This window comes from Pezoporus occidentalis, unplaced genomic scaffold (assembly GCF_034315485.1).
Source record: "Pezoporus occidentalis ecotype Australia unplaced genomic scaffold, CSIRO_AGI_Poc_V1 ctg13, whole genome shotgun sequence".
Classification (NCBI taxonomy): domain Eukaryota; kingdom Metazoa; phylum Chordata; class Aves; order Psittaciformes; family Psittacidae; genus Pezoporus; species Pezoporus occidentalis.
The window spans coordinates 10,231,462-10,296,055 of record NW_026913103.1 but is presented as its reverse complement, the minus strand read 5'-3'; the positions used below and the strand labels follow the sequence as shown (position 1 = coordinate 10,296,055).

The 64,594-nt window shown below is 41.1% G+C and overlaps 2 protein-coding genes across 4 annotated transcripts; both read left to right on the top strand.

Moving 5' to 3' along the window:
• Positions 1-4,441: 4,441 nt before the first annotated feature.
• On the top strand, positions 4,442-30,616 carry UBE2J1 (ubiquitin conjugating enzyme E2 J1). Of its 3 annotated transcripts, none has more exons than XM_062608386.1 (8): positions 4,442-4,611; positions 13,410-13,483; positions 15,701-15,832; positions 16,457-16,541; positions 18,016-18,121; positions 20,533-20,662; positions 24,602-24,730; positions 30,130-30,616. In XM_062608386.1, the coding sequence occupies exons 1-8, from the start codon at positions 4,581-4,583 to the stop codon at positions 30,397-30,399; spliced, it is 957 nt and encodes a 318-aa protein (XP_062464370.1). In that variant the 5' UTR covers positions 4,442-4,580; the 3' UTR covers positions 30,400-30,616. The 3 variants fall into 3 exon arrangements, with proteins under 3 accessions (XP_062464370.1, XP_062464369.1, XP_062464371.1); XM_062608385.1 differs by lacking the exon at positions 4,442-4,611 and adding an exon at positions 10,973-11,033; XM_062608387.1 differs by lacking the exons at positions 4,442-4,611; positions 24,602-24,730 and adding an exon at positions 10,973-11,033.
• A 2,140-nt stretch (positions 30,617-32,756) lies between these two features.
• Positions 32,757-61,264, top strand: LOC134158448 (gamma-aminobutyric acid receptor subunit rho-2-like). The gene is made up of 9 exons (XM_062608381.1): positions 32,757-33,367; positions 36,534-36,640; positions 43,723-43,790; positions 46,095-46,318; positions 48,973-49,055; positions 50,644-50,784; positions 51,026-51,178; positions 52,662-52,858; positions 56,460-61,264. The coding sequence occupies exons 1-9, from the start codon at positions 33,009-33,011 to the stop codon at positions 56,766-56,768; spliced, it is 1,641 nt and encodes a 546-aa protein (XP_062464365.1). The 5' UTR covers positions 32,757-33,008; the 3' UTR covers positions 56,769-61,264.
• Positions 61,265-64,594: the final 3,330 nt, after the last annotated feature.

The following is a 64,594-nucleotide window of genomic DNA, read 5'->3' as shown; positions in this document are numbered from 1 at the left end:
GCCCGAAGAGGGAGGAGTATGAAAAAGTGGCTGCATGAGTCGAAGGCCAGGCCTGGTGTTTTCTCCCTAAATACTGGCACAGGAGCAAAACAAGTTTTAATCAGAATAGTTCACAGCCATTCTCCAACTATCCACCGCTCTTTGCAATTTGCGTGGTAAAGAATATGCACCAGAGAAAAAGCATGCCATTATGTGTAGTTGCTAAAGATAGAGTAACTAGATCAGGGAAGTACAGAGTCACAAACAGCTGTCACTAGGACAGCTGCGTCAGCTCTGACTTGCGCCTTTGCATGTTTCTTCTGAACCAGGAACCATCTGAACCACTACAAGAATGATGCCAGAGGGATGTGAGTCAAGTGACTGGCATGACTGTTCGCATTCTTCAGGGGTATAAAAAAGGTGAAAAATAAGTAGCTTCATTTTGACTTCACATAATGTGGAGTGCTGCAGGATGTCCCACGCTCTGCACTGATGGTCCAGATCAGGCACCCTCTTGGGCAGCTACAGCAGTCAGAAAACTTCATCCCTCATTCTCTTTCTTCCATTTCTGAAATAGCACTAATTATAAGTCAGCTGGCAAAGCCACCCATTTTGTGAGACGGCTGCTTTAGAACTAAGCTTGAAGAAAAGACAGTAATTGCTTTCCTGAGAAGCACCACGCATCTGTGCAGTTGCTGTAGGGCATTGGTTACACAATGCCACGCTTGTTTTTATCGGTGAGGAGGAGGTGTGCTTGTTGAATCCAGATTTACAAGGTCTGAATTCACATAAAGGATTTTAAAAGCTGAGACTGTATTAGTCACCGATGAGCACAATAATGATTTCTCTTCCAAGTGAGTCATATCTGTTCCCACTGACAATATAGGCATATTATTATTAGATTCTTTAATTCCCTTAGTTTAATTCTGCAGTCAAACTGTCTGTATTGAAAGGGTAGCACTGTAAATGAAGCAAACTGCTCTACATTTTGTGAATTGGTGAAAGCAGGGTGGGAATGCTTTGTACAAAGAACTGCTGTATTTTCATGAGCTTTTGTGATCTTAAGCCTTCTCTAGAAGAAATTATTTGTAGCTGAGTTTATGAGACAGCTTATAAAGCACACAAACCACACTCTGAAATGACTCTAGGAAATCACTCACACAATTATATGCCCTGCACAGAGAAATACACAATAGTTCAATGTCACATTACCAATTTAATTCCTTGAGATCTGCAAGAATATACACACTGATATGTTAGACCCAAGTACAAAAACTGAACCCACGTGCCACAGTTGTCCTGCCTCTAAGAGAAACTGGAGGTTTCTGCAGTAACCCCCTCTTTGGTGGCTTCTGCTGGAAGCTTCTTGGTGTCCATGCCCCCAACTCTGCTTGAACTCCCATTCCAATTCCTACCTGCTGAGCTCCCCTCTTGGACCTTTAAAGTTAGTTCATCCAGAGACTTTCTGTAAAAATACGAAGCTCTATCAACTGAAACTTTTGCTTTAAACTGACGGGAAATGCATGATGCATTTATATCAGATAGAGCTATATATATCAAATTCAGCCATACATGCATATGAAAATATCTAACTAGGACAGTGTAGAACACAGATGACTGAGCCTAATTCCCCTTTGCAACTAACAGAGAATTTCAGGAACTTTTAAAGCATGATTTGTTGGATCTACAGCTAACATCTATTCCACGTAAGATGAACTCTGCTGTAAAAGCTCCTGGTCCTCTCCATTAGTTATAAAATGAGCTTCTCGTAATCAGCTCAGAAATGTATATCCATAATCTACAACTGTCTATGGAATTCTGCCCATATGTTTACTCTCATTTGGCTTTTCTTTCACAGTAGAAATGGCCACAATTGAAGAATAATGCATTTTATCAAACCTTACGATTGAAATTAATCTTGTAACATTATTTGCAGCAGAGGGGCCTATATGTTCCCTTGCTCTGAAGCTAAGTGGCTGTATCAGAGTCTCTGTTTTCATTCAAAAGAAAAAAAAAGATCAGTATACCACATCTGCAAAAAAAGTATGTAGAAACACGAGCAAAAACATCCTCTAGGAAAATAGACATTAAAAAAAAGTAGTTAGAAATTATTAGTGATTTTTTGGGGGGTCAAACTTCAATGTAAAACATTTAAAAAATTAAATGTTTTGTGGCTTTAAAAAGCCACACAAGTTTTAATATTTTGAGTCGTCAAAACTAGTGATTCTTTGCTGTCCTTCAGCCAAGTTGATGAAGTTATACAAGCTCTTTCTGCAAAGATTCAGTATGGTGTTAAATGAGTAAATCTTTGTTGCAGCAGTGTTCAGGCAGACTTTCAGTTTCTGTATGCTTCAGCTGAGCATGTTTATTTTTTCACCAAGTTAGATCATATGACAGGATACACAAGCCACATGAAGTGCTGCCAGCATGCATGATTTGACTGCAATTTTGCTACTTTATTTGGCATTTGGTTTTAAAAAAACCCACGGTCTAGCACAGAATGGCTTCTTCATGCAAACTCCTAAACAAAAGGCATATGAAAACACAAATCCATAGGGCATTTCTGATCACAAGAAGGAAGGCGGGGCAGGCTGCTGCTCCGGACTAGCAACACTGACTGCGCAAGAGCCCTGCAGTGCCTGCTCCTTGTCTGCTAACATGCGGGGCTGGGAATTCATCCTGATTTCTGCCTGTATACTGGCTACCTCACAGGAATTGATGGTTCACCTGGAAGCATTCACCTCCTGCATCCTAGCTTTGAACTAACAATACAGCTGGTAATGAAAGCGGTCTTGTACTGCTAGCTCTGCACAATTCCACCAGGTGATGGCCCCAGCACACAGCCAGGCCACAAGGTAGCTTACTTAAATGGGGAAAATGTGTACCTCTGTCCTACCAGTGAATTTACGTTACTTACAACTTAAGTCTATTCAGCTTATTTTCAATAATGCTTAGCTGTCCTGTGGGTGCAGTGACTGAGTTCTTTCTTTTTTTTTTAACAAAAAGCCCAAGTTTCATGTTAACTGCAGGTGCTTCCTCCTTGCAATACACAAAATGACACTCTAAGTGCAGCCAGGGTCAAAGACCAGAGCCCAGAAAGCAAAGCTTAAATCCACATTATTCTTAACTAGTTCACAATAACTATCACTTCTCAATTCATGCCATTATTCACATTATAATAACACTTTAAAATTTACCTTCTGTCAAAATAGATCCCAGAACTTTTTACATGGAATCCCAGATTTCCAAATGCACAATACTGCTTTCCCACTTTGGGCCAGGGCAAGGTCTAGTCACAGGTGGTCCCAGAGCCCTTCTCCTGCTGTATAGCACAATGGCTCTGGCAAACAAGGGAAGATGGGACATAGTTCCTAAGAATGACCAACATACTTGCAAATGTGGCACCTATTGCCTGCACCTTACCATCTCCAGCAGTCGGATCAGCAGTTAGCCAGACATACTGGAACACCATCAAGAATTGTTGGCCATTAAATGTACCCTTGGGTGCTTTTGGTGTAAGAAGGAACCCTAATGTCTGATGCAATCCCTTCCCTTCTATTATACGCATTACTTAGGCTTTACATTATTTGTATTGCTGTGGCCTGTGAAGAGGAAGATCTCTTTGCCCCTTTGAAAATTCAGCTCCTCATTAAGGTGAAGTTGCTTTATTTATTGCCGTTACCACAACATCACTATGCAACAGAACACGAAGAGTAATGCCTTGTTTTGCAATTCTGGTAACACAAAGGGGGGAAAAAATGACTGGTTTTGTTTACAACCGTTCTCCACTGCTGTTCAGTCAAAGAAAGAAAAGAGAACTAAGATAGCAAAGCATGAAAAAAAATGTTTCTTAAAGATGAACAGGAACAATGTAAAAGTAACTTAGATGAAATTAAGAATCTAGAGACAAGAATTAGTGAGGTAAAGACAGGAGTTTCAAGTTTATGTTGTTGAAGACAACATAAAAGCTCACTGATTCTTATTTACAGCTTGTACCGAATCAAAAGGAATCAGAGACTGTGGAGATTACGACCACTATAATTTGCATATTTCCTTAGGTACGAATTCTTAAAAGCGCTATCCCAAGTGTAGTGTGGCTGTAACCAGGGGGCAAGGAAACCAAAGTTGTACCTACAAATACTCCCCTGCCACTGTGGCACGGCAAAGGTTGCCCCCGGAGCCGCTGTTCTGCTGTGGGGACCGAGTGTTGCCCACTGCTGGTGGAAACTGGCTGCTTCTCCCACGCTACCACAGAGAAGGACGAGCGCCCTACGCATCTAACCTCTGCGACACAACCACAGGAACCTCCACCGCCCACCGCCGCGACCTGCCTTTCCTCCGCGGGCGCACCGCCCCCGCCCGGCTGCACTGCCGGCTCCCACCCCCGGCTGCGGGGCGGGACAACGAGGCCCAGGGGCGGTGCCGGCGCGGCAGGTGCCACCCTCCGCGGTCACGGCGGGGCCGGCGGCGGCGCTGCCACGTCAGGGGAGTTTCCCGAGGCGAGGCGTTGGGTCCGGTCTTTCTCCTCCTCCATCCCCTGCCCTCGTCCCCGCTGCGGGAGACTCTGAGGAAGGAGCGAGCGAGCGGCGGTGCCCGCTGCCATGGAGGCCCGGTACAACCTCAAGAGTCCGGGTAGGAGACGCGGCAGGCCCCAGCGGGTGCTAGGGAGGCCGCAGCCGGACGGGGCTGCGCGGCTGCAGGCTGTCGAGGCCTCCGCCATTGGCGGCGGGCGGTGTGCCCGCCCCGGGGCCGCTGCTGCTCACCTGGGGCCGGCGGTCGCCTCCCGGGGCGCGGGGGGACAGGTGCTTCAACCCGGGCCGGGGCGGCGGTGCGGAGGAAGGATGAGGCCCTGGGCCCCGGCGATGGCCGCGGGGAGGTGGAGGCGCTTAGGCGGCAGGCGGCTGGGTCGCTTCTGCTTCGCGGTGTGATGGCATTGGAAAGTCCCTCTGAGCTGTAATTCGGTTTAGAACGCTCAGGCTCCCTGCTCTGTGTGTATGTGTACGTGTTGTCACTCTTTCCTACTGGTTCGTGGAAGCAGAACCTTTGAACTTGTACTCTGTTCTCCTGGGTATTGTTTCATTTCTAAGTAGGTGCTTGTGAGGGGACAGATTGCCAGCGATAGCTTAGTGTGTGCTGCGTAAATTTGCTTTACGTCAGTGTTACTGTACACACTGTATTTACATGTATGTGTGTATATGGGATTAAGTGTTGGAATTCATACCTTATAACTCCTAGACTTTCTGTTGAATCCTTGAAGTGAGTGCGTCAGAATGTGGCAGACGTCTTGAGAAACAGTGCTGGAAGGGAAGGGTTTGCTTGCTGGGAAGAGAAACTGAGTATGGGTTGGGTTTGTCCCATACAGCTGTGTTGGAGCCATGGCCCCTCACCAGCTGTGCAGGGCTTCACCTCTTGCGAGCTGCATGCTGTCACTGCTGAAGGAAAACCCTCTTCCATAGCTTGTAAGGGCCAGTTGGGTTTGCATGGTGGCTCCTGACCTGCCCCTGCTTTCCCCCAGTCGAGTTTTGGGAAGTAGGTATTAACTCCTTTATATTACTATTTTGAGTAGTGGCTTTATTCTTTAATCATGCTGTGCTATTACTAGTATGGGCGGTGGGGAGAAACTGAGTGTTAAGATGACTTGTACCTTACAAATGTAAATGACAGGCTTATTTACAAAATATGCCTCGTGGATGATGTATCTATTGCTAAATTATGGCCTTTGCCCTCACACCCATGTTGCATAACTGAAAGAAGGATCACAAAGCAAATGATGTACTTGTTATAGTTTAATGTATTAGAAAGGAAGCTTTGTTTTTGTTTTGTTGGCATTTTTTTAGGGAGATATGCTGGGCGTGTTGCATGTGTGAATTCAGGAGGCCACGGGAGCATGCTCACTAAGTGTGGTTTGCCATGTTATTGTAAGTAGTGGTGGTGTGCTGTATGACATGCTTTCCGATTGGAGAGGGTAAATAGTTGTGGTTTAATTTAGAAATGTTCTGCCCTTCTGTTATTCCTAGTCCCCCCTTGTTTTAAAGAGAAAATTACCTTTACTGGAAGTGGTTGTCAGCACCTCTGCTGTTCTACAGCAAAGTGAACCATATTTGGCGGAGATGAATGATTCATGCAGTGGGTCAGTATCGTTTCCCCAAATTAAACATGCTCTATAGCATATTAATATATTGGATTATTTCTTTCCATATAGATGCTGAAAATCTATAGAGACTTTAAAAGCGATTTAAATAATTTATAATGTGATTTAAAGCACTCATTTCAGTTCTCAATATGCATGACATTTTTCATAAAAGAAAGATGGGCAGGGAGGTGTTGAATAAATATCAAAAAAGATTTAAAGTAAATAGTTTCTTCAGCAGTTGTTGTCCACTGAAATGAGTTGTCTGTAATTATGTATAGCCATTGCTTTTAGTGCAGCACTTTTCTTGCTACCCGGGTAGATAAGCATATGCAATTACTTAATATTTTTGTGTCTGTTTTACAAATGTGCAATTTAATGATGGTATCTATCTTACACTTGCTACTCAACTGAAGGCATGAGATGGACATGTAGATCGTTCTGATATTAAGGTGGTCTTTACTGATGTAAATGCCCTGAAATGCATAAAGCCAAACCCATACCATGTTTCCTATTTCAAATGGTTGTGTCGTCTGCAGATGGAAGGGATTATTTTGGTGACTGAGCTCTCTAAAGGCTTTAGAACTGGTAGCTGCCCCTTGTGCCTGTTTTTGTTGCTCTGACTTGACTAGAGGAAGAATCAAGCTGCTAACCTTTAGATCCTGGTCAGCTTTAGGGATTTGGAATGTGCTATCTTGAGACAGAGTGAAAAAAGTAATTGTTTCGTACCTGCACAAGAAGCTTCTTCTGTTCAGACCTGCTTTTGGACTTGAGCAAACTGTTTGCAGATGGTGACTTTTTGCTTGCTCAGCAGAAAGAGCAAATACTACTTTCAGTTTTAGTATAAGGTATTTTAATGATTATACTAGTCTTTACCATAGAGGAAAACACATCTTAAATTGGAAAATCTTGTTAAAAGAAACCTGTGGTTTTATTGATCTTCCTTTCAAGCCAGACTCTGTTGTAGAGCAATGACAGGAGCTGAAGTTTTTCTGTGGTTACACATGGCTACATGGATCCCTCTTATGTGAGTAGGCCTGCTATGCCAGATTGATGAGGATCAGTTAAGCTCTCTAGTGCCTTTCTTTCTGTGTGCTTTCAAATAGACCACATAAAGAACAGTGTTGCTACACAGCTTTATTCTGCTCTAATAGCTCCTGGTCAATATATTCATCATCTTCCTTGTTCCATTTTCTTCGGCTAATGTTAGTTTAAACAAACGTATCTGAAAGATGGAAACTCTCCACAATGTGAAACAAGTTGTTCCCCTGCATGCTGTGTCTCTGTTGATGAGAAGCAACACAGCTGGTGTCCTTAGCAGGTCTCAGTTTACTGTAGGTAGGTACACGTCCTCCCCACTGCAGGTCTGGGCTTGGCGAGGGTGGTGTGCTAAGCTGCTGCTTGGCTCTATCAGTTACCCTCTGTGAGAGCAAGAAGGTATAGTGGCATTCACCTGAAGCTGTCTCCTCACACCATCTGTCAATATGTCTTTATTTCTTCTCCAAAAGACGATTAATTTTGGAAGGGAAGAAATTTTCAAACTCTATGCTTCATGCTTCTTTGTATTGCTTCAATAAGGCAAAGCCTTTTAAGCTGTTGCTTCATATTTTTATTTGTATTTTTGGCACTTGTAAAAGGGCAAGCTATTTTCTGTCTTAGGATTTCAAAATGAATTAGTCAGTGTATATCAGCCTGCTACCATATGGCTGATAAACCTCTTCCGTCAATATTAAAGTTTGGATGACTGAAGCACAGACTTCATCCTCTTCATGCTTCAGGAACAACCCTATTTTCTGAAATTTATGAGAGAGATATTTGGAATCATCTCTTTACTTTTTTTCCTAAGAGTTGTGACCCTTAGCCTGCTGCAAGATCAGCTGCCATATCTCGTAGTCAATGTTTTGTAGTAACAATCTCTCCCTTTCAGGTAGGACATTATGGTTACTGAAAAACTGAACAGCCACTTAAAGTGACTCATGTAGAGACTATGAACAACTGTGCTGTTTTATTTTAGTTTCAGCACGGTTTTTATTTTGTTTTCAGCTGACCTCCTCACCTAGAATTAGACTAGTGAGGGCACTGGAGGTCTGGGGAGAGCATGTAGAGGGAGGCATGGTGTGTATGCCCTCCATTTGCTGCCCAGGGCTTTTGGTTTCTGACTGATAATGTGCTGAGATTGTGATCCTCTTAGCTGTCATCTTCAGGTCACTTACTGCCTTTCCTACAAACTACACTTCCTTCTCCACTCCATACAAGTAAGAAGTGTTCCTTGTCAGCAAGCATGCATCGGTTCTTTGTTGTTAAAAAATGGTTAGTAGGAAATAGCCAGTAAGTACTGTGCTGCTTAGTACTTTCCAGGTATGAAATAAAGGTAGATTTTGTAAAAAATAAAAAGTTGAGTGGATGTTAAAAATTGATTAAGGATGAAGACATTGTTACATGTTGGTGCATTCAGCAAGCACCTTACATTTGTTTTATCTCCCTTTGTGTTGACTGAACAGTTGTTTTGAATTATAACTACAGAAGAGTACTGTATTTCCTGCTCCTCTGAGGGAAGCGAGGACTAAACACCTGTCAGTTCTGAAAGAGAGTGGACTAATAAAAATTTGTTTCATTGTTTACAGTCGTGAATACTTTATGTAAGTACAGGAGGCTTGTGGGTCTTGCAAAAGGATAGCATGAGGCTGATAAGATGTAAAGCAGCTATTCAGGAGGCTTGGGGGTCTTGGGAAAGGCCCTTGGCCATGTCAAAGTAACTATCAAACCAAATTTTAAAATAAAAGCAATTTTGGAACCCATGGTTGGCCCAGGTGGTTGTGCAGTTCTGTCATCATACACTTCAGTTTTGTAGGAGCAAGTGTTTTGTCTTGTTACATGTGATCAGCATAAAATGGGAACTTGACTAGTGGAAAACATCACGGAAGCAGCGAATAATGAGGAACTTAATTGTTTCCACTTGCATTTAGTTAGAAAAGTAATTATCTAGTATGGAGACATGGTGTTCTACAGATTGTGGTATTTGGAATAATTAAACTATGGTAGGTTTTGGTAGAGATGACTTTAAAATGGTGATGCTGATCACCCAGAACTGAAGTTTTAACTATTTTGCCCATTCCTCTAGTGCTGGAGGATGTAGGTTTGATAAGGTGGTCACTAGTGGTATGGGAAGGATCAATAGTGTTATGGGTTTCTTCCACTGCTGGCTTCCTTGTTCCAAAAGACTGAAAAATCTGGAAATCTTTGCATGGCCTGTTAAAAGGATGCCTGTTTCTACATACCCCTGTTGCTGAACTGTCAGAGCACTGTCCCATCATAAACTGAGCAGTAAGGAATGCTTTGTAAAAGAGCTTTAAAGAAACAGAATATGAAGTATGTTCTCCTCATCAGTGGTTTAAGGGCTTGCCCAACTGGCAGTTTCATCTCTCTTCAAGGATTTTGTTTTGGATGGATGTGACTAGGACTTGTTGTTCTGAAGGATCAGGTATCATTGCATAATGAAATTTTAAATGTGGTCATGATTAAAGATTAAGTGACTATAAACTGCTGTGCAAAATTTTATGAAAGTACAGGGTGTTGGAACTGGATAATCTTAAGGTCCTTTCCACTGTAACTATTCCATGATTCTGTATTTTTGTGAAATGGCATACAAAAATATATACAGGAACTTGAAAATCTATCTAAAGACAGATGTGAACTAAGGTTAAGAAAGTCAGGGCAAAATGAATAAACATGAAGAATGCAGAGGTAGAGGAAAAGAGCATTAGTAATGTGGACCTCACTTGAAAGTTTGGTAATGTGGTTTTATTTCGAGAGTAGGTACCATTTGATACTCTATTCTGCTAAAGGATTCTAATTTATATATATTTCAGGGTACTTCTGGCTGAAGCCTCTCCTATGACTCTGCTTTAAATGTTTTCTTGCATGCTTTAGTGACCACATCACTTAAAGGGATTTTTTTTTTTTTTTTACTTAAAATGTCAAAGCTCATCAGTGTTGTATTGCAAGAAATCATATGTACTTTACACGGAACTGAATCCTGACTTAAATTGCATGGTCCAGTCTTTGTGAAGTTGAACTGCTGACTGCCTGTGATTCACTGTTATGTGAAATTTAGGGATTTTATTTTGAATGCAAATACAGGCACTTTGATCGAATGAGTTCCCAGGTGCTTTGGGCTGCTGCAAGGGCTGGCTGTGGTGGTGGTTCAGCAGGTGACACTGTGAGCTCAGTGGGTTACACCCACCATGGGTCAGAGACTCTTGACTCAGTGGTCGGGTATTGAGCAGAGGGGGAAATCTCAAGGCCAGCTGGATTTAAAAAAGACTTTCCCAAAGTGTCATCCATGACGCATGTGTCATCTAATTGAAGGGCCTTGATGCTCAATTCAAATTGATTCTGTGGTTTCAAACTTTTTATTTTTCTAATATTATGTAATATTTTTCCAAGTTGTACTTAATAGCATTATTAATAGACAAGCACATAATGAATTTGACTTGTACTTTACTAATAGCTTAAGTGGGCAGAGTAGTTATAAACCCCTTTATCCCAGAGAAACTTTGCACGAGTTCCACTAATTCATTGGAAAACCTGGATTTAATAAGTAAATTGTATCCTTACCTATGCTGTTTTTGGTCAGTAACTTTGGACAAAATTACTCTTTTTTTCTGTATTTCTCCTGAGTAGACCTCTAAATCTTACTTAAAATGAAGAAAAAAAAAATGTCAGCCATTAAAAAAATAAAAAAGTAAAAAGCATTTGCTGAAGCAGTAAAAGTTGTCAGCTTGTTATATTCTTTTTTCTCAGAGATCAGATAAGCCGGATTGAAAGGTTAAGAGATCTCCAGCTTTATGCCAGCTGGTTTGGGCTCCTTTGTTTATTATGTCCTTTCTCAAACAGAAGAACTGCAAATTGGTAGAGTGGAATGGTTGGTATCCATTTGAGGAAAATGCTGTCATGCACAACCCATATCACTTAAATATGAATTTGTTTCACTGCAGTCATCTTCGTGTGCACAAAATGCTGTCCCTTCATGTGAAGTACTAGGGGCTGAGCCTTGCTGAACTGATACCTCCTAATTTGGGTTTGATTAGTGTCACCCACCTCACCTCTACCCATGTTATCCAAGAGAAGCAGTTGTGTTGAACAGAAATTTCAGGATAGCTTAAAGTAAACTTTAATAAGAACTAGGAGTTTACCAGGGAACTATTTTTGAAAGAAATAAATCTAAAAATCACACATGCATATATTACACAAATTTTGCTCATTAATTGTTATGCCACCACCGCTTAATCCTTAGGGAAGCTGGTGGCTTTAAAACTGATTCTCAGAATTTTAACATAGCATTTTGCTTTTCAGAAGAATTTGGTCAGTTTTGTGTAATATAAGAGCCAGATTGTCAGGCAGAGCCTCTGACCCATAGCACCCGTTCTTCCTTTTGTTCCCCAGAGCAGTGGAGAGATCCTTCACCTCCTCCCAGGACAGAAACTTTACTCTCAAGAGTCAGTCCAGAAGCTTAATGTCCTCAGCATGTAATTTCAATGATCATTATGATAAATTGTTGCCTATGAGTGTACCTGTGAAAGCATGGTTATTTATCATGCTGACTGTCATGCCACATAAAAAAGTACCTTGATTATTTTGTCTCAAAAACCTGGCTTTGAAAAATAGAATGTCTTGATTTGAAATTTGTTTTGTCTGAATTAGTGATACTTTCTGACTATTGACAATTCGTAATTCTTCATTTTGAATAGACCCAAACCATTCTTATTTTTCAGAATTGCCATTGCTAAATGTTTGCTCAGATGACTCAGTGTGATTTTAAGTGGGTTGAAATACCATATTTTGCATCAAAGTTCATTCTAATGAAGTTTAGAAAAGAATGTTATGTACTTGTTGCAGGCAGACTTTGTGAATTATGGTGGGTTTGGCTTTTTTTTTTAATCTGTTGCAGCTTTCACTAGCCAAAGAAGGAGCTGTGGTAATGAATGCTGCAGCTATGCTTAAAGAAGGAACAGTTTAATGACCTCTTCACTGGATCACACATTCTTAGAATGAACTTACTGGTTCAGACTGTTCTTTGCGTCCTGTCAGTTGACATTCTGGGGCATGGAAACAGAATCATAGAATGGTTTGGGTTGGAAGGGACCTTAAAGTTCATCCAGTTCCAACCCTTCTGCCATGAACAGGGACACCTTGCACTAGGTTGCTCAAAGCCCCGACCAGCCTGGCCTTGAACACTGCCAGGGGTGGGGCAGCCACAGCTTCTCTGGGCAACCTGTGCTAGTGTCTCACCACCCTCATAGTGACAAATTTCTTCCTAATGTCCAGTCTAAACCTACCCTCTTTCTGTTTAAAACCATTTCACCATGTCCTGTCGCTACAGGCTGTGGTAAAAAGTCTGTCTTACAAGTCCCTCTTAAGTATTGGAAGACCTAGTAAAGTCTCTCTGGAGCCTTCTATTTAGGCTGAACAGCCCTACCTCTCAGACTTTCTTCATAGACTTGTGCTTCTTAAGATACTCTAGGTTGCTTAATACTAAAAACTTCTTACAAGCAAGTTATTTCTATTCCACTAAAGCTACATTATATATTTTGCTGTATTTCTTGCTCTGAGAGTGGAATAATGTTTCATATTCTTTCAGCATTTTATGTTGGCTTAAGATGTTTATAGTCTGGCTTCTTGATAATAAGCTAATGCTGTGAAAAAATACATACAATATCACTGTCAATTAAATACAAAAATATGTGTCAAAAATACATACTTTAAACTTCTTCCATTTAAAATTCTACTTGACAGGACCCCACTTGCTGGTTGTCCCCACCTGGCTGCTGTTACTTCTCAGTGCAAACCCTTGATTCTGTTTCTGCCTGCCAGCCACTGGCACTTACACCCAGGGTACAGCCTTGGAGCTATGCGGTCAAAAGGCTGTTTCTTTTGAGACAAATCCGATGTGCACTGCCAAAGATCCCGTGTGCACTTTTATGCTGCTAGGCTGGGTACAAACCCATTCTCTGAGTGTCAGTAAATGAAAAACTACTTTAGGTCCAGTGTTCATTGTTGAGAAAATCTGTGACCATGCAACATATTTTTCATAACTTTGTGCTTGTGTAATTCACTTAAGATTTATTCAGTGTGAGTAGTTTGTATTGTGTCTTGGATCGTAACTCCAGTGCAGAAGCTGGGATGTGCTAGAAAAGATTAGTTAGCTGAAAGGAGCTCTTCAAGAACTGTTTATGTATTTTTGTATGCAAAACATGTAAATTTGTCTTTATTTTCATGCCTTAAACTTTTGCTTTTTCAGCTGTCAAGCGTTTGATGAAGGAGGCTGCAGAGCTGAAGGATCCTACAGATCATTATCATGCGCAGCCTTTGGAGGTTTGTTTCTCTATGTGTTTGCAAGAGCTTGTAATTAGGCTAAGTTCTCTGTGTGCATATGTATTTAAAATGTACATATTTAAGTACTAGCAGACCTTTTAACCATGGTTCAGCTATCTTTTACCTATGATGAAAATTTGAAGCAGAATTCCACTTTAATGGTATTGTAGTTCCAGGTTGTTGGTGAAAGTACATATTATCCATTTTACACTGCATCTGAGTAATTTTATTGCACAGTTATGTTTGTTCCACTTCCTCCTTCCTGAGACTGCATAAATGCATTATGTTTAAGTTAAGCTTTTTATACTGTCATGGTTTAAACCCAGCCAGCCAGCTCGTTCACTCACTTCCCCCCCTTCTTGCCCTCCCCCTACTCCCAGAGGGACGGAGAGCAGAATCGAAAAGAATGCAACTCCCACGGGCTGAGATAAGAACAGTTTAGTAACTAAGGTATAACATAAATCACTGCTGCTACCACCAGTAATAATAATGATAAAGGGAATAAAAAGGGAAGAGAATACAACACCTCGCCACCAGCCGACCAATAACTCGCACCCCCCCAGCACCGATCGATACCTCTTCCAACCCCGCAGTCCTAGCCCTTCCAGGTAACTCCCAGTTACATCCTGGGCATGATGTGCTGTGGTATGGAATACCTCTTTGGCTAGCTTGGGTCAGGTGTCCTGTCTCTGCTTCCTCCTGGCTTCCTCTCCTCCCTGGCAGAGCATGAGGCTCACAAAGTCCTTGGCCAAACCAAAATATCCTTGTTATCAGCTCTGTTCTCAAGCTGAAAGTCAAAACACTGCACTGCACCAGCTACCAAGAAGGAGAAAAATAACTGCTACTGCTGAACCCAGGACATATACCCAAACCTGACATCTGGCTCAGTTGATGAGTTGCTTAACAAAACACTTGGGCCTAGGTGATCTATGAGGATTTTGCATATGAAAACACCTGTGAAAAAGCATCTCTGGATGCATTATAAGAGAGACTGCTTATATTCCACTTAAACAGTAGTTTCTTGAAGTCTTCTGAACACCCAGTTAATTTTTTGGGCTGAGAGGATAGTGAAGTTCTGGTAGCTAAATGCTAAGCAGAAGCCCCTTCTAATTTCCCTGGAATAATAAAAAAAACACTGTTCTGTGGTATTCAGCTCAAGGTTTGATTTAACTTTATAGAAATGCATAGCACACTTAGTATACATATGGAAAATAGGTACTACAGAATGTGCTTTATTATTGACTAGTTTTTGACTGCACCTTGTGTTTCCCCTTCCTGTGGAGAAATGTGAGGTTTGATTCATGCTATTGCTTGTAACTTACATGAAGGTCTTATTTCTGAGTTAGAACAGTTAGTTGCTGGGAAGAGAACAGCAGCAGATGAAAGGAAATGCTGGAAATGTTGATGACTCCTATCCCTGAAAAAGTTGTAACTAGCTTGGCAGTCACACCCATGTGATAGCAGTGTTCAGCGTTAGTTGAGAGCTCTCATTTACTGACAAAGCCTCATTTGCACTCCTGTCCTAACAGTAGGAGTTGTTCTGCTTGTTAAGTATTCAGTGTGGGCAGCATGAGATCTGATACACAAAGCAAAACACAGAACTCCAGAGAAATAGTGCTCGAAGAGAAGTTAGTTACATGTCTTATGAAAATGATATTCAGAATTTCAAAGTGTACCTGCTGTGCAGTAAGGCACAATAGCTGTTTCAAAATTGTTTATGGACAAGCAAAAGAGGATGGGAATTCTCTGGGGCGTTAGTCAAGTCCCAGTGCTGAGTTGGCCATGGAAGGGGCTTTGGAGAGACTTGTTAATGTTCTTCCTTGAGTAGGTCCCCATCAGTTGACCAGAAATTATTACTCACTGGGTCAAAGACCTAGTTTTCCCTTAGTTGACTGTGTTTTCCATCTGTTGGTTAATAAAACTCTTGTCATAATTAACAGAACTAGAATGAAGAGCTTGAATAATGAATTTGGGGGTTTCAACAAAGCCATCGTGTAAGAAAATTACCAGAAATCGACAATATTTTATCCTCTTAACCAGAAACTTAGTACTGTGTTGGTTGTCTTACTCTTCATTTGATTTTGATTTCTTAAAACTTATGTGTGCACTGTTTATTTAACATGTCCTTATTCAAGAAAATGGTGTTTAGTTGTCTACTTCTTTGATAACACTCTCTTTCTGTTTTTTGGTCTTCTCCCTTTGTTGGGGGTGTTTTAGGATAATCTTTTTGAATGGCACTTTACTGTTAGAGGCCCTCCAGATTCAGATTTTGATGGAGGGATTTATCACGGGCGAATTGTACTACCACCTGAATATCCCATGAAGCCACCCAGCATTATTTTGCTGACGGTAAGCATGTTTACTAGTTTCTGCTTTTTACATCATCAGTTTAACTGTAGGTGTCTGAGAGGGGGATTCTTGGAATTTAAGGTAGTTTTTATAAGAAAGGTATAGTACAGTTAATGCTGCCAGTTTAAGACCAGAAGTCTTCCAAAGTGACTTCGGTATTCTGTAATTGCATGTAACTTTGAACCTAATAAATGTAAGTTTTCTTCAGGAGTAATGACATTGCTGATTGATTATCTAATCTTCCGTGCTCTCTATGGGCCTGCTTGGTCTCTGTTGGAGACGTTGGTCATGTGTAGTTTGGGACAAAGGCCTGCAGTTGTGCCTGGTTTCATAGAGCTGTAGCTTATCAGGCTGTCTGCGTGTTGTATGTGGGTTACAAGAGCAGCAGGCAAGCCACGATGTTACACTGGGACGTGAGGTATCAGGGTTTCTTCATGCATAAATAGAGGCAGATGGCAGACTTTGTTCAGAAGGCTGAATGACAGTTTTGTGAGGTTGACAGTAATGTCATTTTCAAGTGTTGTTTGCATATAGATTTGTTTGATCAGGATTTTTACAATATGTACCAAAACCCAAGAGCTAACTTCCAGCATGTTTTATTGTATCCTCCTTCTTCCTTTGAAGGCCAATGGCAGGTTTGAAGTGGGGAAGAAAATTTGTTTAAGCATTTCAGGGCATCATCCTGAAACGTGGCAACCATCATGGAGTAGTAAGTAATATTTATTTGGAGAATGTTAAGCCCAACAAACAACTAGATTTTTAAACTGAAAAAATCTCACAAAGAATATTTATAGTGGAAGAGTTGAAGAATTTTGAGAGTGTGAAAGTCTGGGAGTATTCAGGAAATGTAAAGTCATGAAGGAGTGACATAGGAGGATTTGGGAATGGTATTAAATAATTATGGGGTGAAAGGGCTAAGAAACTGAGGGGAAATGGTAAGCTTTTATTTATTTGGATGCCCAAGCATTAAGAATTCTCAGACTACTTAAAATATTCTTTGGTTTTGTTTTGTTGTGGGTTTTTTCAGTTGTTCTTATGAAAATACTTTACATCCTAATTACCCCATTTTTGAATAACTACTAAAACCAGCTGAAGAGAGGGGAGTGTGGTCAGCTTTTAATTCTGATGCTGTACTTCTGGACATTCAGGAAGGCAGACACGTGGTCTGAGTTCAGAGTAACTGAATGTTTCTACATTTGACTTTTTTTTTTTTTGTTTGTTTCATTATTACAGGAATGGAGAGTGGGTACAGTTCATCCAAGGCAGTATTTTTGTGTTTATAATTTTAGTTTTGCCAAGTACAGTACATCAGTTACTTCTTTGGATATCAGTTGCATGTTTAAAATATGTTGATAAAGTCTTAGAAATTTTCTATCAGACCGCTCTTCAACTTTTGTAAAGTCTCTTATGGTCTTTTTAAAGAGTAGAAAATACTGTCTTCTAAGTAAGGGGTGTAAACATCCTATCTCTATTTTGTGCTACTTATATTCATGTGACACTTGCTAAATCTGCTTGCAAGATGTCTTGAATTCTTAAATATCATAACTATATAAAACAAAATTGAAGGACAGATGTTGTCAGAGATGTTTTGGATGGCAGTTCAGTTTGGATGAGGTGTTATTAGTATTTAAGTAAGCTCCTTCCCTGGCATGATGACATAAAAGGAACAAATTCTGTGGTACATTGCATAGGAGAGAGCCACTGAGCTTGTGAGCACTAAGTTGCAGAATTCATGTCTAATAGAAGAAAATGCACGCGTGTGAACACACACCCACACACAAAACAAAACAAAAAAAACCCTAATCAATCCCCATCTTCTTTCTTCCCTCCTCCCCCACAATTTATATGTTAATTCTGTTTTACCATTTTTTCTTCAGAACCCATTTTTAAAGTCTGGAATTCTAATCTTTATATTGATGCAAGATTTTTGTGACAATTGTTCTTTTCTGTGTTGGTTGATGGAAGAGTAAGGCATTTCATTTATAATGAGAAGTCTGAAAAATGAACAAAGCCTTGCTATGTACCAAAAAACCCTAGTGGTGCTTGTATGAAATCCAGATTATGCCCTTGGACAAAATGAAGTTTTGCAGGCAGAACTGCAACTTTTCTGTATTGAGTGTAATGTGAGATGACATAATAGTTGTTTCTCCAATCCTGTTTGTATCTCTGTTTTCCCATTTTAGTAAGAACAGCTTTACTAGCCATTATTGGATTTATGCCAACCAAAGGTGAAGGAGCAATAGGATCTCTGGATTATACTCCAGAAGAAAGAAGAGCTCTTGCAAAGAAGTAAGTACTGAGCTCGTTAATGTAGGTACATACATATGTACTTTCTTTTAGGGTTAAGCATTGAGTAGAAAGTAAAGTCACTTCAGTCTGTTCTCTTGCATTTATTCCAAATATAAAAAAAAAGTTTTCTGCCTTGTGTGTTTGTATATTTTATATGTATATATATATGAATATATATATATAAGTTTGGGATTTTTCTTTCTGAGCATTGTGCAAACTCTGAACTTATTGTCAAAAAAAATACTTTCAGAGGGCTGTGTTCCTTTCAGCATTGTGTAGTCAAAGTTAGAGCTTCATCTGAAATTCAGGTATAGAGATGTAATTAACATTGCGATACAGTGGTAATTGCAGCATGGGGGGAAAATGAGCATGTTGATACTAAGTGTAGGTAGGGGAGAAAATAACCGAGACAATGATGCATCGTGTCCCTTAAGGCAATAATAATACTACAACAATAAAAAAAATCTGGAGCAGCTGCTCCTAAATGATTTTTAGGAAATTAACTTAAAATTAGATTTGTGACCGTGATGAAATTATTAACTTGGTGTACAGGGGCTTTTGGTGTTACCTTCCTTATCATGCTCTTAGAGAAGAAACTCATGAAGTACAGCCTAGGTCAGTGGGAACAGTAAAGTGGATTAAGGACTGGCTGAACTGCCTAGCTCAAAGGATTGTGGTAAGCAGCACAAAATCCAGCTGCAGGCTAGACACTGCTGGTGTACTCTAGGGGTCAGTACTGGGCCAGTGCTATTCAATGTCATTAGTGACCTGGGTGATTAGGTAGAGTGCACCCTCAGCCAGTTTGTAGATGATACAAATCTGGGAGGAGTGGTTGATACACCAGAAGGTTGTGCTGCCATCCAGAGGAATTTCAACGGGCTGGAGGAATCTCAGCCTCAACGAAGAGAAGAGCAAAGTTCTGCCCTTAGGGAGGAGTAACACCAACCAACAAGCAGGAAAGGAGCTTGGGAGGATCTGGGGGGTCCTGGTGGTTACCAAGCTGATCATGAGACAACAATGTGCCCTTGCTTGGTGTCCTGGGCTGCATTAGGATGAGCATTGCAAGCAGGTAGAGGGATGTGATCTTTTCTCTGTATTCAGCTCTGGTAAGACATCTTGAGTGCTGGATTCAGGCTGGGGCTGGGTCCAGGTCAGGGTACAAGGAATATATGGATTTACTGGAGCTAATCCAGTGCAGGTACATGAAGGTGATGGAGGAGCTGGAACATGTCTCATACAAGGAAAGGCTAGGAGGGCTGGGAGCGTTCAGCCTGGAGAAGTGGAGGCTCAGGGGATCTCATCCATCTGTACAAACACCTGAAAGGAACACATAAAGAAGGCAGAGCCTGGCTCTTCTGAGTGGCATCCAGTGGCAGGACATGAGGCAGTGGTCACAAACCGAAACCGCAAAATTCAATCAGTGCAAGAAAACACATTCTTTTTACTGTGGAAATGGTCTAAGCGCTAGCCCACATGGTCAAAGCACAGGTTGTCCAGAGAGGTGGTGGAGTCTCTGTCCTTGGGCGTATTAAAAATACAACTGGAAACAGACCTGAGCAATGTGTTTTGCTTGACCCCACTTCGAGCAAGGAAACTGGACTGAATGATCTCCAGAGGTCACTCCTTACCTCAACTACTCTGTGATTATCCTTAAATTAAATCTTAGACCTCTGGGGTATTTCATCTTTCTCCTTTTCCCACCTGGGGAGGAGAAGGTATTTGAAAGACCATATCCCAGTCTTATAAGTGAAGTTACTGTATTCCAAGTTGCAACCAGTACCTTATTTTGCAGGCATATGTGAGTTTTTTCTGCCTGTACTCTGGGTGAATCAGAATCTGCAGCTTCCGAGTTAGTGTTGCACTGAGTCAAAGCTAATAAACCCTGCTTAGGTGCAGAGTTTAGGGGGTTGTTTTTTATACTGTATTATCAAGGCTGTGTGGTTTCTTACTGGCTTGGAGAGCTGCATGTGGTGTGCCCTGTAGACAAATTATGTATGCTAGAGAGGACAGGTAATGCTCTTGCAGAAGCTGAAATTCCTGGATTTGAAGTGCAAGCTCCTGGGTCAAATTTAATATTTCTGATAATAGTTAGATCTTGATAATTGACATTTTTAATTTGCTGTAGATATAAAGTTTTAAAATGGTAACAAATTATTAATAAAGTACAGATAATGACAATATGTAAGTAAATTGGAAGTATTTTTCTAAATGACATGTGAGGATATGTATAGATACAGTTCTCAACGTGTTTTTCCAAGATAATGTGATTTGGGTCTGAGGGAAGTGCTTTTAAGCTATTACTCTTGACACCACTTGTCTTTCTGTGGGTTGTTTTGCAAATAGTTTGTTCAGACAAGCACCTAAGAGCATTATGAGAACACTCTATTCTGAGTTATGTCATTTGTGGGCAGGTCACAAGACTTCTGTTGTGAAATGTGTGGCACATCTATGAAGACAGCCCTTTTACCACTAACATCTGGAAGAGTGTCAAGCCAGGCGGACAAGGAGGCTAAAGAACTTGCCAGACAAATTAGCTTCAAGGTGAAGTCACCATTTTAAACTTTCATCTTTGTTGTGTAGAATTAAAAAAAAAAAAAAGAGGGAAAGCTTTATAAATTCAGAAACATTCATCATTTCATAAACCTTCATCAGTCACTCTGTGGAAATCTGTTTTTTTTAGGACAGTCTGAAAGGGAAAAATAGAAGTGGGTCTTTTGCAATGTACCAATTAATAAATTGTGCATCTCAAGCACTGATTGATTAGTTTTAATTTCAGTGGTGAGCACTGTGGTAAGAACTGCTTAATTATGTCACTTTTACTTCCTTGTTTTCAGTCACTGACAACTTGATTAAATTCTCCAGAACTAGTGTTATCATAAAAGTATTAGGAAACTTTGGGCAAAGCTAACCTAATTTTTTTTTTCTTTGTGATTTTTTTTTTTTTCTTCTTTTGGCTTATGGAAGGAATAAAACATATTCCTACTGAAAAATGATTGCAAATTCTTTTGAACTACTCTGCAGCTGAAGATACTGAAAGTTGAACTCTGGTATGGAAGTTGCTGTTACCCAAAAATGTGTTCTGTAGCTTGTGTTTCACTGAAAGTAAGGTTTGTTCAGTCATATACGTGCCTTAGAAGATTGCATGTCTTGCATGCACAGGGTTGTTTTTCACTGGGTTTTCCACTAAACTCTTAAATCAGCCACTAAGGAAGACTGCTGTGCATGAGGGCAGGATACTACAGTGGAATATAGTATCACAATGTGGCATTGGTGATGGATAGATACTAAGGTCAGGGGTGCTAATATGTCCCCTTTTATCACCAATGTTCTCCTTACAATGTCCTAAAGACTGCTTTTTTTTTTTTTGTGTGTGTGCCATGAGAATAAAGATTGCCTCCTGCTGAGCAGGACCTGCATATTTCTGTGCAATCTCACATCTAGCCATGTTGATGTGGTTGGGTCTGTGTATAATAATGCTTATGAAAAAAAAGTCTCAAAAATCTTGGAAAAGATGAGGAAACAGTTTTGAAGTTAAGCTACTTGGAAAAGCAATGGACTGCCTGCTCCTGGCTTTTTTCACAAGGGTTAAAAACTGCATTTTTATTTAATAACTGTTAATATTCATCACAGAAATTCTAGAAATATCAGAGTATATATTTCTCCTTTTTTTAGGAAGAACTGTTACATTTCATACCTTTTTCAGTTTTAAAATTACATACTTAAAGACATTAATCTCTAAAGAATATTGGTGTGTTCCATGTATCCACATACTTAATTCTACATCCTAATTACAAGCACTAAGCAAAGGAGAAAAGAACAAAAGGCTTGGGTTTCTTCAGTCTTCTACAATCCATTGTGGGGTTTTTACAAGGTGAAACGGTTCTGTCTTCTGGTTGCGCCTTCCCTCCCTTTCTCAAATTAATTTTTAGGGATTGAGTTCTTTTAAGCTTCCTGCTTCTCTGCTTTGCTTGACTTTATTATTGTTTGTTTGTTTGGTGTTAGGCTAAGGCATTCCATTCATGTGTTTGTAGTAAACTAATCATATGAATTACTAGCAGGGAGTTCAAAAGGTAGGAATCATTTGGATATATTCCATGTCAATTTATGGGGTAAGATTTAACATCAGATACCTGACTGTGTAATTTGAGAGCACCTTTCAACTAGCAAACATACTAGCAATTGCTGCTAGTGAAAAAGAGATTTCCTAACTTTTTCTGGATGATCCTGGGATTGTGAGAAATCATTTCATGTTTAAGCAAAATGGTAACTTTTAAGAAAATACCCATGTGTATTATTGAGGAAGGAATATGAAATTCAGGAGGAAAAAATAGCAAAGCACACTTCCTCATTATAGTTTTCCTGCTTCTGTGAGCCTTCACCTTTGTTCCTCACTGTTTGAATAGGAAATTACTTCTTTAAAATCAGCTTTACATTGACTTGTAAATTGTTCTCTGCACTTTGAGAGCTCCACTCCACTTAAAAGCAAAAAAGGAAGGTAGATGACTAATAGCATATGCATTACTGTAAACCAACATGGTTTACCTACATGTTGCCATCACAAGGCATATCTTGCCATGAAACTAATTCTCCACTTACCATCATTATTACATTTAAATATATTGGGTTTTTTTTTCTTTTTTTTACCCTTGATGACGGTGTTGTCTCAGTTGTCTCAGTTTTCTGGAAGCACAGGTAAAGGCTGAAGAAAATAGATACTGGGTGACAAAAAAAGATATTTCAGTTTTAGGAACTTCCAAATGTTCTATTTTCTTGAATTTTAGTCCAAATTCAGTCTGACACACTAGACTTAGTACTTTCATAAATGAAAGTAAATCAAATGAACATTTTTTTAGTGTATGTGTTTTATAAAGCTTGAACTCTTAGAAAAAGCAGAAGTATGAAAAGCAGTGGTCACAGGTTCCGGGGAGGGAACATACAACTGGATATGGGAAAGGAAAATTCAGCCTGTGGCTTTTCAGATGCCTATCAGAAGATGTGGAATCTCCAGCTTTGGAGATGGCTGAACATGACTCTGTTTTGAGGAGGGAGCTGAACCAGGTGACATCTAGAGATCCATTCCAGCTTAAATTATTCATAATCCTGTGTTGTTTCATTGCTGGTGCATATTTGAGTCATAACTTGTCTTATCCAATGTTAGAATATTCAAGTGCAAAAGAATAGCAGTGTCGTCAGATTGTGGTTTTAAAACTTAATCTCCAGGTTGTTTCAGTGACGTATTTTTTGGCTTCTCCTGAGATAAATTCCCTTCTTCTTGGCGTGTATTAATTTCACAAAAAATAGAATCATGAAAGAATATTATTATTTTGTGCTCTTATCCTCTTGTTATCACCATAACTGGTTGGTTTCTAATACTTGGTTTGTATTTCTTACTACTACTACCACTACTTATATCTGCATTTGAAGACAAGTGTTAGATTTGGAATTGTCAGCTTTATAACAAATTGAGATCCAGATATATGACTTGGAAAGTGACTTCTTTGCTGATAAAAATTGATCTGGTCATGATTTTTTTATGTATAAATTTAAAAGAGTATCGGTGGAGGACTATGATGCTATGTCCTTTTCTATTCCCAAGAGATTATTGCAAGCATATATATTGTTGTAACAAGAGGTTTCTTCAGGATCCTCTACATGTCACTGCTGATTGTCTCAATTTCCAAAAGCATGAAATGTAAATTCTGGGAGTTGATGCTCATTAGACATTTTAAAAATGTGTACAAAAGCACTATTACAAGACTTAGGTTTGTGTTGGTTTTTTGTTTGTTTTGCTCTGCTTTTGCTGAAATTTAAATACTGGAAATTAAGGCATACGTGCCTGACATAGTGTAGTGCCCTGCATGTATGCCCACTCTGGCTGTGAGGCAACTGCAGTACTGGAGCCACTATAGCCACATTAAGTTAGCACTTACCAGGGACTAGTTAGCCCTGCTGGGAAACAGGCTATATATGCTTTTACTTTTAACAGTAGTAGTCAGCATTCATTTAAGGACATGAGAAACAGAAGGTTTAAAAAATGGTGTTACTTCTGGCATAATGTCCTGGATCTTAGAATCATAGAATAGTTAGGGTTGGAAAGGACCTTAAGATCATCTAGTTCCAACCCCCCTGCCATGGGCAGGGACATCTCATGCTAAACCATCTCACCCAAGGCTTTGTCCAAAGATTTCTGAAGAGTTTTCTTTTTTACTCTATACATCTGTGCATTTTTTCAATGTTATGCCTGTTACATGAAAACAAAATTTTTACTTAAGACTACAGATGCACAAGCATAAGTTTATTTCTAAAGAGAATTTCTTAAGCCTGTTGATGTGTAATTGAAATGCAATTGGCGTACTTGATTATTACATTTCAGTAAGTCTTATATTCTGTGTACATTAAAATACACATTCCAAAATGAGCCAGACCTTTTTGGAGCAATTTTGGTCTTGTTTCTGAAGCCTACATATGTACTCCTTGTAGGCAGAAGTCAATTCATCCAGGAAGTCTGATGCTGGACCCTCAAACACATCAGGATTGAACTACTCTGCCACTGATGAGCCCCAGCAGGGTGGTGCAGCTACAGCAGTCCAGGACCCAACAAATGCAACGGTATGGTCTGTTTTTGAGCTTTATCATTGCAAGTTCAGCCATAGTTTGAACATGCAGTCGGTACTATTAAGCTGATTGGAGGCTTCATTAAGAGTATGTACTTTGTACTTGCTTCTTTTAGAATTTGTGTACTTTTATATGTGTAAACTTTAGCAAATAGCTTGCTGAATCACTTTTAGAAATAGTGATCTCTTTACTTCCTTCTCTTAAATTAAAACAACAAATAATACTCTTTTAGCAGTTCTTGTTCCCACTAGTTCCTTTAATGTATGGGTTAACAGTCCATTAAAATGATATGGTGTCTGAAGTGCTACAATTTACCATCTGCATAATACAAGATTTTGGACTAGAATTCTTAGCCAGAGGCAAAAAAATGTTTCAATGATAATTTGCAGCACTTAAATATTAATTAAGAATATCTTCCTGGTTTTTATAACTTCTTAAGTGAATCTAAAATATTCTTACTGTTTGAAGTATAACATTTATGATTTAATACTGCTAGGTGTACGGCTTACATAAGGTTTTGGAAGTGACCGAGGTCTGGTAGTGGGCCAAGGCAGCTGCTGTTATGACTGTGGCAACTGCAGTCTAAATTCACTGCTAAATTGCAGGCAAATCCCAGCTAAGCTGGCTTTTTTAGAGAGGATGGGGCTGCAGATCAGTTAAAAAACCTAAACCACGTCAAATAACGTCAGACCATCTGTTGCATGTTGGCAGCATATTTTCTAGCTATGTGGAAATATAAACATGCTAATAGCGTACTTTTTTCCTACAATAAGGATTTTTTCCAGATTGTTTGGGATTTAATAAACCATTTTATTTTATTCTTATTACAAATCCTGGCTAATATAGTAGAACTAACCAAAATACCGAGGCATTGCTGGCATCTGCTTGAGGAAAGAGGCTGATTTTTTTTTATTTTTTTTTTAATTCAATTTCTAAGAAATGTCTTTTAATCATTTATGCAGTTTTAATAATTAAAGATTAACTTCATTTTTAGCAGAACAGTCCCAAGAGAAATGAGATATTTAAACATGTAAATTTATGTAAAGATGTTTAAATGTGATGAACTGGAAATGATGAAAAGTGGATTCATGCTTTAAGGGGTCAGACTGTTATGCTCATAATTGTTAATTTGAGTTTGAAGCAATACCTGTGTTTCTGAGCTGCCACATTTTGAGTGTTAGGTATTTTCTGGAGCCATTAGGAAGTGAAAAGTTAAAGCCACACTGTGGAATAAAGAATTGTGTAACAGGAAAGACTGCTTTAAAGAATTTCAGCTGTGTTCTTGTGAAAGTAAATAGAACTCTTCTCAAAGTAGGGGGCCAGAGGCATGAAAGAAGAGTATCTATGCAAACCCCGGATTCTTTCTACTCAGTTTGGCTTCTTGCATGTGTAAAATCAGTTTGTTGGATTAGTTCTTGTGTAGAGACCTAATTCTGCCTTACAAAGTTTCAAGTGCTGAATGAGGGGAACATCAAAACTATTTGTTACGTTTCTTGGATAAAGTGTTTGCCACTTATTCTACAAATGTGTGTTTTAATTAAAAGCTACTGCAGAAAATTTGCTCTTGTGAACTTGAAATTTATTCCCTTTGACAACAAAAAGGGCAGAGGTAGACCCACCACCCTCTCACAACCTACATTTAGTGTATTGCTGTGGAATGATGTTCCACCTTAGTGTTTATAGTTGATGAATAAAACTGATAGTTAGTAAGAATTATAAAGTTACAAGTTAAAGACTGTGGTTAGACTTTTTTTCTGATAACCTGGAAATACATTAAGCCTCAAAACACTTGTTATTAAGCAATATACTGTAGCAGTGTCCTGCACTAATGTACTGGCTGGCTGAAATGTAATAATGAGGAGTGATGAAATAAACAGTGTAACTGAAGTCAACTAATCTTGAACTGATGAGGGACCTTTCTGTAAGAAAATGAGGCTGTTATGATACACAGGATTTATAGAAGCCCTTATTTTTAATCATGTGTTCTGAATAATATGTTGTGAAAAAGTTATTTCCTTTTATCACTATTAAGCCGTGTCTTAAGTTCCCTAATACTGCAGCAGCAATTTTAAATGACAATCAGGAGTATTTGGCCCAACTTTGATTCATTAAAAACCAGACATTTTTCTTGTTAGCTGTTAAGCCATGCTGTGCCAAACTTCAGCTGTTCTTCATTTGGAAGTTGCATGGGCAAATAAGTGTTTCACTGGTCCTTCTGTCTTTTTTTGATATCTCTTAGATCATGAGTTTAACTGAGAGAGGCTTCAGTAACCCAGAGGATTTATATAGTTCTGAGCTCCTAGAGTTGTTATATTTTTAAAACATCCACTCTAAGGTGATTATTTAATTCTTCCAGCATTCTGATAAAAATTTTTAAAATAACAGCCTGCACACATAAATGATGCAGTGAATACTACGATTCTTCAGTAGGCTGAACATAAATTCCTTGCTTGTGCTTTGTTATAGAATAGAACTTTTTGTTAAATCTAATGTGTGTTCATTTTATTGAACTAGCCTTACTCATCAAACTGCAATTTCCCTAAAGCAAAGTTTTCCACCTGTCCTAACAGTTTCAGAAGCTTCAGATATACAGTGATACATTAAGTGCATATTCAGTGACTGTAAAGATCACATGCTAAAGGTGGCTACTGCATAGCTCTTATTAAACATTTTTAGTCTGTTAAGCCTTCATCACCAACATTTCCAGTATAGTTTGGCAGAAAACGACTTAAAATTGGATGGAAGTTGTCATGTGAGATTTTTGTTAGTCTAAAAATCTCAAATCTCAACATTTTTGCTTAAGGAGAATTTAAAAACTTGCCCAAGTGAAGACAAGAAGATTGAGTTCATTTTTTTTTTTTTTCTTTACCATGTAATACAACTCATCTGTCATTTTTGGCAGATTCTTAAATTTTGGGATTCTTAGCAATTAAGTCTTCAAACAAAAACTCTTTATATTATGAGGATTGGGCCGGACTCTTGTCAGTGGTGCCAGGTGTTAGGACAAGAACATAGCATTAGCACATAAACTAAAATACAAAGTTGCACCTGAACATGAGGAAGAACTTCTTTACTGTGAGGGTGACTGAGTATTGGAATAGGTTGCCCAGAGAGGTTGTGGACTCTCCTTCCTCGGAGATAGTCAAGAGTTATCTGGACACAAGTAATGTGCATTAGGTGACCTTGCTTGGGCAGGGAGGTTGGACTAGATGACCTGTGGTGGTCCCTTCCAACCTCAACAGTTCTGCGATTCTGAGTATTTAAGATACATTAGTATCTGGTCCCAAATTTATACCGGGTAATAATCACTCCTTCCTTATCTGTCTTGCTTCTGCATGTCTGCTAATACTTTGTCATTGATTATGCTGGGAATCCCAAGGCAGTGGGTTAGCTCAGTTTTGCGTGAGGCAGTCAGTCTTCTGCAGTCCTGATGCATATATATAGTTGGCTCCAAAAAATAATTTCAAGCCTTGCAGTCGTCAGTGAGGTTTCTCTTGAATCACAGTTCTCTTAATGTCAGTGTGTGGCACTGTGTCTCATTCAGAACAGGACCTTTCTGATCTATTTTTAGATTTAAAATTTTGAGAAGAAACCCAGGTGTGTGGTAGCCAGAGCTAGTTACTTTTGTTAGTAAGTGTAAAGGGTCAGAAATATTTCTAGACTCCTTTTTTTTTTATTCCTTTTTCTAAAGCTGGTTTAACAACACTTTGCCTGCTGAATTTTGCTGGTTTTGCTTCCTGAATGAACTTTTCTCCCTCTCCTCTTCTGAAAGATGGGAGTGTAGATGAATCTAGGAACTTCATTTGTCAAATGCTCAATTTCTCTGAGTCTTTATTTCCCTTGGCATGAGAAGCTTCCCAGTGGGTTGTCTACGAAGCAGGATGACTTTCTCCTGCAGTGTAATGGAAATCATGGCAAGCTGCTCATAACGTTGTTCTTGGCTGTCTCTGATGATAAAATAACATTTTTCTTTGAAGCTACCCAAGCAGCTTGTTTGCTTAGGCAAGAAACCTGTGTAAACAGGCAAGTTGTCAAATGTGTAATTACATCAGTGCTTCTATGTTGATGATAAACACTGGATAATACTAATGAGGAGGAGGTAGGAAAGGAGCATCTCTTCCCTGGGCTAGTCAAATAATGACTAGGTGAAAATTTGGATTTCTTCTCCTACATGCAGAATATGTGGCCGAAGAGTCACAACAGCACCATGTCTTGTGGATCAACAAGTCTGGTACACAGTTGAGGACATTCCCTGCCTGGCCATGTGCAAAGGATATCTTTTGTGGATATAGTAGCTGGCCAGTGCAGAGCTTAGGGTTGTAGATACTGTGTTTATTAAAAGGCTTTTGCTTGGAAGTAAATATGGAATGTCTGGAATTCTAGTTTTGCCTGCTGTAATGATAATCTTTTAGAAGAGGGGAGGGGGGAGAAAGCTAACTCTGGAGAATAGATGCAGGGAATACCTGCAGACTATTCTGAGAAGTCAAAGGATGACTTCAGATTAATAACTTTGTGTCAGAGGTACTGTTTTTTAAACACTTTAAAACTGAAACTTTGGCAAAATGTTTTTTTCCAACAACTATGCTATGTCACTATTTTTAATACTAAAATGTCAGAAGTATGAGCCTTTCAGTATTGCAGGGAGGATTAGGACAGTGGAATATTGGAGCCCATAGTTTCAACCTTGCAAACTGGAAAAGTACTTTATTTAAATAATACTCTTCTGAGCTGAACATCAGTTGCTAATGTTTATTTTGTTCACTACATATAATGGCAGAGCAATGTTTGACCAGTAGAGGGCAATAGGTACTTGTGCATGCACAAGTACAGTGCTCAGTAGTTCATGCTGGAATCACGTAGGTGTTTTGTGTTCAGGATTTTTTGTTTTGTTTTTTCCAGCGGTGTTGGTGGTGATGAGAACAGAGTTTTGGACCCAGCTGTCCACAGTAAGCAGTGCAGCATTGCTTAGTTATTGTTCTCTGGACTTCTTTCAAGTTGTTTCCTTTTCAGTATTAGGTGATGGTATAAATCCTCAGAGACTAAACTGGAGGACTATTAAAGATATATTGAACTGCAGAGAGCTAAGCAAATTGTAGACAGAGATATTTGAAATCTCATGATTTGGAAACAATCTAGAATTCAAGTACTGTTTGACAGACTTTCTTCCTTAAAAAGAATAAAGTCCTTAAAACTGCTAATTTGCAGCTTGAAATAGACTTTTCAAGACAGTGTTTGTACAAAATGATGTCTGTAACAATCTTGTAATTATTAGTGACATGTATTATCAGGCTTGCAAGTATTAACAATTATCTGAAGAGTGCGTTTTAATGATTTTGATCCTTGCTGATCTTACATAGTGTCTTGCCTCACAACTCTCCGTGTTTCCTTTTTAGTCTGAAACCCAGAACATCAGTGCAGCAGCCAGTCAAGAGTATACTCCTTCAGTGTCCACTAATACGTCTATGAGTCCTCGGCAGCGCCGTGCCCAGCAGCAGAGTCAGAGACGGCCTCCGTCTTCAACTGACTTTAATCGGGTACAGCAACCAAGAGTCAACATGAACCACACTGGATCAACTGTTCTGATTGTCCTTCTGACTCTTGCATTGGCAGCTCTCATATTTCGTAGAATATGTTTGGCTAATGAGTATATATTTGAGTTATAATTAATTTGGTTTGTCCTAACAGCAGTGACCTGAATGCGTCATTGAACATTCTGTATTGGGTATTTGGTATGATATGAGAACTGTTTACAAAGATTACTTTTTGTATTTATGCTTAAATCGTTACAAATGTTAATGTACGTACAGATACGTTACTTGTAAGAAAAGCAAAGTTGTACTTCTAACTACAACGAGTGTTAATTGAGTGCCCACTAGATACTTGGATGTGGGAGAGGAAGGGAGTCAATCTGAGTAATTTATCAGCTAGAAAAAGGCAACTTAAAAGAAGTGGTTGATTCACTTTTTTTATGGAACGTAAATGCAATTAATCATGTCTAAGTTTTAAGATTTGACATTGGAGAAGTAATTATGAAATGAAACACAACTACGTGTTTGTGTCCAGTGAACTCTTAATTTAGATGGGAGACAGTTTGGTAACCACTTTTATTTACCATGACGCATTTCTAGAGGGGGAACACATGCAAACTGGTTGTGATGTTGCTTTGTGTGTGTGAAAGGGGAAAAGGATTGTAGGGGAGGTAAGAAGGGGCCAGAAAGCTACTTGTATTTTGGTTTTTATATTTTGGAAGAAAGATCGGATAATCTTCCACAAGATTTGAATGTTCTCTTCTAATATTCTCAAATGTATATCTTGTTTTCTTAAATTTGAAGATTATATAAAACATGTCTATTCTCACGATAGTTATAAATATGTAATATAATTATTTACCCAGAGCTATTGTCTTTTAATTATACCAGAAATATACATAAAGTGTTGAACTGAATGTTTCATATGTGGTTTTATTTACTAAAGAATATTTGAATGTTGTTAAACTCTCATATATATGAACACGTTTAAGAGAAATATTTATTAAAACCCCGGTAGTAATAAACAGTTTCAAGCCACTCTTCAGATACGTTTCGAGTATCACATAGCCTTTGTGTGTGTGGTTTTTCCTGCACATGTTTTGTTGTTTGTGGTTTGTATTTTCTTTTTTTTTTTTAATTTAAAATGATTATTGGACCCAAAGGCTTTCTTATTATTAGATTATGAAAAAAAGAGCTGGTAATATTAATGAATGCTCTGAAAGCACATATACAAGCAATAGACATACAATTGTTTGGGTTTTGAGAGAAGAAAGCAATCAGTGGGATAATTTTCTTCTTGTATTATTGTTCAGCTTTAAGTGCACTCTAGCATGTTTATTTCAAAGGCAGTGAAATTTAGCTAACTTCCATTTCATTGCTGTCAAACATGACAGCACTGATTTAAGTGACATTCTTATCCTGTTTCTCAGCAGAAATGATTTTGTTATATATAGCGTGTGCTAGTGTTTCGGAATATTAAAGTAGCTATAACAACTTCTAAAATAAGGAAAGCCCACTGTATCCAAGAGTGGTGTGAAAATGAGGGAAAGAAAAACCAAAATCCAAATAACCAAGTTCTTTTTTTTTTTTTTTTTTTTTTAGCTCTTCGGGTGCATTGTTTATAATCTTGTTTGCAGGTACAATGGAACAAAAATCAAAAATACTCCTGTCTGACCTTTTCAGAACTATGTAGTTTGTTCAGCCAGTTCAGCAGTTACTTGCACATTGTGCTGCAAAACAACTTGATGTCAATATACTGATGTATATTGATGTTTTTACCTAATTTGTATATCATCTCATTAGACGTTAAAACCCCCAGAACAACACACCAAACCCCCACAGAATGCCTCTCCAGAGTCTGTAGCCTCTAGAATACAAGTACCGTGTTTCCTAGGTGATACGTTGTTTGAATACCTGTTCTGTTAAAGTACTGCAAACCTGGGCACATGGAAGAGAGCTCTGGAAGAGGTCTGATCCGAGAGGCAGCTGTGCTGGGTTTTGACTCTCTAGCTCCTCTGGAAGCTTTGCTCTGAAAGTGCTTTTCTTTTCCTAGAGCCTCACTGCTGTGCCACGCAAACTTTTGCTCTGGTACCTGTACCACACACTGACTATTAGTAAAGCCACAAAATCCACAGGCGCAGTCTACATTGCCCTTTGAAGTGGCTATGAGGGAAATAAGTGTTACGTGGTTTTTGAAAACAACCTCCTCTTTGCGATTAAAGAAACAGTGCTTTGTAACTTCATTTTTATTTCCATCTTCTCTAATGAAAGTACAAATGCCTGATTCTGCAAATACCTATTTGAAAAAATAAATATTAATGGTGACTTAATTTTATGTAGAGAGTCGATTGCATGTATAGATACTTTGGGGGTTATGTGTTTTGAAAGATAATGGTAAATTAGTCATTTTCAGAAGAAATAACTCATCTTTTTATCTTCAGTGGCATAAAAAGGCTGAATCAGAAAATAAAATCTCAGCTGCTATAAAACCATCAAAGCATATACGTTTTACAATTATACAGACATCTGAAATGTGGCACAGGTGCCTTCCAGTTGAAAAAGATTCCATGCAAAGAAGCAGAAAATCTGGAAAGCCTGGTGGACAGGGACAGCCTGGTTATACAGACTACAGGAGGATAGCCCTGTTCTGAGATTAGGGGATTGACCAAAAAGCCGGCGTGCAGAATTGCGGGTTTTTTTTTTACATAACAGCTTTAGTAAATATCCTTTAGGACCCAGTGGAAATGTTTGGTGAGGCAAACTTCATGAGTGATGGCCAATCGTTAAGTGGTGATGAGGGAAAAGCTGGGAGTGAGAAGCCCCTGAAAGCCTGTCAAAAGCATCACGTCGGGAAGGCAGCATTTCTGCCGCTGATTGCCGACGAACACGCAACACCGGAATTAAGAGTTGGTTCAATGTTTAAAGCCGGGGGGACTGGTGCTGCAGGAGGTTACTGGAGTGGAGTGTGCCCGGCTCCTGTTACCAGCAGGATGCCTTATTTTGCAAAACTGCTTTTATTAATCTTCTGCTTAGTTCTTCTTGTGGAAAGCAGAAAGCACAGGAGGAGAAGGTGGACAAGCCAGCTGGATGTGCAGAGGGCAAGGTAAAGGTTATTAAACCACCTGTGTTTCTTTTCCTGCAGTGTTACAAATACTACACAGACCTTAAGATCTGCCCTGTCTGTGTCCTTTTGTGTGCGGTGTATGTGGAAGCAGCTTCGTATATGTTTTTATAATAGTCTCAGACAGAATAACCAGTTTTAACTGTAAATGGATGCATTTAATGCTAATGTTAGTTAACTCCTAGTGAGACAAGGTTTTGCAGAGAAGCTGACTGCTTCAGCATGGACTGTGGTCAATATATTCTTAGCCCTATATGTGAATTACTGAGAGAATGTAGAGAAGCTGCAATTAATAGAGATGTTCAAATCTACACACTGTTTCAGCACTGTTTCAGGAGCACATTATTTACCCTGCTTGCTGGAATATCTGTGCTACTTATTTCACTTGAAATTGCCTGTTATTTTCTAACAATCTGAGGTGGGAATGACGGTTAGCATGCATGATACTGATTAATAAGAAATAAATCCCTGGAGGTTATCCTGGGATCATAAAATCAAAAGCACATTTTGAAGAACTACATTTTAAAGTCCAGCAAAGGCACAGGAAAGAGTTAAAGGTCTTAGTAAAGTTTATTAGATTTACTATTGCTGAGATTTGACCAGCAGTTTACATTAGAAAAGATAATCTTCCAAACCTGTCAGACAGTCCAAAGTATGTTATCCTTTTTTGTAGTGATGTCATCCAGTGGTAGTTATATCTTACAAGACTGCTCATTGTTCGAAGGGCTCAAAAATAAAATTGGGTTAATCCACCTTATTAAATGGCTTCACTAAGGCTGTAAACCTCCATGGGTTAATTTATTTTCATTTATTTTTTTGATTAACACTCAACACTTTTATAGGGAGTGTTGTTACTTGAACATCTTGCAATGAAATGTTGTGATATAGTTGAAAGCAAAGAATACCTAATATGCTCTGGTTTATACTACTTATTGAGAATCTACAGTAGCATATGCTGTTAGTGACGTAAATGTTATAAAGCTGAAACAGCTATGACCTGATCCTGAAATCTGAAAGCCAACTGAAGTTTTACCACTGATTTCCATAGAATTGCTTTTATGGAATGAGATCTTTCATTTAACTCTGAAGTTTTTTCCAAATCTCTGTTCTGGAGAATGCAGGGGATTCAGCAGTAGCATTTCCTTGCAAACCATTCACATGTGGTAGAGATCGTCTACTTTGAAGGACCAAAATAGTATAAATCATTCTTTTGCCCCAGAGTGATGCCATTCTCTGGGTTACAATTGCTTGAATCTTTGATACGTCATTTAAACACTGTGAAAATTATATACAATTTCTACAGTGCTGTTATGAAGCTGTGATAAAGTGGAAGTCAAAGCACTGCTGAAATAATTTCTATAAATTAATTTACTGTAAAGAATGACTGCTATTATTTGGTTTCCCGTGGAATAATGGCTTCAATGAACAGCTAGATAGAATCTGAGCAACTATATACCTTATATATTCACACACGTTATTTATATGTATATATACGCATTTCATATGTAATATACTTTGAAAGTATATGAAATCAAGTTTTAGCACATCCCTGTCCATGTCAGGGGAGTTGGAACTAGGTGATCTTAAGGTCCTTTCCAACCGTAATTATTTTATGATTTTGTGAAATGTGAATGATGTTTTAAATACAGAAAATTCTGCAATATTAAAAACTGTATTGAGTAGTGACATTGATATTTCAAATTCCCAGTTATGTATAAAAAGAATATAGTTGTGTCTAAACCAGCAGTGAATAGTGGACTCTTCTAGTAAGAGGAAATCAAAACCAGTTCCTTTGCTGTTTCTTTAATCATGTAAAAGAAATGAGTGTCCTTTTTTATAATTTCATCACATTTTCTATTTAGTATTTCTCTTGCTGCCTTACCACAAGAAGTACAGTAAATTTTACAGTAAACATATTAGCCAAGAAAATGCATTCTGATGTTTGGGAATCTACATGTAATAAGTTTGACATTTTGTGTCCTTTAAGGTGATACAGCAGCCTGATCTGGTGATATTTATATTGATTTCAAGAAGCTAGCTTGGGTTGTGCAAGTGCAGAACATCTTGAATTCTGCAGTTCATTACTTGAATGCTGCATAGAGGTTCTTTGCCATGGAGCTTTGAGGGCCTGGGTACCTGGTCCTGCAGGCAGTGAGACAGTAATCTGCTAAGTGTACGCAGAAGTGCACTGTTGAGCCTGTGCCTGCATGGGAAAGGAATATGGCAAAAGGCAGGTTAGGGATGTGGAAGTAGGAACCCAAGTTAAGAAGTGCCAGGTTAAGTGCTGTCTGTGCATCCTTAATTCTTCCCTTTGTTCTACATTAATACTGAGCTGCAACATGTTATTTTCCTTACAAGCGGTATTCAGTCTGCATGCGGAATGGGTAATGTTTGCTTAATTAGAAGCTGTCATGTTTAATTTCCCATTACTCCTGCATGCCCCACCTCTCTGATAACAACTCCTCTACAAATTGAAGTATGACTTAAAGAAATAACTGCCCTGTGCATCATTGCTGTGGTCATTGCCCGGTGCAGCTTCACACTATGCTCTGGAGAGCCTGGGCTTTGCATAGGAAACTGGAGCGTGCTCATGGAGTAACAGCTCCTGGCTTTGTACTTTGATAGTAGTTTTTTCACATTTTCCAGGGATCTGTCATTCTCTGTCATTTATATGCAAAACTGGGTGAAGGATATTGGCGACACCTATTTGCATGAAATTGAGGGCATTTGTGCTGATGTACAGGCTGCCAAGTGGTGCACAAAATCCAGGACTCACAGCTAACAGAATGGTTGGTTAAACTTCTTGTCATCCCTGTTGTACTGTTACCGTAGAATCTCTCAAATAAAAAGTTAGAGTATTTCCGCCCTTAGTATTCAGAAAAGTGCAGCGTTGCAGCTCTTGCTGCCTTCCTTAGGTAAAAACCCTCTTTTCCTGCTGCTGTGGAGGGAAATGGGTGGGTTTGTCATTGTTTAAAGTCAGAAGACAAAGCACAGAAACTACTTGTACTGAAGCAACCCCTCTTCCTCCTTGGGGCTGCCCCACGAAGCAGCTGTTCCAGCGGTTCTGGGATCGGGCTGGCAGAGGTTGGCCGCAGAGTGCTGCTCGGGCACAGAGGTGTCAGACCAACACGATTGCTGTCTTTTGCAGTCACATCTATAAAAGGAACCATGACGTGACCAAAACCTGGAAAGGAAAGACAGAGCAGCTTCTCAGGGTCGATGACCACGACTTCACCATGCGGCCAGCTTTTGGAGGTGAGAATAAAGCAGTTGTCTTGATTTCATGCTCATCTAATTAAATACAACCTAATTAGCTAAATAAAAGTAATTAATTAATGAAAAAAACCAACCGCAAACCTCTGGCCAGGTGCACCAGTGTGAAGAGAAAGGGCTTGGGTGGTTTTAGGAGATGTTCAAGGCAGTTCAGAAATGCTTCATCCTCGCAGCCTCACACCTCACAGCCCCCCATGCTCTGTACAGCTCCTACAACCCTTCCCTGTTGCTAAGCTAGCTCTTCTTTGGCTAGTGTTCCCCAGAGCTCAGGATGTGCCAGTCCATGCTTCACTCTATTCAGAAGGTGAATAGGGTGTGGGTTTTAATGTTGTAGTTGGGATATTGCAATGAGCTTTTCAGCTGATGTGATCAAACTGCGAAGCAAAGAGCTACTTGCAATCCTGTAGATTCTCTGTCCTCCTCTTCTCTCCCTATGGCCTTTAAAGAGAGCAGTCTGGGAAGCTCCTGTGGCTGCTTTTGAAGCAGTAACTTTTCTTGGCTTCATTCTTCTCTGCTCAGATAGGAGCCACTATCATATAATAATCTTTCTGCAAATACATTGTCTTCTGAGCATTTTCACTACTTGCTACGAGGCTGGTGCTGATGTTTCTGGGAGATGGTGTTTCTGGTGCCGAGGAGCATCCCGGCTAGCCCCAAGGACAGATACAGCATGCATTGTATGTAGTTGCAAGCACTGAATGGACAGGACCATGTGCAGCTTGTAAATTATGGCAGTGGGAAGGAGGAGAATCCCAAATACTTGCCTCTTTCCAGCTCATGAGATGGCAGTCACTACTGAGTGACTCACTGAGGGTGTCCGTCCACACCATGTTTTGTCATACTAAAATGTGAGGGAATAGAGCAAGCAGAGAAAAATAGCTCAAAGAGAGAGCACCGCTATGGGATCCTTGTTTGTCTTGGTGACTTTAGGTTGAACAGAGTTGGTTTTAACTGTAAATGGTTTTTCCAGCCAGTGAAGCCAGTGACAAACTCTGTTTGTCCCAACAGGAAAGGATCAGGCTTTCTCTTCAGCAGGCAAAAACCAGTGCTGGTGTCAGAGAGGGAACTTTGCTGGTCTTCTAGGTAGCAGAGGAAAGCTTCAAAGCAAAAGGTTCAAAACCCTGAGAAACCCAGATTGTTAAAGCTGAGGATGCTGAGTTAGGTTTTCAGATTTAATCTTTTTTTAAAGCCAACTTCATTTTTTGGGGCTTGGTTGATCGCTTCTGAATGCCCAGCGTGGATAGACTGGAAGTGCTGATCCCTCCTCACTGAAGCTGTTACCACTCTGACCAAAAAACTATTGAGAAAAATCCTAACAGCCTTCTTTATAAAGAAAAACCATAGTATTTCTTTAATTTTTGATCAAAACCTCTTTATCTTCAGAGCTACAGGAGACAAAGTTGGGGTATGAGTAAAGCTGTGCAGGAGCTGAATGTGATAAGGAGCACTATGGCTTTGTTGAGGCTCCAGCCTTGGAAAGCATGAGTTACAGTCACAGCAATAGCTCGGGTGCCACAGGTTTTGCACAGCTTCAGAACTGTGCCGTGTATTTTTAGTGACAGATATAAGCCAGATGGAAAAATATGTAAGGGAAAGAAAACAAAAGTCTGGTAGGAGGTGATCCTCTTCTGTAATGTTATTCGTCAGGCAGTCACAGTGATTTGTTATGCACTGTGAGTCTTTCCAGTTTGTAGCTGCAGCAGTGCCAGTCAAACTGCCGTGGTCTGACCTGCATAGGATGAGAAGGCTTTTGTACTGCAAAAGCAGAGTAGGGGAGCTTGTGGGATGTGTGTGACTAACTGGTTGCTGCCTTGTGAGAGCAGCTTGAGGAACACTAATGGAGAGCCCAGCCCCATGGGGTTGCACTGGGCCTGTGATGTTATGGTGAAGTTGGGAAAGGCAACTCAGCTCTGGAAAACATAAATTATATCATAAGGAAATTGTGAGTGACTTTAGGTTACAAAGAAACTCAGTACTCCAGATATGATGGTTCCCAAGCCTAATGGAGTAATGGGCAGCTCTTAACCTTCAATGTTTCTGGTGGACCAGCCCACAGCTTCACCACTGAGCTTTAAGCTAAAAAGGGGATGTAGCTGCTTTATGCTGGCCGCAGTGACTCTTCCTGGTCTGCAGAGGACAGTCAGCAAGCTGCCAGCTCGGCACAGCTTTGAGCACTGGACAGAGCAGGCTGGGGTTATGCAAGCTGAAACAGAGGAAAAACATTAGAGAAAGGTGAAGGGGTTTTCAAGAAAAAGTATGTTTGCAAGTGAGCAAGCAAATGTTGTGTAAGTTGTGTTATTAACAACCCAGTAAGCACGGCTGCCTTGCCTGCTTTCAGCCCATTAGAGACAGGCTATTGGGTACAGTGGGAATGACAAAGTTTTTTGCTTTGCTGACGTTCAAGGTAGCCTCCATACGCTAGAATGGACAGCAGTTGTTTTTGACCCTTACGGAGTTATCTCCATGTCAGTGACCCTGTTCTAGCTAGCAGATGTTCAGGTATTATTTACAAATATTAATATCTAAAGATTATGTAAATGTTTGTTTTGCTGTCTTCCTTAAACATCCATTTTAAGCATTTCATCTATGGCATCTCGTATTTTACAGGGAGCCTGTGAATAAGCGGCTTTAGTTGATACTTAAAATAGCTGTATCTTCTTTGCTGAGGAGCAGCCTAATGCTGCACTTTTATTATATTTCTTCATAGCCTTATAGCCTAACATCAGCTGGTCCTTGCTGCCCTCTCTGGGCAGCGTTTTTGTCAGGGTGGATGAATAGTGGGGTGAACAGAGCATATGATGTAGTTCACTTAGTGTTCATATCAAGGGCTGGGATAAAGCTTGCTTCTCCTTCGATGACCAGCCGTCAGAGAGATGCAGAGGAAAGAAACTCTCTGCAGCTAATGAGCACATCTCAATGGTGGCTGCCTTGAAGCCACCCACACCTAAGAAGTCCTAAACATATATATACATATGTATATGTATACATTAAAAAAAGAAATATATACACAAACACACATACATGAAGAAACACTGAAGACTTTTGCAGCTTGCAGACATGGGATCTCTGATGGACATTTACAAGCCTCTCTGGGTGCACACTAAATATCTGGCAGCAAAGAAATCTCAAAACCTGCTTGTTTCCCACACAGATATTTTTATCTCGGGGCCTACATCTGCCTCACTCCTTCAAAGACAGATGAGGGGACAGAGAGGAAACAATGAGCCTTTGAAATCACTGCCAAAGAGAAAAAATAGAGATGTCACAAAGGTTTAGTCTCAGAGCTGGAGTGGAAAACTGACTCCGGGCATTCCCATGGTACATGCTCTTCCCTATCTTCCAAAGCCTGTTAAAAATAACCCCCATGCTTGTGTCCAGTACCTGTTTCTGTCTGGGAACTGATTCACTCTTTGCAGCTTTCATGCTGCTCCTCAGTGGCTGGGTGTAGGTGCCGAGACACACTGGGGTATGACAGGCTTTGACGCTGGGCACCTTCTTCAGTCATTCCTGAGCAGGACTTGTGGAAACCTCCTGTGTTCCCTGCAGGGGGTAGCCCCAGACCAGATGTCCCATTTAGCTTGGGGCAGAGTCTGGCATTCAAACTGGAGTTTTTGCGAGGAGAAACAAGGCACAAGCCACAAAGTCTTGTCAGTGCCAGAACCCACCCAAAATGGAGAGTTGCTGGGACTGTCTGTTCTCCTTGTACAACCACTGAATGCAGATGCAGTGGGTCTTCTCTAAAAGTATTCCGAACATCTCCTTTTCTACATGCAGCACCTAAGCTGAATAAGTAATGGCTTTCACTGAAAAGTCTGTCACAAAACAGAGCAGCTTAATGCAGGGGAAAGAGAAATGAGGGAATACTCTTGCCGCTGATCCGCAGGACAACCGGTTGTGAACTTGGCAAAGAAATAAAGACACACAAAGCCACAAACACTCTGACAGGCTGGCTCCTGAGAATGTTTTTAATACCCCAGTTTTCAAATCAAACTATTCAAAATTATTCAAACTATTTTCAAATCAAACTATTGCCTTGCCTCAAGGCAATGAGGCTCTGCCTTACTGTGCTTGCATCAAAATATTGAGGCAAGGACACTGATATGCAGGAATTTACTGATGCAGTTTTGGCAGGCGCTACCTTTACAGCAAGAAGATGCAAGGGTGCTGCATCATGTCCCAGGTAAATCTTATGCAGAAATTGTGGGGCTAATGCATACTGCGCAATAAAACAGAAAGCACAAGCACTCCCGTCAGCCCCAGATTGTGCTTCAGGTCACTTAAATCCTTTCTCAACATGCAAATATAAATATCTCCTTTGGAAGGAAAATCTCCTGTTTTCTATTTCCAGCTTCTGTATTGTCAAATTTATTAATGACTGTGCAAGTGTCTTGAGCTTGCTTAGAAGCTGCCACTGTGCTGAGATGCAAGGGAAATAGTTTATTCGTGGGTTCATCTCCATGCTGCAAGTGGAATTCTGTGACTTTTATGAAGTTCTTTAGGAGTTCTTTAGGAGTGCGGGGTTTGCTTTCTGGTTGTATCAGTCCTGCTGAATTAGGATGTGTGTTCTGCAAGATATTGCTGTGACAGTGGCGGAGATAATGGATGTTGACATGTTTTCTGGAAGAAATGCTTCTGTTGAAGGTTATACAGTTTTTTTTCTAGACCTTGATCTATAAATACTTGAGCTCAAGTTTAATTTGAATAATCGCATGAATTTGCCTGACACTTTTCAGAGACCTTGAAGTATGAGCTGAAAAGCTCTGCTGGGCTCCAGTCTTTGAGCAAAGCAGCACTGCTTCCTCTTCTCCACAGCTTTCACAAGGATCCATTTACCTTCCCACCCAGCAGTGAACATCCTAGAGAGGACACTGAGCTTTGAGAGCTCTCCAGTGGTCCAGTATTCAGGTCTTTTGCTGCTTGTAATTCTTCAAGCTGCTCCTTCTCTATTTCCTCTCTCTGAGGAAAGAATTAATACTGATAAAATATTGTTTATGAAAAGGAAAAGGTACCTAATGAGGGCTTTTTTACATTTAATGGGATAATCTAGGCTACCTACTAGTGTGTCACATACTATCTCAGCTGTTTGTTTCCCTTCCGATTTGAACCTTCCTCATCCTCTGCTCCCTGTCAATAAAGAGGTTTTTGTTTGCTCATCCCTAGTGGAATTTGATGGGGAATTGGGCAAAGCACCTGGAGCCCCAGGCAGTTATGGTCCCAGGAGCTGAGCTGGTGCCACCAAAGGCAGAGGGCTCTCTCAGCGGCCACCCCCTCCCTGCCTGTCTCCTCTGGCCCTGGTGACATACTTGGCCACCTGACAGGTCTTTTCCTGGGCTGATTCAAGTCACTGTCTTGGGAATAAACAGCCCAATTGCTGCTGCTTGTTGTGGCGGGGTTAATTTTCGGTGGGTCAGTGAGCTGAACAGTCTTACAGCAGGTCCCACAGCAACCTCAGTCCGCTCCTCTATGCAGATTCACCCTTTGCTCAGAGTCATTCCCTGTGTAATTTGGGGAGGGGTCTGAAGACTGTTCTCACCTGCTGAATGAGCACACCTGGGTTGTGAAACCCTGCGTGTAAGAAGGAAACAATCTTCAGCACTTCTCAGCCTTGCTGCTAGACATGGTTGTAACAACCTGTCCTGCATTTCATCAGTGGGTGCAGACTGGGGCTTTGTGAGTTTTGGGGAATACCTGGAGGAAGGGAAACTGAACACTTCCAGGGTGAGAATTTCCTTGGCCTCCAGTGATTCCTTGTAATAAGTCAGCCACTGAAAGAAAACAAGATAGGCTCATGTAATGGGAGTGAAAAACCTTACCAAAGTCTCTGGGCTCTTGAGAAACACCCGAGTGCTGATTAATTGGAATTTCTCCCCAGGTAAATCTTCCTGCATACACCCTGCAGCTTGGACAGACATCACCAAGACACCAATAAGAATGAGCAAATATTTGCTGGCATTTTTTCAAGCATGAAGTGCAGAACTGTGTCTCAATGTGATACATAGGTGTTTGTAAGCATCTAGGAGTCAATGAATCACAGAATTACAGAATGGTTTGGTTTGGAAGGGACCTTAAAGCTCATTCAGTTCCAACCCCCTGCCATGGGCTGGGACATCTCCCACCAGACCAGGTTGCTCAAAGCCCCGTCCAACCTGGCCTTGAACACTGCCAGGGATGGGGCAGCCACAGCTTCTCTGGGCAACCTGTGCCAGTGCCTCAGCACCCTCACAGGGAAGAATTTCTTCCTGATGTCCAATCTAAATCTACCCTCTGTCAGTTTAAAGCCACTTCTCCTTGTCCTGTCACCACATGCCTTCATAAAAACTCCCTCACCAGCTTTCCTGTAGACCCCTTCATGTACTTGAGGGCTGCTATATGGTCTCTGAAAGCCATTTAAGAGTGCTTGGGTTAGCCATGTTTTGGTTTCATTGCTGGGGGCAACACTCATTTAAATTGGAAATGGTGGTGCTGAGCAGCAGTCTACAATGAAATTTTGATACAGGGTTTCTAGTAATAAAGGAGTGTGTATTTATTACAAGTTATTTTATGCTTATTTAATCTTTGTGAATTGTCTAGTTGCTACTTTTAAAGCTATGTAAAAGTAATAATATCAGTGAGGCATATAAATCAAAATGGTGGTGGGCTCTTCAAAGATTAATGTAACTTGCCTTGTTGATAGGAAATGAGAAACCCCCAAGGAAGAGCTCATTGCTTGCAGTTTATTCTTCTCAGTCGCCTGTTCTTGGGCTAAATTTGTTCATAAAGGCCGAAGGTTTATGGTGGGATGGTTCAATTTTTGTGAACATATGCAAACATTTCATCCAGGCTCTGGATTAGCAGGGCAGAGAGTCAGTGTTGCAGCAAATGCCAAGGGGAAGAAAATGCAGTGTTTCAAAGGGGCCTTACATGTTTACTCACTGACCCTTCCTCCAGCCCCCACATGAAGAATCATGGACAGAAATGAATGATGTAAGTTCAGAAATGTTTGCCATGCCACCTCATAGTGCTAAATAAATACAGGTTACATAAAAGAGCAGTTATTTACATATGTAAATCTCATTCTTCTACAGGCCCTGCAATTCCTGTTGGGGTGGATGTGCAAGTTGAAAGCTTGGACAGTATTTCTGAGGTCGACATGGTGCGTAATCCTCTTTTAAGTCTCAGTTATTTCTAGTCATGAAAAAACCCTCCCACTTGAAATCTGTGGGTGTCAGACTACTGGTTGGGTGAAAGTAATGGCAGCATTTGGCAAATTCAGAGAGGGTGATAGAGCCAAATACTTGATAACACCAGGTGATCAAAGGCTCATCTTTGTATCTTCAGGTAAGCATCAAAAGTATGATAGAAAAAGGGACCTTAACTGGGAGAATAATCAGTGCTATGAAGTATCTATCACAACCAAAAATACAAGCAGCTGCCTCAGAAGGTTTGAAGGTACATGGTGAAGTTCACGCAAGCCACGCTCACTGCAAGTTTTCTTCCTTGGGGAACAGTTGAGTTCATTTGTTTAAAATGCAGAGTTCTGGAGGCACACTAGAAAATTAAGTTGGCAACATAAATGAGGAGGAGCTGCTCCTTCTTCATCGCTGGGAGTAACTTCACCAGGGTGTGTGAGTGCCTGAACTGCCTCTGCCACAGTGGAATTTGGTGTGTGGGAACAGGCTTTCAGTCACCAATGATGCTGTTCAGGAAATTTGCGCCAAGTTCAATTGTGATTTAATATCTTCGTTTCTTTATTAAATAAAAAGGAGGAAGAAACATATGAAGTTGCTAATTCTCAGCAGGTTTCAAGGTGTTCTCAGCAAGGGGAGGCACTAGTCTACACAAAACATGAAGACCTAAAGGAAGAGCTTTAGGTGATAGTTTTTACTATGGTGAACATCTTGATTAAAACAAGGAAGCTTGCCTGCCTGGATACTGAAAGAGAGGATGTGGGGGGATGCATGCAAAGTAGTGCCCGGGCACCTGTGTATGCTCATTTGCTGTGCCTTCAGCAGGTACTGCCATTCTCTCAGTTTGTTATAAAGCTTGCTTCCTAAGGGATGTCTGACTGATGCCACATTGGTTCCTGTCCCACTGTGCTCTGATGATGGAGCTGCCCAGAGGCATATCAGCTGCCTGGCTGGCCTGGTTTCAGCTGGGACAGAGTTAATTTTCTTCCTAGTATCTGATGCAGTGCTGTGTTTTGGCTTTAGTCTGAGAACAATGCTGGTAGCACACCCATGTTTCAGTTGTTCCTCACTAATGCTTACTCTGACCAAGGACTTTTCAGTCTCATGCTCTGCCAGTGAGGAGGGGCACAGGAAGCCGGGAGAAAGCAGAGACAGGACACCTGACCCAAACTAGCCAAAGGGGTATTCCATAGCACAGCACGTCATGCCCAGTATAGAAATTGGGGGCAGTTACCAGAAGGGGCTGGTCATTGGTTGAGTCAGGCTGGGTACTGGGTACTGGTCAGTGTGTGGTGAGCAATTGTATTGTGCATCATTCATCTTTCTGGGGTTTTATTCTCCTCTCTCTTTTTTTTTCCTTTTATTATTAGGATTATATTTTACTTTATTTCTGCCACGGTCAGAGGGGGAGGTGTCTGGCCTGCTCTGCCCCTTGCAGGGCAGCAAGCTGAGGGCTGACAATAAACTTCTTTGACAAATCCATGAAAACCTATTGGCAACACAAGACTGTTGCCAGGCAGCCCTTTGAAATGGAGAGTCAGCTTAGCCAAAGGTTTGTCACTGACTAAACAAAATCAGGTGGTGGTTTCAGAAAGCAGTTGTTGTGTGTTTAGGAAGAGATCCCAGCCTGTGGGATTGCTGCCTGCCTGGACTTGGCAGCTGTGGCTCCCATAACCACTCGCTTAATTGGGACTATAAAGAAAACAAGTGTATTTGACCTCTCAGCATGAGAGAGTAGATTCAGCTCCGAAAGCAAGCAGCTGCCAGGTTGGGATCAACTAACAGATGTTTTCCTTTGTGTGACTGGAGCTCCTGCCCCCTCAATGAGCTTAAAAAGGAGATTTATTTATACATTTGTATCATAGGAAAAACAGTTCCCTCATTTAGTTGCTTTTTGCAACAATTTAGTTCCTTCGGGGGTAAATTAAGCTAATTTTGAACATGCTATTGATATCATAGTCCTTCAAGATAATTTTGCCAGGACTGAAGAATTGTTTCCTCAGGGGACTGCTTCTCTTGGGGCTTATTTATATTCCTTTTGGGACTGAACATTACTGGGCACTGTAATACATTCATTGGTTGTTTATGTTTTGTTTTAGCTGAAATTATTTTGTCAGGAAAATCTATTCACAAAGACCAGGAAATAAACAGAAGTTTAGAGGGGAGGGATTTCATCTACCTGGTAGGAGTGAGTTTTCTTTCTGGTGTTTCCTAGATGGAAAGAGCAACACTGACAGACCCTCCTTTGGTTCTCTTCCTTTCTTGTGAAGGATTTCACTATGACTTTGTACTTAAGGCACTACTGGAAGGATGAGCGTCTCTCATTTCCCAGCACCACCAACAAGAGCATGACCTTCGATGGCAGGCTGGTGAAGAAGATCTGGGTCCCTGATGTCTTCTTTGTGCATTCCAAAAGGTCCTTCATTCATGATACCACCACAGACAACATCATGCTGCGTGTGTTCCCTGATGGTCATGTCCTCTACAGCATGAGGTAATGGTGCAGCCCTGCTGCTCCTGAGCATCCCCTGGGGCTTCATTGTCAGTTCTGCTCCAGCATGGCTTCGGTGATCACCAGGACTGCTACTGCCAGCCCTGGTATTCCCACTGCTGATGCAAAGCCCTGTTTTCCAGCACAGTCCAGTGCAAAAAGATCCATGGGAAACTGCGAGAAACCATGCTGTGGGCAGTTACGGGATAATCTCCTCCCAGGGAAAGCATGCCCCCCAGCTGTTTGCAGTCAGAGGAGAGCTTAGTCGAGCAGGAATGTTTGTCCCGGGGTCAGTGTGTGATTAAACTAGAAGCTGATGATATACCAGATGGTGACCTCTATAATTATCCTATTTTGCTTCCTGTTTAGAAACACTTTTTTTCCTTTTTCTTTCTATTTTTTTTTTTTGGCATTTGCATGTTGATGTAAAGGTTTACATTTACTGAAACTGAAATGACTGTTAAAGACACCCTACACTCCCTGGTTTTCTAGCAGATCTGTGTGCTGGAAGAATCCTGAGGCACATCTGTCATGACCTGAAGGGTTACCTGGCCTGCAGGGGTATACAGATCGTGACTGTGGGCTTGCAGGACTCTGTAATACACAAGGACATGAAGGCTTAATCCCCTGAACTTCTCTACCTTATCACAGATTACCAAAAATACCACAAAAATCACCACTGTCAAGTAAACTACCACAAAATCACCACTAGCAATATACCTGTGATTAATAAAGTGTGTGTGTATATATAACTCCAGAAGTGGGCCAGTCTCCAGTTGCAAAGATGTAAGTTAACCACAACTGACTGAGCAAGAGTTAAGTGGATAATTTGATACATAAAATCCAAGGAGCACGGGAATCTGCATGGTATTTGGGCTTGGTGGTGTTTAGGACAGTCAGAGTGTGATCCAGCTGACCACACATGGGTATTCAGTGGTTCCGAAAATGCCCTCAGGTGTCTTGAGATCTCTTCATGGGGATGGCACTGGGCTGAGGGACTTTTCATTCCTCATTTGTGCCTTGGGCTCAAGGCCATCTGAACACTGTACTTTAGAATCATAGAATCAGAATAGTTAGGGTTGGAAATGACCTTAAGATCATCAAGTTCCAACCCCCTGCCTTGGGCAGGGACACCTCACACTAAACTGTGTCACCCAAGGCCTCATCCAACCTGGTCTTGAACACTGCCAGGGATGGAGCATTCACAACCTCCCTGGGCAACCCATTCCAGTGCCTCCCTACCCCCACAGGAAAGAATTTCCTCCTTATATCCAATCTAAACTTCCCCTGTTTAAGGTTTAACCCGTTAGCCCTTGTCCTGTCACTACAGTCCCTAATGAGGAGTCCCTCTCCAGCATCCCTATAGGCCCCCTTCAGATACTGAAAGGCTGCTATGAGGTCTCCATTCAGCCTTCTCTTCTCCAGCCCCAACTTTCTCAGCCTATCATTCCTTTAATTGAGGAATATCTTGTTGATGAATTGAGTTTCTGTGCTGTCCTTGACTAACAAATTGTTAATGCCCGCAGCTTACGCCACAGTTTAGGTGACCCCGAGGAAAGAAAATAGCACATTGTAATGAGGCTGAGTTATACGATGCTGAAATGCTACACAACTGGGAGAGGTCATTGCTCCAGAATTCCTTCTGGGGCATATCCCCAAAAAGCTTCTTTAAGATTTATCATCTGGCAAAATTTTGCTCTAGTTTTATAGTCAAAATGAACAGCGTGTGCTTCTGGGGGGAGATGAGTGTGCAGGGTCAGAGTAGGGTTTGGATCACAATTCCTGGAACAGAAAAAGGGTCAAAAAAGAAAACTTCTTTATCAGCGTCTGCAGTGAATCTAAAAAAATGGTCACAGCCAACATATGTCGGGCTCTGAAATGATGACTCAGAGCTGATTTGCCTCTACTAAATCAGGAGTGCCACTGCAAATCTGTCCACAAGAGCAAGTTCACTGACCCACTGGAAAACTTATGTAATGTTGTGCACAACTGGACTGATTTACAAACTGGAGTAAATAATGCTGCAGCTCTAAGACATGAATTTAACAGAGGCAAAAAATAATCTCACCTTTTGAAAGGCACCTGCACCCGTTTTAACTCCTTGCCCCAGGAATACGCCCCCCAGGTTAGAAGAATTTGCTCATGGACTGAAAGAAACTGCTTTTGCCTTAATAATGTACATACTGGAGGAATTTTGTGGCTTGCAATGAGGATGGTCATCTTCCTCAGGCTTGTGTCATTGTTGGGGTGACTACAGAGGGAACTGAGCAATGGGGGAAATCAGGAAACTTTAATCAAAGTGGTCATAAAAGAACCTTTGAATGTAAATGGTGGTGTTATTTTATGTTGTTGCCTTGTAGGGAAATAGCTGGATATAAACCACAATGGAAGAATCTGTACTGACATTAGTATTACTTTAACATCTGAGAGAGTGCTTGATAGACATTGAAATTACAGCGTCCTTTGGAGTTTCTTTGTATAATACGTCTTGCTTGGTCTTGGAGAATTGGTGGGCATTTTCCTGGGGGTTTTATGCTAACATTATACATAATTACTGGCCTTAGAGCTGCAGAATGATTTTATTTTTTTTTTTTTATGATAACATTCTCCCTTATTGCTCCTCATGGAAACCAGCTTTTCTCATTCTTAACTTCTAGGATCACAGTGACAGCAATGTGCAACATGGACTTCAGCCGCTTCCCCTTAGACTCTCAAACGTGTTCTCTGGAGCTGGAAAGCTGTACGTGGTACCTGTGTTTCTAGCTAAATGTGCTCCATGGGGGGCTTCACAAACACAGATGACATATTTCAGAACACAGTCTATTTTAGAGCTTGATAAAGTAGTTCATCAGGGTTACTAACAGTCTTCCTATTGACTTACTGTGTTGTATATCTAGCCCTTATGCTGCAAGGCAGGTGAATTTGCAAGGAAATCATCCTTCATTAATTTTAGTAGATGGCACTTTTGAAAGAAAACCTCAAAACCCACCAACAGAAATGTTCAACATACACTGGTTCTCAGCAGCTTCCTGATGGGAAATCTGGGGGAGAAGTTTTGCTCTGTTTGTTGTTTCTGCTGGGAAGGTGGTGTTTTCAAGTAATACAATGACACTTGAAAGTGACATAAATGTCACAGACGGTTCTAATGATCATTGCTTTTCCTCTAAACTTCATCACCAATGTGCTTTATGTATGGTAAAATTCTGATACTGCAAATGCTGTGACCTGGACTCAGCTTCTTTGGCAGGGAATTGTTCTGTGGAGAAAGTGATGTAAGCAGTGAGATTTTTGTGGCTGTTCTGTAAACTTTCTCCAGGTTGTGCCAAGACACATCAGGTTGTGCCAAGACAACATCAGGTTGTGCCAAGACAACATCAGGTTGTTTTGTGGTCCTCCCAGACATTTCACTGAAATTTTCCTCTACAAACAACCCTCTTGCCCTTTCGTTCTGCACAGAATCACAGAATGGTTTGGGTTGGAAGGGACCTTAAAGCTCATCTGGCTCCAATCCCCCTGCCATGAGCAGGGACATCTCACACTAGACCAGGTTGCTCAAAGCCCCATCCAACCTGGCCTTGAACACTGCCAGGGATGGGGCAGCCACAACTCCTCTGGGCAACCTGTGCCAGGGCCTCACCACCCTCATAGTGAAGAATTTCTTCCTCATATCTAATCTAAACCTGCTGTCAGTTCAAAGTCATTCTCCCTTGTCCTGTCACCACATGCCCTTGTAAAAAGTCCTTCTCCAACTTTCTTGTAGGCCCTTTTATGTACTGGAAGCTGCTCTAAGGTCTCCCTGGAGCCTGCTCCTCCCCAGGCTGAACAAGCCCAAGTCTCTCAGCCTGTCCCCATAGGAGAGGTGCTCCAGCTCTCTGACCATCTTCATGGCCCTCCTCTAGACTCACTCCAACAGGTCCATGTCCTTCTTACTCTGAGGGCCCCAGATCTGAGCACAAGAGCAGAGCAGAGGGGGAGAATCGCCTCTGTTAACCTTCTGGTCACACATCTTTTCATAGAATAGTTAGGGTTGGAAAGGACCTGAAGATCATCTAGTTCCAGCCCCCCTGCCATTCACCGAAGGCATGCTCTCTGGAGTTACTTCAGTAAATCAAATGCAGCCCATCACATGGTTGGATTTCTAGGCTGCAAGCGCACACTGCTGGTCATGTTGAGCTTTCTGTCAACCAACACATCCAAGGCCTTCTCCTCATGGCTGCTCTGAATCCATTCTCTGTGTTCATGTTTGTTAATTTGGACTGAATCTGGTAACTTTTGTTCCCCCCCTCCAAGCTAAAGTCACATCACATCATGTCTCTTCTTTCCCTGAGATGCTTACACTGATGAAGATCTGATGCTGTATTGGAAAAATGGGAATGAATCTCTGAAAACTGATGAAAAGATTTCTTTGTCTCAGTTTTTGATACAAAAATTCCACACTACATCAAGACTGGCTTTCTACAGTAGCACAGGTATTGGCATTTTCTGTTTAATGCTATTGCTAAGCCTAATGCCGTATTTACTTCTTAAAGAGCTCTTGGAATTGTGTGTCACTGAAATGTAGTCTTCATGGCCTGTACAGTACGTGTTTTGGAAGATCAATTTCTCTTTTTACTACCCGTTAGAAATAACAGATCAATAGAAAGATCTTTCCTCCATGTGCCTACCAGCCAGGCTGTTCTCACTGATTCTGGCTTTTCTATTGTCTCAAAGGGTGGTACAATCGCCTCTATATAAACTTCACTTTACGCCGACACATCTTCTTCTTCTTGCTCCAAACCTACTTCCCTGCCACCCTCATGGTCATGTTGTCCTGGGTGTCCTTCTGGATCGACCGACGAGCAGTTCCTGCCAGAGTCTCTTTGGGTGAGAACAACTGCAACAAGACATGACTACGCAAAAGTCTTTGAATGTACCAGCTTTGGCAGGAAAGGAAACTGCTCATTTTGATGGTTAAAGATGTTGGGCAAGCATATGTTTGCATTATCTGATGGTTAATATAATATAACACCAATCTGCCTCTCTGGATATATCTAGACAACTAAAGCCCATCAGGAGGAGCTTTGCTTACATCAGGATTGGAGGAAATTCTATCAGCTGAGCATAAAAGAGCTGATTTGTTTATCACTGCATGCATAGGTTAGAGAAAGGCAAAAATGTAACAGGATAGATCTCTGAATGTTAATATGTAAGGCTTCCAATACTAAAAGTGCAAACACAGTATTTTAGCCCACAAATTTGGCTCTCTTAGAGAGCTATGCGCTGCAGCAAATGCATGAGACGAGGCAGTCAGGAGTCTGCTCCACTGAGAGAAATGTGTTCAGTGGATATTATTAAAAATAAATAACTTTGATGCTGATGCAAGGGGAACAACAGTAGCTGTGTTTACAGTGCTCACTTCTGAAGTGGCTGAAGTAGCTATGGTTGCTTTTTGTTCTGTTTTCTCTATTTAAGTGTCTTTTGGAACTTGTAAATTTTTTTTTTTCTCCATAGCAATCCAAAGTATATACTATTTTGCAGGACTTTATCTTTATTTGTCTAAATGTATATACACATACACATGTGTATGTATATACATCTTCACACACATAAATATGTATATAAGCATAAATACATGTACATATATGTATATAAGCATAAACACATCTACATATATATGCATATAAGCATAAATACATATGTTAATAAACACATACACATGTACACATAGAATCATAGAATAGTTAGGGTTAGAAAGGACCTTAAAATCATCTAGTTCGGACCCCCCTGCCATGGGCAGGGACACCTCACACTAAACCATCTCACCTGAGGCTCATCTAGATGCATAATCCCATAGCTGTTTAAAACTTTGATTCCCACAGCTTGAACTGTAGACAAATATTCCTAGAGGTAAAAACATAATGCTTTACTCTTCCATGGTTTCATGCAAAACATGTTATCATTATTGCACTTCCCTTTTAAGATCAGTGATTTAGACCAAATCCTCTTTAGGTGTGACCAGAAAACAATACTAGGTTGCTTTCTAGCAGTGCCTGTAACACAGATTGGTACAGATAGCAAACAGGAGTCCTCACCACTGGTCTTAGCAGACCTGACCCTAAGCACTGTGCTAAAACCCAAGATGTTAGGGAGGGAGTTAAATGTAGTTCCTAGCAAAATTATGGCTGCTCTGTTGCTCCTCAAAACTAAACCCAATCATTGCACACAGAAGTGAAAGCAGTGAAACAGTTCTGCATTGGCAGAACAAATCTGTTTCATATCTAACATCTCTTAGAGCATGTTTTTCTTGAGACAAAAGCCCTATGGGCTGTAGCAGTCCATAATATTAATTTCTCTTTGTTCTTTCCAGGGATAACCACTGTGCTGACCATGTCCACGATCATCACTGGGGTGAATGCCTCCATGCCTCGTGTTTCCTACATCAAAGCAGTGGACATTTACCTGTGGGTCAGTTTTGTGTTTGTCTTCCTCTCGGTGCTGGAATACGCGGCTGTGAATTACCTGACTACGGTGCAGGAGCGGAAGGAGAGGAAACTGCGGGAGAGGGTGAGAAGAGTTTTTGTTCATACTTTTTTTTCTTACAGTTGATCTGGTCTTTATATTTGTATCTACAAATGTGAAACACTGACATCAGTGTGGATATAATTGGATCTTAGGCCACTTCACCTAAAACTGACCTGCTAACATCAGAAAAAGCAGAGGTGGTCTCATAGGTCTTCATAGAAACTTCAGAGAAGAGTGTGATCTGAACTGGGAAGACTGTAGTGTGGAACTATGTGTGGATGACAATCGAGGAAAGTATCAAATCTGATACTTCACTGCAGCTGCCACAATTCCTGTATTTTTAAGCTAGAGCTGTTACTTAGAACAAATTCATTTCCTCCCTCTACGCTCAGCTCTAGTCTGGAAACTGAATCCAATGGATGTAATGGTGGAATTGCTCCCCACTACCAAACACAAACAGCGCTCAGCCAAGTTTACGCTTGTACTTTTTAATGTGCTACGGTCGGTCTCATCCTGCATTCTTGGAGTTTTCCAAGACCTGACAAGCAGCCCTGAGCAGCCTGGCTCTGCTGTAAGCAGGAGATAGGACTAGAGATCTCCTGAGGTCCTTTCCAGCCTGAATTATCCTACAGATCTGTGAGCCGCACTTCCTTCTAATTAAGCACCATCACTTTCTGAACCTTAACATTAGGGCTTGGGACCAAATTTTTTATGTCCCCACAGACCCAGACCATCACCATGTTTTACAGCTTCTTTCTTCCAGTTAGGAACACCCCACATTAGTTTAAAGGTAACATTAGTCACCTACTGCTTTTGACTCCTGATATCGGCCTTTCATAAATGCCAGTGCAGACACCCACTTTAATATGATTTGACATTTCCCTCTCTGGACTACTCTGTTGGCTTTGCAATTCCTCTTCCCCTTGTACTTCTTCCTATGACTTTGGTGAAGTACAGAATAGACAACCTATCAGCCCAGCACCTTTCCTAGCTGACATCTCAGCAAAAGTTTAGTTAGATAAACTTTAAAAAGCGATTGGAATACATTTAAGGCCTCTCCAAGGCCTTCTCAACAACTGTGGTTCTGGAAAGCTACTTGAACAGGTCCTGAGTAGCTTGATTGTATATTCCCCCCATCCTAGTCCTCATCCAGGGCCCAGCAGTTCTCTGCAGCACAACGTGGAAATGCTCTATGCAAGCAGTTGAAGCCGAGTGTGTCTTACTTGCTGCACATGAGCAGTGTTCTCCCTGCTCAGACTTCCCATGTCCAAAGAAGATTGTGTTTTGACAGTACACAGGAAAGAACAGAAATCTTTCTTTCTAAGTTTGACTTGCCTAGAATAAACCTGTATTTTTTTTTATGGGCCACCCTCCTTCTCCTTCGTCTTTAACGGTATTGGATGGATGAACTGAGAGAATGTGTTACTCTTCTGCAGAGTTTTCAGGAATGTTTTCCCATATCCAGTGATGTTATTTTCATCACAAATCTGCCCTTTATTGAGTCTTGGGCACTGAATTCTGTATTCAGAAAAGGAGTTTTTACTACACAAGATACAGTATTCTATCCAGTCTTCAGCATGTGACGATATTAATCCTCAGTGATGGTAGTGGGAGTAGAGATAATAAGCAGCATTATTTGAAAGGACTGAAGCAAAATGTAGGTGAGTGCTCTTGAAGAAACAAGAGACATATCTCACTGTAAATGTAGATCTTGTCAGGCAATGCTGCTCACCTACCAAAGACCCCAAAAATCTTAATATGAATGTTAGGCTGCTGAGAGAAAATGTATGTTTACATTAAGAAATAAAATGTGCCTGGGACCAAGGAGTATTTAAACTAAAACCTTAGTATCTAAAACTAACTCTTCTTTCCCCTTAATATCAGTGAGGTTGCTGTGAATTGTCTGTGACAAATAGTCTGTGGTCTGTGCTTATTCCAGATTGTACATGGGAACCTTTTGGTTCCTGGACATTCAGGCCAGAGACAAGTCTGACACTCTGGTAGGATTGTCAGCTGAGTTCCCATGCCCAGGGAGGCTCTTTGGCAGTGCTTAATTTATTAGTGTAGACATAGACTAAAATTGCTGCAGGGTGAAATTATGTAACATACTTCTACAAGTATGCACCTATGTGCAGATGAGGGTGATTTAAGACTCTGTGGAGGTGGGTTTCCAGTATGTTAGGCTCCCCTGTCCATAAGGGAGACTGTTACCACATGTACGTGAAGCCACAGGAATAATAATTTGATCTGAGGTTTAAGAGGAAATCTGCAGAATTTCTTGCTGTATTGGGTCCTACAGCAATGAGCTTATTGCTGTTAACAGCTTTCCCTTCCACCCATCCACCTACCATCTCCTGGACCTGTCATCATTGTCATCATTTGATGATAAAGAGCCTGATGTAATTCTTCCCTTTGTTGTTATTGTGGTTCTGGTTTGGTATTATTTGAGGTACACCTGCTTATTATAAAATACATCTTGGAACCCAACAGATGTTCAGCTGCTCCCACGGAGTGCTCCAAGAAATTCCTGGAGTGATGGGTCTGACAACTAGAGCAAATGGGCTGCAAACTTTTTCTGCTGATACCCTATCATTTTGTTATGACTAGAATGCAAAAAAACAATTATTAAGTTGATTTCCAGGTTTTCAATAAACTATGTCTACTGGTGGTTAAATAATTTGAAGAAAAACCTTGAGCGCAGAGTTTTGCAGTGCCATCCCAAATATTAAGTATTCAGGCATATGTACTTTCTGTATCTGTATCTATATATCCAGGATATATACGTTTCTGTGTATACATATTTAATTAGTTTAGCTGAACTTCAAAACAAGTCCTTGGGAAACCCACACACCAAAGTTGGTGGAGAAGAGAACTGGGGACAAAGTATTTTTTTGGTAAGGAAAGCAGTCTCTGGGGGATCAGAGGCAGAAACTCCTACCAGGAAGGAGGTTTTGGAGTTCATTTTCATTTAATACAAATATCTAGTCCATATTGCTGGGATGGAAAACCTGCAGATTTTAATCAGTAGAAGACAGAATTTGCTATTCAAAATTCTATCTGTATTCACTGGGTTTTTTTAGATTTCTAGAATGCATGCTGGTGCTGCTGAAGTCAGTGCAAGTTTTGACATTAGCTTCAACAGGACCGGGATTTTACATTAGGCTTTTAATTTGGTCCTTTTCTGGGTTTAAAATCAGACTTACAGAGAAAACACGCATCTGCAAAACTAGAACTTGGCCCTTTTCCCCCCATAACATGTACTAGATAAGCCATTTCCATGGATAAAATATGCATTTTGTCCTTGAATGCTTATAAACACAAAGACTGCAAAATAAGGAATCTCAAGCCAGCAAGGCTGAAGAGAGCTAGCTAAAAAAACCTGGCTGGTTTTTATATCTGCAAAAGCATTTTCTAATGTGTTGCAAAGATACTTGTCCAAGCAGTGCAGCTAAGTCACGTCTCTTCCTTTCAGAACACAAGCAAAAAAACCCAAGTGACTTTTATGCTTAAAGAGAAACTTCGAGCGCCTCAACTAAAATGTCAAGCTCTACTGTTTACAAGCTGTCTGTTAATAAAAAGGCATCATTTCTGTTGCTAAAGTGTCCATTCAAAGTTCAACTATATTTCTTGCTTATGTTTCTAGTTTCCATGTGCATGTGGAATACCTCATACAAAAACTATGATGCTGGATGGAAACTACAGTGAATCTGATGCCAACAGCCTGGCAGGATATACAAGAAACCAGATGGTCCCAGAGGAAGAAAAACAAGAAAAGATGGTTGTGCACTTAACTATGAGCAATGAATCTAATTCATCAAGGAAGAGAGGCCTGAAGGGCCATGTGGGTTTGCGCATCATCCAGAACACTCATGCAATTGATAAATACTCGAGATTAATATTTCCAGGCACCTATATATTTTTCAATTTGATATATTGGTCTGTCTTTAGCTAAGTCAGTGCAGTGAGTGAAGCAGAAGGCATTTACAGAACTCTCTTTTGTCAGTTCTTTTTCAGCCTAATCTGGATGAAAAGCCAGAAAACTGATTATTTTATTGCCTCTTTGGAGGGTAAAGGAGAGGATGCATCCTCCAGCAGGCAACTCCATGCACAGACATCGCGGAGGAACCTGTTGTGCTGGTTGCTTTCCAACCCACACCCCAGCTCCTGTTCGCTTTATGACAAGTGTAATTTCTCATACTTGAAAATATGTGCTCACCATTAACCCCAAAGGTGCTCTATGTTCTTTTGGGGACAGCCACACTGGTGGTGCCTGCTGTGCAATGGACAACCAGAGAGAGTGTTCACATGGGCTGTCACAGGTTAGACAAATGCAACCTGCAAGGGAAGATCTGGACAGTGCATCTCCTACAAGGAACCTAAATGTTGCCTTTCCTTTTCAAATCTCTGCTTTTTTATTTTTCTTTGGCACCGTTTTTCAAAAAAGACCTCCTTTCAGGGACCAAACTCTGCTTTCTCCAGATAGGATCTCAACCAATACCATCAAGACAGTCTACTAGCCAGGATCAGCTGGGTTGGTTACACGGTGCAGGTGGTATGTTTGAGTTGGTGGGCATGTTTTGTCTGGATTAGAAGTAAGGAGTGATGATGATGCAGAGCAAAGAAGGCTAGAGACTCACAGAAGACAGCTCCTAGGGTACATGGGTAATGAAAACAGGGAGGTTTACACAGGTGTTCTCTATACTACTTGAGCACAGCATGTGATATGTAGCATCTGCCTTCTAAAATGAGACGGGACGCTGGTGTGTAAGCATGTACAGTCAGCACAAGGTGAATGGGCAGTATCTCTGGGACCATGATTTTCTCTTTCCAGTAGCTGGAAACAGTTTTGAGGGCAGCACTGGTGGCTTTCAAGAGTTTTCCTCATCCTTGTGAGGAAAGTGCAGCCCACAAAGAAACTGTATATCCCAATATGCCTCTCCCAGTCAACACACTGTCCTTCTGTTCAGGTATTTTGGATAAACAGAGAGATGTCTGCCAGAACCTCTTTCTGGGGGAACATAGGCATGTCAGAGATTAAATGGCCAAGAATAACACTGCGAGGGCCAACGTCGATGTAAGTCCTTTGAAGCTGCTGGAGAGCATTGTAATAATCTTCTGTGGTTGGCATTTCGTTTTTCATCCTGTCGTATCTCCCTTTCCTTTGCTGACGACACTGACCACAAAACCCAAATGCAGAAGCACAAGCAACATACAAGGATGTCTAGGTCTGTGTGCTCCTTGTTTTTAGAAAACACCATGACATTTTGGCTGTGATAGAGATTATGTTAACCAAAATATTTGGTTATTAAGCTGAAACTCAGAAGGGTGGGCAGATCCTGAAGACCCAGGACTGAGATTAGAAGCTGACTCAATGATAAGATTAAGTTGTACATTTGACTGAGATTGAACCATGAAGATTCAGATAAATCACATGAATAAAAGAAAAGCAAATGAAAATACTAATAAACCCATGACTATAGGCATGTGGAATTTTCTGCTTACCCTAGCAGGAATTCTTATGTCCTGTATCTCAATGGATGTAGAAGACGGTAGAGGGCGTCAGCTCCAGGCTGTCACCAATAACCAGGTTTTCCCTTGTGCCTCAAATATTGCTGCCCAAGTCACACAGGTGGTTGCACTGATATACTGGAAACAAAATTGATGAGAGAAACTGAAATTAACAACTGTGTTGCCTTTAACTGGCCATGATAATAACTGACATGAATGGAGGTCTGTCTGGTTATAAAAGTAAGAAAATACAGATCTGAATACGCTGGCAAGAAGAGGAGCCATGGAAGAACAGCATCTGAAAGGAAGCATTGCCCTGTATCCCAGACTGCCACTTCTGTCCTTTTGAGCCACCAACAAGGTCAGTCCGTTTACCACACATCATTCTTCTTCGACCTGAAACCTGGATACATCTCACATCAAGAAGTGGAGATCACTATAGTAAAGACACAAAAAAAATGCTAAAGAAATAGAGCACTTCCCTTTTGAGAGGTTAAAGCCTGAACATAACCAGTGTATGTTCTTCAGCATTAGCAGCATAAAATGAAGCAACGCTGCAGCAGGATGGGGCAGGGAAAGGACCTTTGCTGGGGGAAAGCAGCAGAACTGCACCGTGAAGTCGCTGGTGTGGGGAATGAGAAACTGGGTTCCTGTGCCCCCAGTTTTGCCAGTGTTTCTGCATTACCCATGGCATGTGCCATTTAACTTCTCAGTGCCTCTTCTCCGCCATCTGGAAGGTGGAGAGCAATGATGTTTACCTGTCTCATGAGGTGCTGAGGGGCTTAGTTTGCTTAACTAGCGTGTGTGTGGCACAGTCATGATTTCTGAGCAGAACACCCAGTGGGAATTCAAAGGTTTTTCTTGTAGTTACCAATAAGTTCTTCAATGTGTCCTCTGAATCAGTCCAGCTGGAAGAAAGTATGTTTCTCCCCCACATCATAATTAAACTAGAGATAAATGTAGCCCAACAGCCAATAAGCAAGCACTGTCAAAAAATAATGCATCCTGGCATACAAAAAAGAGATATCCTAGTGTTTACTTTGCAGTTTGTTTTTTACATCTCCTGTTCCCTTAGAAGTTATGTGGTGACAAAGACAGTCCTTTACATCCTATCATCTCTTTGCTAGTGCTGCCTGTCATTTAAATGCCACCTAATAAACATCTTTTGGAGAGGCTACCTTACTGCTACTTTATATGCACGTGTGCATGACTGATAGAGATTGATGTCTGTGTCTTCCAGACACAAAAATACAGCCTATAAATCCATCAAGGAGGGTATTTTTTCATTAAAGAGAAAAGAATATTCTCTCTCTTAGGCACCACTTACGCTTATTATTCATTAAAACAATAGATTAAATGTATAGATTCAAATAAACCCAAAGCATCTCCTTCAGGCAGCGTATGAATTGTGGTTTTCTGCTTATTAAAAGAGTGTCTAGACATGAAACTAGGACAAATATTTGAAGTATTGTGGTGAGAATGTATTTCACCTTTCATCTTCCCTGGATTCCAAGAGACTCCATGAGCACTGCCTAACTTCTAGTTGCAAGATCCAACCAATGTTTTGAGAAATGGTGCCTGAAGCTAGGCTCCGAGCACTGTTTGATGGATACAGCCCAATTCTGTGAAGCTTGAAGCATCTGGACAAATAACCTACCGAAGAACAGGATTTTCAGAAGCGCACAAAGGGTTTGGGTAAATCTCACTGGTGAATACTCCTTCTCTGAATAACCTGGTTCAATTATAAAGAGAGAAAATGTCAGCCCTGCTCATTCTGCATCTGGCTCCATTGTACTTCTGTTTCTAACCAAATCATGACTTTGAAAGAAAGCAACTCTATATGGAGATATATACATACATGTATAATATATATGCAGGTAGCATATAACTAAGACACTGGGACATATACCTATATTAAATACTGCACATATATGAAATTGTAATGTATTGTACATGAATTACTATTTATTGTGCCCAGAACACTTACTATATTGAAGTAAGAAAAAGAAGGCTCTCACTACTAGCCAAAAGCCAAGAAAAGGAGGTATTGGCAAAAATTACGGGCTCTCTTACATTTTCCTTCTGAAAAGGAAGTGTCGAAAAGTTTGCAAGAAAGGCTGATGCTAAACTTATTGTACAGTGGGTACAATCCACTGTGCTGATGGCTGTAATCAAACCTGGTAATAAAATAACAGATGGAAATGGTGGAGAAGACTCCATTTCATGGCGTGAACTCTAAAATGGTGTTTTAATTCTGTTTGGAGACCTGTTACCTACGAGCTAATGGCCAGGGATAAATGATTTGAATAAACAGCTCATTTGTAATAGATTTGAAATAAAAAGCATCTCAAAAGGTGGAAGAAATGTAGTGGAAGCATACAAGTACTTTGAAGTATGCAAGGCTCCTTGGGAAAATGGAGCTGTTAATAGCAGCTATAAGCTTCAGAAACCTTTTGTGGAAACTGCAGCCCACAACTGAAGAAATGTTAGTAATTACATTTAAGGGCACATTTTCAGGAGCCCAAATGGCAGGTATATATTTCAATCTCCATTTGACTATAAATGAGAACTTGTCATATAATTCTGCCTTTGTGCCTTTGAAAAGATTGTCTCCACATGCAGCAATGGAAGATAAAAGGGCTCTGAGGTGCCGGCTGCCGAATCTCAGCTATTATCCCTAATGCAGACAATAGGACTAAAGGAAATGTGCACGGGTGAGGCTGATACCCAGACCACTGAACAGTGGCTATTGTCTGTCAAATTTCCACAGCGGAGAGATTACAGCAAGGTACAGTCTAACTAAGTGCGATACTGCCCTGCTGAAATTTAAAGAACAGACAAATGTATTTAAAAACCAGCAAGACTTTAGCACTATTAGAATTAAAATGTAATCCAGTCTCACACTAAGCTGACTAATTCTTTTGCAAAAAATGACATTTGAAATAATGTATCGGGGTCATTACTTTCCTGGTCAAGAGGAATTGCCATTTCAGATGAAGCACAAAGGGTTGAGAGGGACATTGTGCATAAGCATTGTGCTGCTCTTAGTGTCCAGCTCTTGCAGGTGTGACTGCCAGGCTGAGCAGAGCTCACTGCAGAGGTGAGGATCAGAGTACCCCGCTGTCCCAAGACGCTCAGTGCCTGGGCATCACACTTCACCGTGTAGCACTCCTTGATTTGGGCAAGAAAAAGCTATCCTCTGCCAGAAGCGGTAGCATCCCCACCAGCTGTGGGGTGGTGCAGTGCAGTGATACAGCTGTTTTCTCTAGAGGTTTGGGTTCAGTTCTGGCCATGGGTGTCATCAGGTGGTCCTTAGCCAGAGTTTCATGTGCGAGCCACATGCCTGTGGCGGCCCAGGGCAAAGAAACACCAGGCAGAGGCCTCTCCACACCAACACAAGGAGACTTGCACAGCCTCCAGGTGTCCTACCACCTCCCAACTCATGCTACCAGCACCAGAGAGATGGGGACTGTATTAGTGGCATGTCACGAAAGGCATGCCAAAGGGGAACCCAGGAAGCAGGGCAACCATGCATGGCCCAATCCTTGGAGCAAGCAGCAAAGCCATTAACAGATAATTCAGTGCCTGATTTTTAAGATTTCCTGCCTTTGAGAAAACAAATCAGACTTATCTCGGCCAGTTGTGCAAACTGGACTTCTCCCACAGGATTTGTAGGGGTGTCCGGGTGTGGATTTGTGCACTTGCAACCATAGAAATTGGCTTAGGGAAAAGAGCTTGGCAGCTCAATCCATGCAAAATGCATATAAATGATGTGGGGAAAAAAAAAGAAAGAGGTTTTACTGCTCTACTTGTCATGCAGATTTATAGAAGAAAATTGTGTGTTTAGCTTAGAGGGAATTCAGAGAGGGAAATGAAAGGAGAAGTTAATTGTAATGACAGTTTGTTTTACTTGAACAAATATATTTTGGGAAATGGGACAGAACATTAGAGCTGTAAAACTCTCCAGCCTCCTGGCTCTTTCCATTTTATCTGGACTTTTATTAGGGTCCAAATTCATTTCAACCATGAAATTTTAAACTTTTCTTATTAAGGTGCATAATGACCACATTTTATGGGTATTGCTGCGAGGAGACCTTCAGTGCTGAGCACAGGCTGTGATTGCTGCAGCCTCCAAGCAAAATTACTGCTCTTTTTTAATCTGGAGTTTCAGGAGAGCTGCCATTCCACAAAACAGGAAAGGCAGAGTTACTTAGCTGTTAGGCAAGGAGAGAAAACACTGTCTGGGGAGCTGGACAAGAGAAAGGCCAGATCATTTGCACCAGATAGAAGCCTCAGCATCTAATGCATATTGGTAGGTGCTCAGGTACAGTGCTGAGGAGGACTTTGTAAGACTGTGTAGGGAGGAAAGGAAACTCCCACTTGGACCACACCTGGAGACACTAACCATCTCAGGTGGTCATCACCCTCACCATCACCCCCAGCCATGATGGTGACACGGATGCAAACTGTCGCCCCAGGGAAGGTGACAAAGGACATTCCTGCAGGGCTTGGCTCCTCCATGAGACCCTTTCTTTGTGGGGTCAGTGTTGGTCTGCCGGGGTGAGGGCTCTCCATGTGTGTTTTGTCCATGAGGGAGGTTGGTGCCCTCCCCGCTCTGCAGATGCGATGTGTGTTTGCAGGATTTCTGTGACTGTGCCAAAGGCAGTATTTTGCCAAGCTGTTATCTTCTCCTCACTTCTCCAGCTCCTCTTCAGTCGTGGCTGCAATGTTTGTGCTTCCTCTTCCTCGGTGCTCTGGCAGCTGACATAATCATTACAGCGTGTTGGTGTTCTTCCCACATCTCAGCTGGTGAAAAAAGCCATGGAAACAAATGAGTAACAGCTCCAGTACAAACCACCTTTGTGCTGGTGCTCTGCCAAGGGAAGAAACCGCTGAGGCTGTTTTACAAGTACAAACTCTGTCCCTAAGATCATTCCCTTATGATATGAATCTGATAAACTGATCAGTTTAACTGGGAGGAGGTAAAACAGCATGGTACGAGTTAAAGACAGAAGAATATGTTTGACTTGACAGAGGAGGAATCAGCCTCAGAAAGAATGCCAAGGCTTACTCTCACATCAGCTATCAAGCAACATGGTGCAGATGCACAGCACACAGCCGTGTGGGCCTGGCCCGGCTGCCTGGTGTGTTCAGGTCCACAGGAGGACCCACCAGCACACCCAGGACTGGAGCAGCCACCCAGGACACAATTTAGATCCCAAGTTTCATTCCTCAGTCTCTCCATCCAGTGTTACTGGGCTGCTATCTAAGACCTTAAAATGTTCATAGTCGCTTCCAGGCACGTCTGCCCCCAGGACAGAGGCTGCCCTAAAGACTCACGGCTGCTCCAAGGCATTCCCCTGGTCCCTAGCTCAGCCTGAATGCCCTGATGTTCATCTCTCATGAGCCTTCAGGCTCACCCACCCAGCTGGCTGTCCAGTTCTGCTCAGCACTGTGGTATTAAGCTACCTCAGTGCCATTTCCCAGCTGCCTGCCTGAACCTGGACATGCCTCAACACCTTGGGCACCTTGCTCATATCTCAGCCCAACCTCCACACTTCCTGCTGTCATTAGAGCAGGTAATGGACTTGAAGACTTCACCCGCACTTGCTGCCAAGCAGACACCTCTCAACCATCTTCTGGTGTCTGCCCTGACCCTTGTTTCTGCTCCCTATGAGGCTGCAAGAGGAGAGCAGAAATGCTCAGAAACAAGCTGAGGGCACCGTAGAAGAGGGAAAGAGGCTGAAAAATGTTTCTCAAGGGATGGGAAGGCTGGAGAGGGTGAAGGTACTGAGCTCAGTGCCTGGGTGCTTGGGCAGAGTGCTGGCGTGTGCCAGGTCTCTGTGAGGTCTCAGTGAGGCTCAACCAGGTCCCACACTGGTACTTGATAGCCAAGGAGTGGTAGACCTGGGGCATGCTCCCACCACTGGGACAAGGACACCATGTCCAGCGCTGCCACAGGCAAAATAGTGTTGGCAAGGAGGCCAGCAGCCAGCTCCTGCACCCAAAGGCAGTATCAGCTGCACTTAAGTGACTTCAGACAGACACTTGTGTAGCCTGCTCTCAAAACCCACAGCCTCCCTGGGCAGTTTATGCCAGTGAGTAACCAGCCTTAAAGTTAGAAAGCGTTCTCTGGTAGCCAAGCTGGATGTCCCTAGCTATAACACGGGTCCGTTATGCCCTGTACTACCTGCAGCGGATATAAGGGAAAGTTTATGCTCTGAAGTTTGTGCAGCTATGTATCAGGTTTCTTCTGCTCTTCACTTCTTT

Excerpts from the sequence above, each read along its gene's own strand:
- UBE2J1 (XM_062608385.1), top strand. The coding sequence starts at position 10,988 with ATGTCCTTTCTCAAACAGAAGAACTGCAAATTGGTAGAGTGGAATG. Across the intron at positions 15,833-16,456 it reads CCAGCATTATTTTGCTGACG|GCCAATGGCAGGTTTGAAGT; the intron begins GTAAGCATGTTT and ends CTTCCTTTGAAG. Across the intron at positions 18,122-20,532 it reads AGAAGAGCTCTTGCAAAGAA|GTCACAAGACTTCTGTTGTG; the intron begins GTAAGTACTGAG and ends ATTTGTGGGCAG.
- LOC134158448 (XM_062608381.1), top strand. The coding sequence starts at position 33,009 with ATGTTTGGTGAGGCAAACTTCATGAGTGATGGCCAATCGTTAAGTGGT. Across the intron at positions 51,179-52,661 it reads TCCTGCCAGAGTCTCTTTGG|GGATAACCACTGTGCTGACC; the intron begins GTGAGAACAACT and ends TGTTCTTTCCAG. Across the intron at positions 52,859-56,459 it reads AGAGGAAACTGCGGGAGAGG|TTTCCATGTGCATGTGGAAT; the intron begins GTGAGAAGAGTT and ends TTATGTTTCTAG.